The 57,445-nt window shown below is 53.5% G+C and overlaps 3 protein-coding genes across 3 annotated transcripts; 2 read left to right on the forward strand and 1 right to left on the reverse strand.

Annotated features, from left to right (window-relative positions):
- Window positions 1–6,068: 6,068 nt before the first annotated feature.
- IGSF10 (immunoglobulin superfamily member 10) lies at window positions 6,069–17,557 on the reverse strand. Its single transcript, XM_041467979.1, has 9 exons — window positions 17,364–17,557; window positions 16,151–16,280; window positions 15,136–15,526; window positions 12,883–14,630; window positions 12,021–12,339; window positions 11,194–11,448; window positions 10,638–11,003; window positions 8,720–9,611; window positions 6,069–7,977 (listed from the first exon to the last, which is right to left on the reverse strand). Exons 1-9 carry the CDS (start codon window positions 17,555–17,557, stop codon window positions 6,069–6,071), a joined length of 6,204 nt encoding a protein of 2,067 aa, XP_041323913.1.
- A 19,301-nt stretch (window positions 17,558–36,858) lies between these two features.
- AADAC (arylacetamide deacetylase) lies at window positions 36,859–43,735 on the forward strand. Its single transcript, XM_041467842.1, has 5 exons — window positions 36,859–36,996; window positions 40,426–40,648; window positions 40,876–40,945; window positions 41,280–41,451; window positions 42,529–43,735. Exons 1-5 carry the CDS (start codon window positions 36,859–36,861, stop codon window positions 43,135–43,137), a joined length of 1,212 nt encoding a protein of 403 aa, XP_041323776.1. The 3' UTR covers window positions 43,138–43,735.
- A 2,527-nt stretch (window positions 43,736–46,262) lies between these two features.
- SUCNR1 (succinate receptor 1) lies at window positions 46,263–50,476 on the forward strand. The gene is given in 5 exon segments (XM_041467980.1): window positions 46,263–46,296; window positions 47,320–47,453; window positions 47,455–47,485; window positions 47,533–47,558; window positions 48,897–50,476. Coding segments are annotated over 5 exon segments (1,176 nt in total). The 3' UTR covers window positions 49,848–50,476.
- The last annotated feature ends 6,969 nt before the right edge of the window (window positions 50,477–57,445 follow it).

Here is a 57,445-nt window from a genome sequence, read left to right on the forward strand (position 1 = left end):
CAGGGAGGGTTGGTACCATTGTCATTCCCCACACTGCCCCCAGCTCAGGTCCAGGCTGGGACACAGCTCCACATCCCAGGGAAATTCATTCCTTTGAGGTTTTTCCCCCTGGTTTCTGCCACCTGGGTTTTCCTTTCGTTGTCTGGGCTGTCCCCTGATGTGCAGCTGGTCCAGGTTCCCTGGGTTTCTGGTCACTTCTGATCTGGAGACCCCACCAGATCCTGTTGGGAAGCTGCATCCAGTGCAAGAGACGTAGTGACTTACCAGTTGTGAAAAGTGTGTTTCAAGCAATATTGCTAAGAAACGCATAACAAAGCTGATTGGGTTTTTTCTGCAGCAGCAAGATGCAGTCACACAAATGGCAGCAGATCATCAGCTCTTTACAAATTAACTTCTTCTTCCCATTGGTTTTCTCAGTCTGTTCTAAGCCTTAAATAGAGAGAAGGATAAAAAGGTCAATAATATTTTATGATTCCTTATAGCCAAAGGGCCACAAATACTTAGAGGGAGAGCATTACAGGAAGAAAACCCCCTTGGTCAATGTTTTTCCTTAGATCCTCAGTGACTGGAGAGAGGAGTGGTACCAGGACGATGCCAAAGCCAGGCAGGTGATGCACGAAGCCCTGCCAGTGTGTCTCAGCTGGTAACAAAACTTGAGGCCATGCTGAGGCTATGAAAGGAATGCAGCAGCTGCTGGGGAGGAGGTGGTGAGGAGCAAGGAGCTGCAGAGTGCCCAGCCCTGGGCTGGCTAGCTCTTTTATTCCAGGGTGATCCCAGGGAGCCAAGGGCTGAGTGCTGCTCGGGGCGTGCAGAGCCCTGCAGCGGTGTGCTGGTTTGCAGGGGGGGCATGTTTGGCACAGTGAGGGGAGCACCAGTGCACCCCACGTGGGCCCTGCTGCTCCTGCAGCTCATCACTGCCCTGGCAGCTTCGAGCTGAGGTTGTATGTGTGCAGTTGTTATCCTTTTACTGGAGCCTTTATTGTCACTGCAGCCTTTATTGTCACTGCGGCCTTTATTGTCCCTTTTCCTCCCCAGAGCATTTTCCCTGTTGGACCCTGTAATTCCTCCTGGCTCCGTTGGCAGTCTGTGCTCATGAGCTGCCTTTGGGGCCTCTGCCATGAATCAGATCTCTGGGCCTCCTGGCAGCCACAGCTCCCCAGGGTAACACTTGTCTCTGCTCCCAGGGAATTGTTCACCACCCTGCTGGATATGCTGGGGGTCCTCATCAGTGAGATGTTCACCTCAGACCTGTCAAACGCCTCCCAAGGAGGGCCTGAACACAACTAAAGGGCTTACATGCATTCAGTGAAGAAATTAAAAGTGTCATGTATGTCATTTTCAGCATTTTCTTTGAATTGCTTTCTGTGCTGATGTTTTCATACTGTCATTCCTAGTGTCTGGGAAGGCCTCTTGGAAAAAGAGGAAAGACTGAAACATTCCTGGCCATAACAAGAAATAGAAGAAAATAAAAATACAGGAATGTGGGTGTGGGAAGAGATTTCTAGGACTTTCTTCATATTCTGTTAAATTTGGGAACCCTGCAAGACACTTTGTTACTTTTATTCATGTTTGGGACACTAAACTTGCATTATGTACTTCCTATGTTGCATTTAAAGAAGAGATTAAAAGAAAACTTACGTTCTTCAAACAAAGAGAAAAACCCAAAAACCTTGCAAAGCCACTTGCTTAAATTTAGTAAAAGCACAAGGAAATGATTCATGCAGAAAGTGGATGTTTTCTAATAGTGAAAGCAGGGTGGTGGTGTGCCCTGTCCCCGTTTCTGTCTGGCTGATGGGTGCGTGTGCTCCCAGAAGGAGCTGGGGGACAAGAGAGCATCGCCAGGGCCTGGCAGCCCCCCTGACTCTGACTCAGGTCTGTGTGTGCCCCTCTTGTTTGGGGTAAGGTGTAGCTGATACTGCAAGTGCCAGTCTCTGAAAGGCTTCCTGGTCGTGTTGTGTTGGCACCAAACATGTTGGTTTAGACCCAGGTCCCATTCAAGTGGGCTTTTCCAGTTGGGAAAAGGCTCACACAGCTAAACTGTGCTGCTGTGCAGCTTGGTCGGTGTCTGAGACACTTTCCCTTCTGTGGGGGCTGGGGCTGTGGGCTCCTGAGCTGAGCAGACAGAGCAAGAGCTGGAAACAATCCTGGCACCAGCGTGGCCAGCCCTGGTGTGGCTGTGCTCAGCTGATTGTCCCTGGTGTGCCTGCTGTTCCCTCAGCATCCAGCTGATTGTCCCTGGTGTGCTGCTGTTCCCTGAGCAGCTTGGATTGTCCCTGGTGTGCTGCTGTTCCCTCAGCATCCCCCTGGATTGTCCCTGGGTGTGCTGCTGTTCCCTGAGCATCCAGCTGGATTGTCCATGTGCTGTGGCTTAAGTAGCTGTAATTTTAAGGTGATTTTCTGGCCTTTTTGGTGTTTCAGTGGAGTTCTTCATGTTATTAATATCCTGATACTTGGAGCTGTCCTGGTGCTCCCCCTGCCCATGGCCTGGAGAAGGTGCCTGCTCTTGGGGCTGGGATGTGCTGGAGCTGTCAGTGGGAATTACCAGCCCTCACGGGGAGTTCACATCATTGCCAACAACAAAGGAACTGTCTCTGTCTTTCCATAATTCAGCAGGAAAATGGGCATTACTTATGAGTTAGCAAGGTATGAATTAACATTTCCTTCTGCTGTGTATTTTGGGACTGTGCAGAGGCCAGCTCACAGAGTGCCTCCCCTGCTCCTCGCTGCCATCCCTGCTGGCTCACACAGCCCCTGGCCCTGTGGGGGTACCCCTGGGGGTACCCCTGGGGGTACAGCCCGCTCACACAGCCCCTGGCCCTGTGGGGGTACAGGCCAGGGGTACAGCCCGGGGGACCCTCCTCAGCCCTGCTTCTTCCTGCACAGCCAGCCCCTGGCCCCTGCTGGGGGCACAGCCTGCGGGCTTGTGACCCTGTGCTGTTTCTCTCCCCGTTTGGCTGATTCCTTGTCAGCCGTGGGGTCTCAAGGGGCTTTTCTGCTCTCAGTTGTAGCTCTGGCTCTGCCAAGGTGCTGGGCTTTGTGGGCACATAAGCCAGAACAAGCTCCTGTGGTGGCAGTGTCAGAGCTGGTGGGGTTCTGTGATGAGTGAAGGGAGAAAGGGACACCTAAAGGAACAGAGGCCCTTTGGGTTATTTCCTCTGTGATTCATACCGAGAGCCATGGTGCATAATTTGCCATCTTCTAGATGTAATAAATCCACAGGCTCACATTTTATCAGCATTTCGGATATGTGCTTTGTTTTGTGTGGGATTGTCTTGTTTCTTCTAGTTAGTGAATTAGAGTTTTGCAGCGATTTACTGGCTCCAGAGGGCAGCACTTGGTGACGATGTGAGAAGCAGAAGTTTAAAAGTTTGGTTCCAGTTATAAATATTAAATATTTATTTCTGAAGCTCCAATTACAACTAACCTGTATTATAACTGTGTAAATTCTTCAGAATATACTACGGAGTGGCTAAAAAGTTTAAGGAAATGCTGCTTTTGAAAACAAATGTGTAAGATGATCTTTGAAGTCTGACAGAGAGATACACGGTTGTTATCAAGTTGCAGAGGGTGCATAAACTGTTGCCATATCACAAAATTGGCTTGCCATACTGAGATATTCAGGCCATGCTTTTGATGCGACCTGCAGCTTTTGTTCAGCAGTAGCAGTGAGATGCTTTATGTGACACAGAACACAGAGCAGCCCACGGTCTGTGAGCTTTTTTCCTTCTGATTTACAAGTGCTCCTGTGCCAGGGAATCTGCTGCTCTGTTGAAAGCCCTCGCTGGTAAGGCAAAGCCAGATGTACGTTTGAAGAGGCACTGCCCCTGCCCCTGTTTTCTGTATTTCCTGCAGGGGCAGTCACTGCTGGTGCTGCTGGGGCGGGTCAGAGGGGGGACCCGTGGATCTGCAGCAGGTACTCAGGGAGGGCTCTCCAATCCTTACCCCCCTGGCAGCCTAAACTGTGACGTTGCTGCTTGCAGTGGGTTGTCAAAATCACATAAACCTTGATTTATACATCTCTGTAAAGATATCCTGTCTAGAGTGGCAAAGGCTTTCTTGGAAGGCTTGGGTTTGGTTCTGTGGGGAGCTGGGCAGCTGCGGGGAAGGATCACTGCTGCTCCCAGCTCCTGCCCGTCCCTGGGCTTGTTTGGGACAAGAAGTGGGCAAGTGCGGCCGTGCAGCATTCCAGTCACACGGGAAACACACGGGGAGAGCTGAGGGGAGGGACAGAGTGGGCTTTGTCCCCTGTGAAGCCCCTGATCATGCGAGGTGCCCGTGGCTGGCACCGCTCCCTGTCCCTGTGCTGTCCTTGAGGAGCATCCCTGCTGCCTGGCACCTCCAACCCGGTGGAGCACTGTTCCTGACTTGGCACGCTTGATTTTTAGGCTGAACTTCTAACAGGCTGGGGGGAAAACGGGGTTTACTGTTTGAAGATCCTTTTAAATTAAATTGTTAGTAATAAACCAGAGTTGCATGAAGACAGCTGAACAAACTGAATTTTGAGACATAACTTTCTGCTGGATTGGAGCCTTTGCTGGATTAGGGAATGATTTTACCCAACAATTGTCACTGCCAAATCCTTTTTTAATCTCATTATGCTTGTTTCCTTTATTTCCACAGTTTTTCCAAACATATTTAAGGTAGGTGAGGATAACTAGGAAAGTTTGCTATAGAAAAGTAGAGAAAATACAGTCATGCTGAAATTGCAGCTTTTGAGTTAAAAAGCATTAATCTTATATAATTTTAATCCATTTTTGAGGGTTTTTTTAAATAGTTCTTATACAGTTCTCAAACTGATGGGAGAGTGTTGCTGCAATGGGCACCTGCCTGGTGCAGACTCCTCTGCCAGCCCTGCACAGCAGAAGGTGCTGTGGGTTGGGTTTATGTCCCAAAAAACCTCCATGTGCTGGTTAGTGCCTTTGACTAACCTCAGCAGTTACTACAGCCTGGTAGCCAGGAGATTACACAACACGTTTAAAGTGAAGGATTTGGTTTCAGAAAGGAAAAAGATGCTGAAGTCTTGTAAAACACTGAAACTGCCTTCAGTAAGCACCAGGTTCTGCTGAGCAAAGCTTGGGCGGTTTCTGTAGCGCCCACAGAGTTATTAGGGTGCAGGATTACTCCAGTTTTATTCAGCACATCAGATTTCCAAAGAATCACTTCATTAAAAGCATTAGAAGCATGTGCATTTTCACTGGGTCAAATGAGAAAAACAGCTGGGGATTTAGGAGGCAGATCTGTAAAGCTGAGAGACCAGAGGTGGATGGTGGGTGCTGAGTTTGGGGTGCCAATCCCGCCGTGCTCGGTGCCACAGCTGCAGTGGGGCCTCCCTGCAGCCTTCTCTTCTGCAGGCTGAACACCCCTGGTGGGAAGAGAGCAGGTGTTCTGAGAGTTCTCAGGTGCTGCCTGTGTCCTTGCTGTGCAGGACACCCTCCTGCCCTCGCTGCCCTCCCCAGCTGCTGGCCCCCATGCCAGGGTGGTACAGCCGGGCACTGTGGGGTTTGTTCCTGCCGTGGCTCAGGTAACAAACTGTGGGGTTTGCTCCTGCTGTGGCTTGGGCACTGTGGGGTTTGTTCCTGATGTGGGTCAGGCACTGTGGGGTTTGTTCCTGCCGTGGCTCAGGTAACAAACTGTGGGGTTTGCTCCTGCTGTGGCTTGGGCACTGTGGGGTTTGTTCCTGACATGGCTTGGGCACTGTGGGGTTTGTTCCTGCCATGGCTCAGGTAACAAACTGTGGGGTTTGTTTCTGCCGTGGCTCAGGCACTGTGGGGTTTGTTCCTGATGCGGCTCAGGCACTGTGAGGTTTGTTCCTGATGTGGCTTGGGCACTTAAATGCCTTAATTTTGCTTTCCTTTAAATCCCCTGAACATGGAGAGAACCAATGCTAGCTAATAACGCTAGAGCTAATTTTCCCTTTCCTCTCTCCTTTTGCCCAGTGACTGCAGACTGAACGCTGTGATGTGTCCAGGCACTCACGGGCTTGTGGCTGCCTTTGATTAAAGCCATTGCAGGGTGAGCCCAGCCCGGCTGCAGCCTGTGTTCCCCACCATTCCTGCCGTGTTTCTGGCTCAGATGACGTGGACGTAGGTGACTGCGGTGTCAGTGCCAAGGGGGTTCCTCGCTGTGCACTTGTACGTGCCAGAACTGGAGGGTCGGGGGTTCTGCAGGAGCAGAGTGCCCGTGGGGTGGAGCAGCTCTCCCCCAGAGCCCCGGCCCTGGCGAGCTGTAGAGAGTATGGAGCGGTCAGGTAACTCCCAGGTAATTTCTGGTTTGGGGACGCCCAGCGCGACGCAGAGGAGCTGCACTGCTGCCCCTGGCACGGCGCGGACGGCTGCGGGGGGCCTGCCCATGATCCGTGGGGCGTAGGCTGTGACCACGACAGGAACGGTGAGGGAGGAGTCTCCAGCATCGTTGTGGGCCCTGCACAGGTAGTTCCCTGCGTCGTGGGCCGCGGCTGCCCGGATGAGCAAGGTGCCGTTCTCCAGCAGCGCGTGCCTCCCGGCGAGCTGCGGCCGCTCCAGCACGCGGCCCCCCGGCAGCGTCCACGCCAGCCTGGGCTTGGGGCTGCCCTCGGCCAGGCAGTGAAGAGACAAAGGCTCCCCGCTGACCCCCTTCACCAGCCCTGCAGGCCGGGTGAGGATCTTGGGCTTCTGGGCAACCTCCAGGAGCATCAGCTTTTCGATATAGCCAACCTGGTTGCGGGCAGCACAGCGGTAGCGCCCGGCGTGCTGTGCCTCGGGACTGTAGATGGTCAGGGTGCCGTTGCTTCCTGTGGAAAACTGGGATGTCCTGATGCTGCTGGAAAACCACGTGCCATTGGGCAGCATCCAGCTTATGGCCGGGGGAGGGTTTCCATCCACAGAACAGTTCAGTGTGATCGTTTTCCCAGGTTTTGCTATGATTTTTTCATTGAAAGGGTTTTTGAACATTGGTCTCCGTAGCATTTCTGTGACTTCCAGCTGCACCACCAGCACGGTCTCTCCCCCATCGTTACGTGCCACACAGATAAAATCCGCCGTGTCTGAGGGCCTGATGTTCCGAATCTCAAGCGTCCCGTTTTTGTGCACCACAATCCTGCTCCCATAATATGGGGCTGTTAGGAAAATGTTATCAGGCATGATCCACATAATCTGAGGAGGAGGTATCCCTTCTGCCCGGCAGTCAATGTGTTTCTTGGAGTGCCTCACTGCAGTCACCTTCATGATCGTTTTGTTCCTGTATAAACCATTTATGATGGGGGGTTTGGCAGCCACATCCAGCTTGTACAGTTTGCTGTCGTCCCCGCCAGGGTTCCGAGCCACACACAGGTACTCCCCAGCATCCAGCAGGCTGGCCTGGCTGACGGAGAGCGAGCCGTTGGCGTGCAGGGAGTGCCTGTCTGTGGACGAGGAGATCATCTCACTGGAGGGCAGCAACCAGAAGATCTGTGCCCTGGGCTCTCCAGCAGCCTCGCAGTCCAGCAGGGCTGTGTCTCCAGCTGTCACTCTAACGTGTGTCTTGTAATTGTGCTTTATTTGAGGGGCTGCCACGATGACCGTGACGTGGATCTTCATCTCGTCCCTCCCCAGAGTGTTTTGGGCATAGCACGTGTAGTCTCCTCCTTCTGCCACCCCAGCTTTGTTGAGGTGCAGAGTGCCGTTGTCGAAGAGGACGTACCTGCGAGCCCGGCGCCCGCTGTCATCCGCCAGCATCGCGTTGTTCACCACCGTCCCGTCTGGCAGGCCCCAGGATATTTCTGGTCTGGGTGACCCTGAGGCCTTGCAGTCCACTCTGAAATCCTTCCCATAGGGCACCAGTTTCTTGAACTGCTGTTTGTGGTCAATCTTGGCTGGTTTCATTGTGATGCTGACTTTCATCAGAATCAGATCATCCCCAATTCTGTTTCTTGCGACGCACAGGTAATCACCTGCATCCTTTTCAGTAACTGCCTCAATAGCCAAGGACCCGTTGGGATAGACATGGATCCGACTTCCCATTCTGTTGGGAGAGAGAGAGAGAGGAAAAGAATTATGGAAACAAGTGCTGGGGGTGACCCGTTGGGATAGACATGGATCCGACTTCCCATTCTGTTGGGAGAGAGAGAAAGGAAATTATGGAAACAAGTGCTGGGAGCGAACACTGAGCACTGGAAGGGACTGAACGTGTTAGCAGCACGGTACAACACAGCAGGCCTTTCCAAAGGCACTGTGCCCGTGCCTCCTGCCCACCCAGCGTGCCCTGCCCTGATGCCACTGCCACTTTTGGTGTTGTGTGGATGTGAGAGGTGCTGGCTCTGCTGGGAACACCCTGAGCTGGGGCTGTCTCTCCTAAGGTGGAGGTGAGTGTTACTGTGGGAGGGGGTCTGGGGACATCTCCAAAGGTAGATGTGGCAGAGATTAAAGAAACCCCTCCCTCTCGAGCCCTGCTTCACAAATCTGTTACAAATAACTTCCCCTCCTCTAAACTGACAGCAGTCAGCCAGTGCATGGTGACAGTAATTACCTTAATTCAAATATGACTTGTACCTGTTTTGAGACCTCACCCACTTGTGGCAATTGATGTGATCTGTTAATAGGTCTGTTATTAGATATAGATGCTGTTAGAACAGATGTTTCACAACTGTTAAATACTTAAAATTTGGTTTAGTTCACATTGTTTTAGTGCTGTAATAGCACTGTGTGAGCACCAGAGCAGATAGTGTTTGAGGCTCCAAAGAGGAGGAGGAAAAAAAAGGTCATACCTGTGCCACTGGTCCACAACAGCCTTGGAGGGCAACCTCCAGATTATCCTGGGCTTGGGCTCTCCACTTGCTGTACAGTTCAGAAGCAGCCTCTCCCCAAAGTTCAGCCGAGTCAGCTCCTGAGAGGCGATGGCAATTTTCGGGAGCGTCTCCGTGCGCTGCACCGCGAGGCTGACCACCCTCCTGTCGGAGCCCGTGGAGCTGGTGGCGATGCACTCGTAGGTGCCGCTGTCGGAGGGGGCCGCGCTGCCCAGCAGCAGCGTGCCGTTGGCCAGCAGCAGCAGCCGGCCGTGCAGCAGCTGCAGCGGCCGCAGCGCCGCGCCCGAGGGCAGCACCCAGCGCACGGCGGGCTCGGGCTTCCCCTGCGCCGTGCACGGCAGGCTCAGGCTCTGCCCCGCCGCCCCCGCCACGCTCTGCCTCTTCTCCTCCAGGATGCTGGGAGGGGCCGCGACCACCTGCAGCCTGAGCGGCAGCGTGTCGGTGCCCGCGGGGCTGCTGGCCCGGCAGGTGTAGAGGCCCCGGTCGTACACGGTGAGCTCCCGCAGCAGCAGCGTGCCGTCGGGCTCCACGCTCGCCCTGCCGCCGCCCGCCGCGCCGTGCCGCAGCTCGGTGCCGTTGGCCAGCAGCCAGGAGATGCGGGGCGGGGGGCTGCCCCGGGCCCGGCAGGGCAGCGCCGCGGAGCCCCCCGAGTGCGCGGTCAGCAGGCGGCCGCGGCCGCCCGCGATGCGGGGCGGGTGCGCCAGCACGGCCAGCGACACCTGCAGCCGAGCCGAGCCGTGCGCGTTGGCCGCCGTGCACACGTAGTGCCCGCCGTCCTGCGGGCCCGCCCGGGCGATGGCCAGCGTCCCGTTGGGCAGCACCGACCAGCGGCCACGGCCCGCGGCACCGCGCCCTGCGGAACAAGGCACGGAGCTGTCACCGACTGGGAGAGCCTGGGACTGCCTGGGACTGACTGGGACTGACTGGGAGAGACTGGGACAGCCTGGGACAGACTGGGACTGACTGGGACTGCCTGGGATAGCCTGGGACTGCCTGGGACTGACTGGGGTAGCCTGGGAGAGACTGGGACTGACTGGGACAGCCTGGGATAGCCTGGGACTGCCTGGGACTGACTGGGGTAGCCTGGGAGAGACTGGGACTGACTGGGACAGCCTGGGATAGCCTGGGACTGCCTGGGACCGACTGGGAGAGACTGGGACTGACTGGGACTGACTGGGATAGCCTGGGACAGCCTGGGACTGCCTGGGACCGACTGGGAGAGACTGGGACTGACTGGGACTGACTGGGATAGCCTGGGACAGCCTGGGACTGTCTGGGACTGCCTTGGACAGCCTGGGACTGACTGGGACTGCCTGCCTCTTGTTGCATTTTCCTCAGTCCCAAGTACCCTGGCCTGCTCTGCTCTGCCCAAATAACCAAGACAATATGATAAACCAGAAAGAAATCAGAGAATTCTGCATATAGAATGACAAAGTGAGTAAGAAATTTAAAGTAAGAATGAAGCTGAATCTCCAGCAGAGACAAAGTTTGAATAAAGCACGTGGGGCTTTGCAATCCAAAGCTGGCACAGCTGTAACTCAATTTGAGTGGTTTTACCACTTTTTTTTTTTTTTTTTTTTTTTCACTTGTCTCACTGACCTGGAATAGCAGGTAATCTACAATGAATACTGAATTCTTCCCACAATAAGCAATGACTTATAATTAAACATAGATTTGATTTTTAAAATCATTTCACTAAAGAGCTGTTCCAGAATCAGCACTAAGATGCTCCAGTGAGTCTGTCACTGTTTCCAAGTTTACCTTTCACTAATATTTCACAGTACTCTGAAATGAAGCAATGCTTGAGTTGGCACACAGAAGAGGTGCCAAATTACAGGACTAATGGAAGGTAAATTCTAGAGAGGTTTACCAAGCTCACCTGATGATATCTTGGTCCACTGGATTGTTGGAGGGGGGTTCCCAGTAGCTTCACAAGGAATAAAAGCATCAGAATTCGCCAGCAGAGTGAAAGAAGCCAAATTCCCTCCGACTATTCTGGGCTTTGAGAAACGGCTTGTGCTCACAGAACCGAAGGTGCTGGGGCTGGGCAGGGTGCTGGTGCCCTGGTTTCGTCGCCTTTCAGAGCGGGCAGTGGCAGGGCTGTCCTTGTCCCCTCCCCACGGAGATGCGATGCCCGGTGCCTGCAGCGCGTTCCCCCGCTCCGTGCCCCTGGGGGGCGGCCCGGGCTGGGGCTGGCCGTGCCCCCGCGGGGGCCAGGAGGCTCTCGGGGGGGCTGCGGTCGGGGCTGGCAGAGGGCAGGGCTGCTGTGTGCCGGCAGCAGGGACAGCGCTGGGCACGGCGCCCGCTGGGGGTCTGGGCTCTGCTGCCTGCTGCTCCTGGGCAGCCGCCTCCCCCAGCCCCGGGCAGGGCTTTTCTCCTGCCCTGGCCGTGGCTCTGCTGGGCTGGGCAGGAGCTGGCCCCGGCGTGGCACCCACTGCAGCAGGTCGGGCACTCGTGGCACCAGGGGGCTCGTCCAGCCACGCTGAGGTTTGGAGACCCGTGGTGGGGCTCTGGGCAGGACTGGCAGCTGGTGACACGGCCAGCTGGGTGCTCCTCTGCGAGCCTGGTGTGGTTTGGAGTGCCACGGGGGGACTCTGAGCAGTCGCACTGCCAGGCAGGGGCGTTGCTGACGGGGTGCTCCTCCAGGTGCCCGGGCTTGCTGCTGTCTGTGTGGCTGCTGTGGGCCTGTGCTGGGGGGCCTCAGAGCTCTCAGGGACCCCCAGTGCTGGTGGTTTTGTCCTGGAGGCTTCACTGATGCTCCCAGGGAGAGGTTTTGCAGGTGCAAGGCTTAGGGGCACAGCTGGTGATGTAGGAGCTGTCACTGTGGGGGTGGCTGTGCTCACTGCAGGGGTGGCTGCAGTGCTCTGGGCTGCAGGGGTGGCTGTGCTCACTGCAGGGGCGGCTGTGCTCTGGGCTGCAGGGGTGGCTGTGCTCACTGCAGGGGTGGCTGCAGTGCTCTGGGCTGCAGGGGTGGCTGCAGTGCTCTGGGCTGCAGCCACATGCTGTGGGGCAGGTGTTTTAGGAGGCCTCTTCCTCCTCTGACCTCTCCTTCCTCCCACCCTGAGTATTTTACTTTTGGTGACTCTGGTGTTGGTTTGAGGGGTAGTAACAAGTGTGGGCTTCAAACCCATCACACCCAATGCCCTGGTTGCAGTAGTGGCAGTGTCCTCTGCAGTGGCAGACATGACTGTGGTAGCAGCTTTTTGCCTTGCCCTGTGTTTCTTTTCCTCTTCCCTGAGGAATGCTGTGTTTTGATAGGTACCCACGGGGTGCTCCAATGGCATTTCCATGGTGGAGGGGGAAGACTGGGGTGTTTCTGGACTTAATGGATTGATGGAAATGCTCAAGTTGTTTAAGGTTGGTACATTTGGTACATAGTTCATATTCAGGTGAACACCTGTAGCCACAGCTGTACTTCCTCTGGCAGACCCTGGCCTCCCAAAGTTGTATCGGTGCTCTTTCACACCTGGGATGTATCCTGGTCTAACAATTCGTCTCCAACCAGAAATCTTCCTTCGTCTTCCGTAGTGCTGCTGGAGCTGGGGTGGATGGGTTGGAATGTCTTGGATCACCTGAATTTGCTGACGAGTAGCGAAAGTTGAGGCCAGTGGTGGATTAGGGGTTCCTCCTTTCTGAGTACTATGAAAATAAATGGGGCCAAATTCAGAGCTTGGTGCATCGACTGTTGCCTGGTGATCTGTTTCGGTGGAGACATTATCAATAGACTCAGTAAAAATATGTAACTTGTCTGCTGTGTTTTGGGGAGTTACAGCCTTGCTGGTGCCTGTAGTTTCTGTCGTGGGTGTCGTGGATGCAGACTTTAGATGCTGGTTATAGCTTTTCCCAGAATATATTGACTTTTGCCCAGCAGGGAAGAGTGTGGCTGTTCCACTTGGTACAGTTGGCTGTTTTACACCATTTGCTGATATTTGACTCAAATCAGATCTTTCCCATGAGTCTGTAGGTTTTGGAAGGGTTTGTGGCCTGTTGCTGGCAGGTGCCGCGGAGTGTGGAAGAGGTGAGGGTAGGGGAGTTGATGGCTCTGGGAGCAGGAGGGAGGTGCTGCAGGCAGGAGGGGGATTCGCTGTCTCCTGGGGCCCTGCAGTGATTGTGAGTTCTGTTGCTCTTCCCAGAGCAGACACTGGGGATCTCTCTGTTGCCGGTATCATGAATTCTTCTTCTGGAGACACGAGATCACCAGAGGTCTCCTCCTCATCCTCAGGTACCTCTGAGAGCTTCTGGACTTGAATGGGTGGCTCTGTTGCAGCTTCTCCCCGTTTGCCTGTCACTGTCGAGTTCCTCTTTGTTTTCTCCAGCAAGGCTGCCCAGCGCTGTGGATCAGCTCTCCTGCCTGAGGAAACAAACTGTCTCCTGTGTCCCCTGAAGCGCCTGCCTGTTCTGTCTGCGTGGTGAGGCGTTTTCCCGTGGCTGCTCCTCCGACGCGCGCTGCCTGGTGCAGCAGATTCCCCGCCGGCTCTCAGGGTGGCTGCAATGCCTGAGGGATGGCTCTGTGCTGCAGCAGAGCGCAGCAGCTCATTGCCAGAGCCTTCTTCCCACTCTCCCAGAGCTCCGTGCTTTTTCTTCAGAGCAGTTTCATCCTGTCTCAGCAGCACTTGGAAAACCAAAAGATCAGCGCCGTACCGGTTGGCTGCCACGCATCGGAAGTAGCCCACGTCTCGCTGCGTCACCCCTTGTACCCTCAAGGTGCCATTGGCAAAAATATGTTTGTTTCCAGCAGACTGATGGAGAATTGTGTGCTCGGGCAGCACCCAGGTGACGGCAGCGTCCGGGGCAGCCGTGGATGTGCAGGGGAGGTGGAGCGTGCTGCCGAGGGCGGCCGACAGCCGCGCTCCATTGACACCGCCGTGCTGCACCTGAGCATCCAGCACCGTGATGCGGAACGTGAGCACCTCAGCGTCCTTGTGGTTGGTGCTGATGCAGTGATAGAGCCCCGAGTCAAACACGTCAGCCGTCCGCAGCGTCAGCACCCCGCTTTTCAGGACTATGATCCTCCCGTCCTCGCTGATGTGAGGAGCTCGCACTTTGCTGCCGTCGGCCAGCACCCACTCCACGGCAGGAGCTGGCTGCCCAGCTGCCCGGCACCCCAGCTCCACACTGCCCCCGACCAGCACGGTGTGCTCCGTTTGGGTGCTGTTGTCCCTGGAAATGATGGCCCAGTCGTGTCTCCCCTGGTCGTGGTCCTCGCTGGGCAAAGTGACGCGTGCCTCGGCGGCGTAGTGCACGTGCAGCGTGCTGAGCGTGGTGGCTGTCCTGTCCAGCTGCAGGGCCACCGTGCTCTGCATCAGCCAGGCTGGCTCAGCTCGCAGCTCAGCCTCGATGCTGGTGAAGAGCTCGTCTTGCTCACTGTAGATCTGCTTGTATTTGTAGCTAACGAAAGGCTCCTCAGCTGTCTGCACGGTTTGCTGCAGTTTCAAAGGAGAGCTGCTGTACAGTGCCAGGATGCCCCACAGCTGCTGGATGTGCCCATAATCGACGCCACACACCAGCAGCGCTGAGAAGGAGGCTTTGAGCACTCTGCTGGGGCCATTTTTGTCAAGTGAGATGGGAGACGTTTCTTTAGGTCTCTGGACATCGCAAACCAAGTTGCCTCGATTTCCTGCTTGGTCAGTCATATTCAAAACCACAGATCCTATTGGAGCTATCAAGTCCTCGGGAGACACGAAACTGAAATCCCCATCGTCGGGCACCGTGAGGTTTCTGGATTTCAGGGAGTCATGGATGACTGGCTTAGTGCAGGTGAAAGATGCAGAAGGAATATCCACTAAACTTTTCCCATTATGACTTCTGGGACTAGCACAGATTGGGCATTGCTGGACGCCAGAACTTCTCTCTTTTCTACACTTTATAACATCTGAAGGGAAGAAAACTTCAGTAAGTTTCTGTGCTACAAGTTTTAGTATTAACAATGACATATAGCTACTAACAAGTGGTTCTTTTGAATAAAATAAAACCAAAGTTTGAAGTGACATGTGAATGGCAGCAGCAGAGAAAATCCTAGAGTCCCTTGAATTCCTGAATTTCTTTTTAAAGAACCAAGTGCAATGTGGCTCTTGCTCTTGCCAATTCTACAACAGTAAGCTTGTTCCCTGTGGATTCTCCCAGTGCACAGAAGCTTTGGACTGGCCAAGGAAAATTCTCCATTAAGGAAAGCTGCACTTGGGAATGGCCACTAGATTAATTTAATCTGGGAAACACAGTAGTATTAATCTCTTTATCCTGATTGCACACACCTACACAAATCATTCTTCCAGTCTTTTCTGGAAGAATAAATAGATGAATAAAGGGCACTTACCTGTATCAGGAAGAGTAAGATGCTACGACAGGATTAAAGAGCATAAACAAAGCCTTCAGCTCACCTGGTCTCTCCCGTGCCCACCCTGCAAACCCCTGCAGGCTGCAGTCGCAGGACCAGGGGTTTCCGTGGAGGTAAATGCTCTCGAGCTCTGACATGTAGGAAAACATCTCTTGTGGAAGGGAAGTCAGCGCATTGTCAGACAGAGAGATGTGCTTCAGGAAGGATATTCTGAATATTTGACTATAGCGCAAGGTGACAAAAGTGTCTGGATGCAGCTGCTGCAGTAAATTTCCATCCAGGTGGACCAACCTCAAGGAGGTGAGTCCGTAAAAAACATTGGGATTCACAAATTCAATTTGATTGTGGTCCATATGCAGCCGTACCAAGCTGTTCAGGCCATAAAATACATCCTGCTGAAGCACTCTGACCTTGTTGTAACTCATTTTTAAGACCTGTTCATGAAAAAGTGACAAATGCATAGTGTTAAGCCATGTTAAAGTTATAGGACCCCTAATAAATGCTGCTGAAGGTTGCTCTGTGCAGTGAAAGCTCTTCACCAGACCAGGAATGCCAGGTAGCTGGAGTTTCTGTAAAGAACTGAAGTGTTTATATGCAGTGTGTTAAGGTTCTGCACAGTTTGGCCTTTTGTTCATGAAGGCTAGAAAGGGACAGGATTGTACTGAAGGGAAAGGGAAATCTCAGTGGAAAAAAAATCCTCAAAAAGCCCCAAACTGACCAACAAATTAACAATGACACGTTCCTTTTTCAGACACAGTAATTGGAGCTTTGCAATCTTTCTGCTCTGTGGAAAGAGAGTTTTGACTGCAGCTGCCTGCTAAGGTACAGCTGAGAGATACCTACCAATGGTTTGTCATGCTCTATACCCTGTGCCTGAGTGCCTGCCTGGGAAGTAAAAGACATTTCCCACTAGGGTACTGCATTTTGAAGGCTGTAGACTTTCATGTGAATAAGGTAAGAAACAGGAAACTGAAATGCTGCAGAAGGCTGCTCTGCGGCTGCTCAGTATCACTGAGTTAAATCATAACAAAATTAACAGTGGCTCATTTAGTTCTTACCTGCAGTGAACGTAAATCACTGAACACCTTCTCAGGGATCGTGCTGATCTCATTGCTGTGCAGCATCAGCAGCTCCAGTTTCTCCAGGCCAGCAAAGTCCGTGGGGCTGAGCTTTCGCAGGCTGTTGTAGCTGCACGGGATGGGTTCAGTCAGCCCAAACTCACAGCTTTTAAATCCAACCAACACAAAACAAAAGAACCACTCTTTGGGAATGGCTAAAGGTAAGCAGCACTTCCCTTGCCAAGAGGAAAGGAAGTCATTCCTTCACGTTGGCACAAAAGGTGGTCACTTTCCCAGGACAGAGTTCTGACGGCGAATTCCCCGTGGATGGGGTGAGTGACAGCAAGCATGAAGCACAAAACACATCTGTCTGTGCTCACTTCGCTACCACTTCAGTTAAAAGCTCCTTCTATATTTTCTGCAGACACATCTGGGTGGTTCAAAGGTTATGTGTATCAAAAGGGATACACAGATCAGACAAATACTGCCGATGGGTCTCACAATTTGATTTAAGAGAGAGGACACTTGCTGGAAACTGCATAAAGGGGCCAGACAAGCCTGGATATGATCTATTCCCTGCTCCGTTAACCACACAGAATTCCCTGCTCCTTTAACCACAGAGAATGGAGCCACCATGGAGGCTGACAGGGCCAGACAAGTGAAATTTCCCTTGAACTCAGCACATGAAAGCATAGACCCTAATGCTGTGGGACATTCTAAGGGACAGAATCACAGACCAGGCTGAATCAGAAGGGACCCAGAAGGATCATTGAGTCCAGCCCTTCAGTGAATGGCTCACAGGGGGATCTAACCCCCGACCTTGGTGTTACATCCCTGCAAAGTCTCTGCAGATTTTAACACTCGTGCTCCTTTTGCAGACCACTTTCTGGACTATCCTTCCCCAGAGAGAAATCTATTTCAGCCTTCTTCCAGGTTCCATGCTACAGACACAACACATTCAGGTAATATAAAGGAAAGTTCAAAACTTCCTAAAGTTCTCACGTGTCCTGTGCTAGATCCCCAAAATTTCTCCGTACTGTGGGTGGTCTCGGGCTCTGCTGGCTGTGGCTGCAGCCACTGCTGAGCACTGCAGAACATGATAGACTTACCTATCGCTGTGGTTAACTTTTAGCCCTAAGTCTGGGCGGTCAGCTAGTGCTGTGCAAAGTGCTGAAAGGCAAGCTGAGCGCTCCGATGCCGCAGCTGCACGTACCCCAGGTTGATGCGCTGCGCGCCCGGCGGGATGCGCGGCGGGACGGCGGTGAAGTAGCGGAAGGTGCAGTGGAGCTCGGCGGAGCCGTGGCAGGCGCAGGGCCGGGGACAGGCGCTGATGCCCGGCAGGGTGGCCAGGCAGGCGGCCAGGAGGGTCCCCAGCCAGCGGGGCCGTTCCCTGCGCGGGGCCCCCATCCTGCGGGATCCTACGCTGCCATCCCCAGCGGCGGCGGGCGGGCTCCTGCAGGGGAAGCAGAACACGCGGCGCTTACAGCGCCAGCCGAGCCGAGCCGAGCCGAGCCGAGCCGAGCCGCTCGGGTTTAAGCCATCAGCAAAAAAGAATTCTTAACTTCAAAGAAAAACCCGCCCACGAGCCAGCCCCCAAACTCTCGGGTTTCCCCTCAGCGACGGGTCTGTGTCATGACCTAAAGCGTTGTCATTTGACAGCTGCCCCAGCGTGCCGTGCCCGGCGCGGTGTGCCGCGGGAAAAGCAGGAATTCCGCGGGGAGCGGCGCCGCCGCGTGTCCCGGTGCGCACCCGGCCCGGCTCCGCGCAGCGCTCCCGGCCCGCCGGCGGCTCATCCCCCGGAGGCGGCTCCACACGTCAGCTCCTTCCCCGCCAGCAGCTATTCCAAGCCAAATTAACTCGTTTCGCATCCCTCGCACAAACCCTCCCCGGGACCGGGACCGGCCGCGCGTCCCCACCTGCGCGTCCCGGGGCCGGGCAGGGACAAAGGGACAAACCCGCACCGCCTCCTCCTCCCGGGGGACCCCCGGGCTCCCCGCAGCCCGAGCGGCTGTGAGGGGTCTGTCACAGCCTCAGACTCACTGACAGCATCCTTCTGCTGAGAGCGTCTCGTTCTAGGGCAGGCCTCCTTCTAGGAGGAGTTCGACTGGACATGGAAAGGCAGTACAAAGCTTTAAAGATAAGATAAAGCCTCAAATATATTCTTTAAAGTTCTAAAGTTGTTCAGGTGAGTTCAAAATCAAATGTGAGCTGTGGGAGTCCAGGAGGGTTGGCAGGGATGGGGTGTTCTGTGCAAGGCAGTTAGAACTTTGCTGGTGGGATTTGCTGCCGGTGTTTGCTATCACAGGGGTTGCCTCAGTGGAACAGGGATGGTCTCACCTTGATTCAGCACGGGAGCTGGGGCCAAAAACACTGACCCTCTCGTGTGACTGGCACCTGGGGTCTCAGAAAAAAGGACAACGCCTCAGCTGAGCCCTGCACTAAATCCTGAGGGGCATTTTTAGGTGCTGCCCTAAGCACAGGGAAAATCTTCACAGCTCACACTGAGTTCTGCTCCCCTGGCTGCTAGAGAGGGTGACAAGGCTGTTGCTCGGTGCCTTTTCTCCATCTTAATTACTGTCTGAAAAGCAAAGCACCAATTGTTTCTTTCAGTTCACCAATTTTTTTTATTCTGGAAGACTGATGTCAAGGCTTCTGGGGTGACACATTCCAATGCTGTGCTTCTGTGAGTTTAAACATGAGGCAAAAGACATTTTTAAATTATTTTTACTAGTCTCCATAATTTGTAGACATGGTAGGCAAGGAACTGAAATCACTTCTGAGAATGTTTTCCAAAATCACATGTCTGAAAATCTGCATTAAAATAAAAACAAATATTTTAAATGTACGTGAACCTTGTCAATATTTTAAGAACAGGGTTTTCATCTCAGGATGTGCTGTCTGTTGTCATTAAGCTGCAGCTCTCACTGCTGAGAGGCAGAGCATTAAATTACAGGAGATACAAAGTTCTCCCTCCGGAAGGTGGCTGAGGAACGTGTGGAATATTTTATTATGATGTGGCTGGGATCTCCCAGGGCAGCCCAACGGGGAGCACAATGGTTGTACAAACCCCGGCTGAGCTCGCTGCACTGCTGGCAATTCTGGCCCACGTCTGACTTTAGGACATTGGTTTAGCTGGAATTCATTACAAGGGAGAATGAAGGGAGCTTTTTGTTAAGTGAACCTGTATTTTGGCAAGAAAGTGTGACTGAGTGTGAGCTCAGGAGGGCTGGGAAGGGGAAAGCTGAGTGAAGGAGGTGTTTGTGAACGGGATCTGCATAGCAAAGTGTACGTAACAGAAGTGGAGCACAACTTCAGCTCATTTTTCAACAGTTCAGGTCCTAACATACCTTTCTGTGGAATAACCTGGCTTTGTCCAAGCCAGGAGGGAAGGCAGAGCTGCTCCACAGCTCATCATGTGGTTGTGTGCTCCTGGGGGCACGGGCAGGTACAGTGGTCAATAGAAATTCTGTGAAGAGGCAGCTGTGGAGAACACCACCCTGATGTGGTTCATGCATCAGTGTCAGCAAACGGGTTTGATTTTATGCAATTCTAATCTTAATTAGGTACCTGGATTATGTGTCTGGGTTTTGTTTGATGGTGTTTGGTTTTTAATTTGCTCTTCCATTGCAGACATGGGCTGGTCCCTCCCTCACCCCCCTGTGATACTGTCCTGGCTGTTTCCCAGGCCAGCACTGCAGGTGCCTCTGTTCCAGCAACACAGCATTCCCACTCTGCCTCAGTTTGTCCCTGCTCATGCTCTCTCCTCTCTCTACATTGTGCCAATTCTCCTTGAAGGCCCTTTGCAAAATGTTTTCATGTTGTTCTTTTCCTTCACAGCTTCTTGCTGGCCAAATTCTTCCAGTGCCTCGGCGGGTTGCTGGATGCCTTGGAAAGGATGACATGACCCTCCGAGTGCTGTCCTGGGGATTTTCAAAACAACACACGTAGGTACAACTCTCCCGCGGCTCAAGGCCACAGTCAGACGTTCTAGTCCCACTGTAACGAGCTGGACAAGCTCCCAGCAAAGCAGCAACCAGGCCTGGCAGCACGGCCAGTGCTTGGAGCTGCCGGTGTGCTTGTGCTGGGGCTGCTCTGGGACAGTCAGGGCTGCCTGCGTGGGCAGCGAGGTGCTGAGCACAGGGCAGCGTGGGACTGGCCATGGCTGTCCTCCTGTCCCCTCCTGTCCCCAGCAGCTCTGTGCTCCAGATTCCTTCTGTCCCCCCTGCGCTCCCTCAGCCACAGACAATCCATCCTCTCCTGGCTGGGATGGGCTGTGGACAATCCATCCTCTCCTGGCTGGGATGGGCTGTGGACAATCCATCCTCTCCAGGGTGGGATGGGCTGCAGACAATCCATCCTGTCCTGGCTGGGATGGGCTGTCCTTGGTGTCCACGCCAGGTGTGAGGGCCAGGGACCCCCAGTGGCTGCTGCTTTTGAAGCCATCCAGCAGGGATGACCTGGCTCTGTAAATCATCCACGGGGTGGGCAGCCACAGCGAGAGCTCCTGCTGGAGCCTCTCACCCAGCACGGCCAGCACCTGCTGGCTTGGGAAAGCTCTGTATTTTCTTGTCTGGGAAGCTGTGACGCCTTTCTCTTTCCCGGGGGCAGAGGCTGGAGGTGGGCAGGAAGGGAGGGGCTGTCTGTCACTCCAGCCCAGAGGAAAAGCCTGTCTGACACTCGGTGTGCCCCAGGAAGATCTGCTCTCCTCATCACTGGAGCAGCTCCTCAGCCGGGGTAATTCCATCTTTGATCTGCAGTGTCACGCCCCACCAGCGGTTCCTGTGCTCCCGAGGAGATCTTTAATCTCCTGTCAGGCAGAGAGGCACCTGCAAATCCACTCCAGGCACTCCTGCTAAAGCACTTCTGCAGGTGCAGGCTGGATGCTTTCAACACTCATCTTTAACATTAGCTGGAGTGGTTTTTTTCATGGTTTCAGTTGCAAAAGCAGCACTGAAACAGATTTTGGAGGTCTCTGTCTTGCTGCCTGCAGTTGTTTTGTGAGGGTTTAATCAGGCATGTTCCTGTTTCTTGATGGCCACTATACATCATGGATTTACATCCATAGGATGAGGCAGCAAGCCTACAAATCCATAGCCCCCACAACCTATGGGTGCAATGCAGTAATTAAAGGAAAATGTTCTGCAGTTCATTAACAACAACCCGAATACCTCCCAGCCAACTGAAAGCAAACCAAAAGCTGATCTTTGCTGCACAAGTTTTGCTTGTCCTGGAATAACAATTTGTCATCTGCTGAAGATGGCCCTGCATACTGGTCTTTAATTCAGCTTTTAAATTGTTGAAAAAACAAACAGAACCCCCCCAAAGAAAACCTAACCCATCCCTTCCCTCACCCAGAGAAGTGGGGGTAAGGGAGATGAGGCATGGCTGTTTATTCCCAAGCTACGGGTCAGAGCGTGTGTCTGAATTATGTTTTATTTCCCAGTGACAATTAAACAAACAATTTCAAAGCAGATCCAGGTGTCAGCTGCAGCCCTTCCCTGCCCATCTGACTGGTGCTGCTCTCAGTTTGCCAGCAGCTCTGACCAGCCAGGGAGCTGCATTGTTCCCAGGTGCCAGAGGACGGGGCCCGGGTTCCTCCTGCAGGCACAGGCAGGTTCCTCCTGCAGGCACCTTGTCCGGCCCTGTTCGGCTGGGCAAGGGCTCCCTGCTGGGTCTGAGTCTGGTCTGGGGCTTGTGATGGAACACCAGCAGCAGCAGGGTGTGAGAAGCCTCGTGCAAGCAGGAATTACTGGGTGGGTCTGTAAAGTCAAGGCCAAGACTAGAAAATGAGACTCTTCTGGGCTGAACTGTGGGGAGGAGGGAAGCAAGGATGCCTGTTCTGCAGGTAAGGAAGCCTGAGTGCTGCCCTGGGGTCTTCATGTTGGCAACACAGGGAGGAAGAGTGGTTTTTGCCTATGAATGTAATTTACTGGCTGAACTGCCCGTGATTGGTCACACAGGACTGGACTACACTCTTCTGAGTGATTCTAACTTGCACTCAAAGACTTTCCTGCTATAGCTATGGCAGCAAACAGCAAATGTGTGAATTCTGGGGCTCTGTGTGCTGAACGAGCAGTGCTGGCTTGGTGGAGAACTGGCACTGATAAGCTGATGAAGGCAGAGGGGTGGTCACTTGCTGGGCAGTTTCAAAACCTTTGGTTCTAAGTGATGGAATAATTTTTCTCTAGAATAGCATGTGAGGAATTGTTTGGGAGGAGAAGGCATGTGAAAGTGTGATATGGATTAAGAAGTGAAAAGTGGAGAGCTCAAACTTGTCACTTTCTCCTTTTTCCCCATTTGTTTGCTCAGCAGAGTAGTTCTCCACCACTTTCAAGTAGTTGAGAATATTTAATTTAAAATCCTTTAAAAATTGTAATTCTCCTGATTGAAACAATGATGTCATAGCTGGATAATGATCTCCCACTGTCTCTTCTGCTACTTTAGTCTTAGCAATATTTTCCTATGGCTTCTTGAGAGGCTCACAGGGACTGCAGTGTGGCTGTTGGCTTTCCAGAGCTCTGGAAGTGGCTGTGTCCTGTGGAAGATTAAATGCTCATGAACTGCTCTGCCTTGAGCTGTGGATGTGGGGTGGTTCAACATTTAAACCACGCTGAAGCTGTGGTGTCCCTTATTAGACTTAATAAGTTTATTTGTGTTGTGGTTTAAAGTGGATCACCACAGGCAAGATCAAGATCTAGTCAAAGAACCGCTTCAGAGACGTCTGCAGGTGAGGTGTGTGAGGTCTGTGTTGGCTGGTTTTGCTCCAGAACTGAGTTAGTTGTGCAGTTTCTTTCTCTGTGCTCTGCACCTCCTCTCCAGGCTGTGCCTGAGCTCACACCCGTGCAGAGGAGTTCGAGCTGTCACACAGAGCCAAGTGACCCGGCGTTTTTACAAATGGCTCTTTTTAAGTGTAATGCTGAGGATGTCTGGAGCGTGCTGAAGCACATGCTCAGTGTGACAGTGCCATGATCTGAAAGCCTCGCTCCTCGAGCAGGAGTGACCTGGGAAACGTGGGGGGCACGAGCAGGAGCAGCACTGCTGGGCTGGGATGACCCCCTGTGCCATTCCCAGTAAGCCCAGCAAAGGTGCTGGCTAGGGCCTGGGCCACTGCCTTGCTGAGTGCAAGGAGAGGGGTAATTCTGAATTAATTGTGTCACTAAAGGTGTCTCTAGAGCATTTGGAGCTTTATCTTGTTGTGGTAGCTCTGAGCTGTGGATGTGCTGGCAGTGGCACAGATCCAGGTCCCCCGGGCCCAGAGGTTCAAACAGACTTGTTTTTATCAGTGAGGTGAATTCCACTCCAGTTCCAGGAAACCAGAGTCCAATCTGACACACCAAAGGGGTTTATGGACTTCTGTTTGTATGGGGATTTGTTTACTTTATTTATTTTACGGGCATTTATTTAGAGCAGGACCTCGCCTGGCTGGGCTCTGGCCCTGGTGTGGAGCTCACTGGGCAGGAGGTGCCAGCCCTGCCCGCCCTGCTGGCACCTCCCGGGCCAGGCTGGGCGCCCTGCAGCAGCCTGGATGGAGCAGAAGCTTTCTGCCAGGGGCAGTGAGAGCCAGAAGGGGCTGCTGGGGGGCAGAGCATCTCCTGTCTGCTTCCCTGGGGGCTGCTCTCCTGTCCCTTTTGTTTGGAGCGGGTTTCAGGCTTCTCTGTGAGTTGGTTTGCGCCGGAGCTGTGGGCTGGATCGAATGTCCTTTCCATTACTGAATGTAAGAAACTCTCCAGGGATGAATGCTGCAAATATTCCAGAACACTGTTTTCTTCCACGAAGGCCTCCTATGGAATATCCAGCTGCCGTGCTGGAAGTCAGGAAATCCGATGCTTTTGTACATATCAAAACACAGTAAACCTCCACCTCCTACAGCTCACTCGGGTTTCTTGCCTCCCTGTTGCTGTTGGCATGACTCTTAATGCAAATTCCATCCCGGGGGGCAGGGGAAGGGGCAGTGTGCTGGGACAGAGCCTGGTGCCAGGCTGGGGCAGCGCTGGGCTCTCCCTCAGGGGCAGGAGATGCTGCAGGGTCCCCCGGGACACCTGGGCCAGCAGGGATCCTCCAGGAGGAGCCAGGCCCTGGGAGCTGGGATCCCAGCATGATCTGGTTTTATTTATCCTGGGAGGGATGTGGGGTAGAGAGCACTTGGAAGCAACTCGACAGCCACTAAAATAAATGTTCTTTTCTGTTTATTCCTTGGCTTACATCTGGAAATTAAATGTGCTGCATTAGGAATCTCAAACGTTGACTGTCTTGCTGAGTCTCTAATTGAAGACAGGTCAAGCCCAAAAGCATGACTGACTTCTGTTGCTGCACGAGGAAAAATCACTGATTTTGGGGAGGCTGTGGGTACAAGACATTGCTGCTGTAGGTACAATACATCACTGCTGTACAAAAATCCTTTACTTTGATCAGGACACGGCAGTGACTCTGGTTTGGAATGGCTGAATCTCACTACAGGAAATAGTCAGATCAAGAAAGGCTTTAATGCTGGTCTTGGGTGAAACTACAGCAAGTTGTGAACGCAGGCTGAGAGCTTTCTGTTTAAAGCTGGTATGTCTCTGCTAAAAACTGGTAAATTTTCCACAACAGTCAGCTTAATGCTGCATTTTTTACATAAAGAAAATTGTTGAATCAAGCTGAAAGGAATGTGTCCTTAATTCTTTCAGCAGTTCTTGAGCCACACGTTCAGCAGCTCTGTTCACAAACCTCAGCAATGTTGTTCTTATTTCTACAATATTTTCCTCAATTTCCTGTTTTCCAGCATGTTTTGAGTTGAAGAGAAAATGACCCTTTCCTCTGTGCTGTCTCAGGGCTGAAGGCAGCTGTCAGAAACGTGCAGAAGTGATTTCCCCAGGAAGCTGAGCTCTGCAAGGTGCTGGGAGCCCCAGCCCTGGCCAGGAGCTGCTCTGGGTCCGAGTGCTGCTGCTCTGTCCTGCTGAGTTGTCCCTGCCAGCCCCGAGCCAGCGGAGACTCGTGCAATTAAACAGCTCCTAAACCCCTGCCAGCCTGGTAACCAAGCCTTGTTTATGTGCACAGCGCTTGGAAAACAACTCTAAACACTGTGTGTATTTGCAGTAAATGTTGGACTTAATCACACAAGATTTTCATCCGGATTTGCAAACACGGTGCACGTTTTTGCTTTGTTTCCTAGCAGAGAATCAGGCGCTGGTTACCTGTTGGAAGGGGTGGGTGGGTGGCTCTGCAGCAGCTTCCTAGCACTCCTCCTCTGCTCTCTGTGCCCTGCTCTCCCTCCTGGTGTGCCTGGAGCAGCTCAGGGCACTGCTGGGAGCGTCTGGTGCCTCAGAGCCACCCTGACCTTCCCTGTTCAAGCAGGGGCTGTGCCCCTCAGGGCAGCCCAGGAGGGGCTTTCCCAGTCACTGTCCACAGATGGGAGAGCCCAAAGCTGTACCTGGGCAAAGTTATTGGTTTTCTAGCATTTGAACAACATTTAGCCTTTCCTTTTCTAGAAAAGGACTTTCAGAATTCCTTTCTCACTGTAAGAATGAAAAAGGACAGCTTGGCTTCTTTCCTTTTCTAAAAGACTCAGCTAATTTCTGAGTCCTTCCTGGAAAAACATTTTCTGATGTTGAAATTAGCCAAGACCAGAGTTGGTGCCTGGGAGTACTTAGCCGTAAATTCACATGCTCTTGGCCTCTGGTTTGTTTTATCTCCTCATGTTCAGCAGAAAGCCTTTGGCTTTGCTCTGGTTTTGCTGACAATGTGAGGTCCAGAGAGTGTTACAGTCCTGAGATTAACATCGTGTGTGTTGGGCAAAACTGGCAGCTTCTGTGCCCCCTGGTCGTGGGATGGCGCGATGTGTGAGTGACAATAACCTCTGATTCCAGCTCAGCCCTGGTGGCAGAGCCACAGCAGTACTGAGGATCCGTCATTCCCACTGGGAGCTGCAATTCCTGCAGCGGGGAGCAGGGAGCTGCTGCATCAGGGCCAAGGTGGGGAGCTGCTGCAGACCCAGCCCTGGGAGGGTCGGTGCTGCTGGCTCGGGCAGCCCCGAGGTGCCAGGGCTCCCTTCTGCGTGTCTGTGCGTGCTGGTGGGGCTGGATGTTTGCACATGCCACCGGCGCCTTGCCAGGAGCACCCTGGGCCCTGGTGCTGCTTTCCCAGCAGTGGGAAATGCCTCTGGGGGAGGTGGAAGGAGCCCTGGGAGGGCTGGGGGTCCGGGCTGTGCCAGGCTCCCCCAGGCAGGCAGGCAGGCTCCAAGGGCTGCTCTGACCCAGGAGCTGCACTCTGCTCCCTCCATCCCTCCCTGGCCGTAGAAGAATAAGAAACATCTGGCAGAGAGGCCACGTAGCTCAAGTCTTTTAAGTGCAGATGCTTGGGAGAGTTGTGTACAAACACGGAGCTCGGGTTTTCTGTGTCATTGAAGCCTCTGACACCTTCCCCTGCTGTACCTGGCATTCTCCTGGGCATGGTCTCCTGCTGGCTCCTCCCTTCCCCTGTTCGTGCTGGTTCAAGGGTAAGCCAAGCTAAGGTGCCACAGGGCTTGCTCTGCTCCTGCTGGGAGTTCTCCCTTGTGACTACGTGCAGAAAATACCTGGTTGGTTGTGTATGAGCTGGAGTTGATCTCTGGGTCGTGGTAAGCAGGGATGAGGGGCCAAATTCTGATCCAGTGATGACACGGGTAAACTCCCACTGATTTCCAAAGACTGAATTGGCTGTAGAGGGCTGGGTTTGCAAATCCAAGTGCCTCTGACAAACACATTTGGCTCCCTTTCTGCCAGCACTCCATTATTTGTTCCCCAGTTCAGATGTTTATGTGAGTGCTTGCTGGCTCGAGAGGCTGGATGTGTCTGGTTATGTTTGAGGGGATAAATGAAACTAAACATCTCCAGCAAATGCCATCAGCACTGCTCAGCTGGAGGAGCCCTGCAGGGCTCTGGTGCCCTTGTCTCACAGCTCTGCTGCTCTGGTTCCTCCTGGCTGGGAGGATGCAGGTTTCCCGGGGGGGTTCCCACAGGGCTTTACCCCCCTGGCCTGGTGTCCCTGAAATGGCAACCAGCTTGTGGTGATGGCACTGAAATTTATGGTGGGCAGAAGTGCTCAGAGACAAACCCCTCATGTCATATGGATAAATGATGCTTTGAAACATGAGAAGTACTGATATTAGTGGCACGTGTCTGTAATAAGCAGTGCAGAACAAATTTGGGGCAGAACCTTTCCTGCAGTGCAGTACTGAGCCAGTGTGATTTGTTTATCCTGATTCTCAGATAAGCAACTGTTGTGGTTTAAGCCCCAGCCAAAGCCAGCACAGCAGTGTGTGTGTGTGTGTGTGTGTGACAGGTTTTACAGTTTTATTCCATGTGTTAAAAAGACAATAAAATTTATCTGTGTGGCTATGAGAGGAGCAGTCACCTCAGCAAAATGTGCTTTCAGCAGCAGGAGTGTAGGAATGACACAGGGTGGGAAAACGTAAAACCAAGCCTAAACACCTTCCCGAGAGCAGGGTGTGCAGGGAGCTGCCTGGATGTGAGGCTGGGGTGACTGCCAGAGCAGCCTCTGAAACGGGGCACAGCTGAGGGGGTTTGCACCCAGAGCTTCACCCCCAGATCCTGCGGTCAGCAGCTCTGGTGCTGCAGAGAGGGAGTGGATAACCTCCATTTATTGCCTGCCTTTCCTTCCTGGCCTGGCTGGACAGGGCATGTGGAGATTTTCTCTGTCCTTCTGGATGTACACACTGTTCTTTGCTATTTTTCTATTCACCAGTATTATGAGCTGTAATTTTGTGTTAAAACCAAAACACTGCATGGAAACAGCAGTCAGCAGGGAGTCGAGGAATGCTGGATGTAACAACTTTCACAGTTGCTAAGCCATTGCACTGAGCAGTTTGACTCATTGACGCTTCCTCCTCTCTACTTCCTTGGATATCAAATGCTGCCCTGGTTTTTCTTTGGAGTTTCCTGGGAGTTTTTTAGCTGCAGTTCCTTCCTGTGGTCACTGCCACATATGCAGCGTTCTGGGAGTGCCAGAGGGCATCAGTGCCCTTTGCATGGGCATCCCCTGGGGCTCTGTGCACGCCCCACTGCTCTCTCCTTGCAGTTCTGGGTAAAGCCCAGAATATCCCAGGAAGATTTTCCTTCCTGAGCTGCTGGGACTGGATGGAAGGAGGGAGCTTTTCCACCTGCAACAACAGGTTGTGTTTAAATTGTTCATCCGTGTCACTAGGAGGCTGTGATACGTTTCCAGGTGTAGTTTGTGAAATAATTTTATTTCAAGACCAAGGCAAGCCAGAGAGGCTGAATAACTGAATGACACGTCTGACTCACGGGCTGCCTCCCAGAGATAGTGATTTCCTTGGCAAGGACAGCTGAGTGGGATCCAGCTCTCACTCTGGCAAGGGAAGGGCTGACCTTGCTGAGCTGTGGGGAGGCTCAGACCCCCGGGCCTGGCTCTCTGGCTCCGTGGGACAAGCTGAGCCCGTTCCTCCCCTGGGAGCTGGGCTGGCTCCCTGCCTGCTGGGGCTCCCCCAGCAGCCATCCCTGCCCGGGCCAGCTCCCTCCTGGGCACTGCTCTGCCTGGGGAATTCTGCCGCGTTTGCAGCCAGCCTGCTCCTGGGGTGCCAGCTGCTGAGCACCTCTGGGCTCTGGGAGATGAAGCCAGAATCTGTTTCTAGCCAGAAAGAATGCAGCCCATGGAAAAAACATAAAAGTTTCTGGTTGTGGCAGGATTACAGCTGACAGTGGAAGTTCCTGCTTGGAGCAGGATTACAGCAGGAATGAAATTTCAGAGTTTCCACTCAAATGCAGACATCGATAATTTTATATTTGCCTCTTTGTGGCTTGAAATCAACTTCCTCCTGGAGCTGATTTTTCTGTCTTGTAGAAGCTAAATCTTCTGTAATGCCTTTTATAGTTTTAAAAATCATTTTGTTGTAAAATTGTCCCCCCTCCTGCCATCCTGCTGCCTGGGTGGGCGTGCAGCACCTGCAGCAGTGTGGGGATAACTTCACCTTATGGCTCAGTTAAATGCCACAAGGAGGGTGCCAAGGCCACCAGGCTGTCATGGGCTGGGGCAAGAAACCCTGATTGCTGGGATTGTTTAAAAAGCAGGGGCTGTGGGTGTTTAATCTGACACCATTAGCTCCTGAGGCTGTTTCTATGAAGTTTTGGTCAACACTTTTGGCCAGTCCTTGGTAAAATCCCAGCAGAAATCTCGGTCCTGTTAATATTCTAATTGTTTTCCTCAGCTATGTTGGTTATTGGCAAAGGCTGTGGATTCTCTTGCAGCTTTTTAATGGTTTTATACATGAAGAAATGATAGGATGCACTTTCCACAGTGCTTTTGTAAGGGATGGGGCCACAAAGGGAGGCTTGCCCAGGAGCCTGCAGGCACCTCAGTCAGGTTTGCCTTTGTCCCTTGGACTGTGCAAAGCCATGAGTCAGTTTCCATCCCTGCCTTCACCTTCCCACAGACAAAGCACGGTCTTGGAGCTGATTTGATATTTGGAGAAGTGGTTTGAGAGCTATTTGCTTAGCTTGCACTATTATTATTAAAGACAGAAATGGGTTTTTAAAGGTTTTAGTGAGTTATAATTGTAGATGGTTTTCACTTCAAATCACCCAGTGGGAGCACTGGGACTCTGCAAAATGGGGAAACCTGAGCTGCAGCAGTGAGGAGCCTCGGGGACGTGGATGCTTCGCTCAGTTCCACTGCAGTTGCCTCAGAATCACAGAATCACCGAGGCTGGCAAAGAGCTCTAAGATCATCCAGCAGCCTTTGAGCAATGCCCCCCGTGTCCCCAGCCCAGAGCACTGAGTGCCACATCCAGTCTTTGCTAGGACACCTCCAGGGATGGGCACTCCAGGCCTCCCTGGGCAGCCCTGCCGATGCTCAACAGCCCATCCAGTGGAGAAATTCTCCCTGCTGTCCACCCTGCGCCTCTCAGTGCAGCTTGAGGCCATTTCCCACCTCCTGTCACTTGCTGCCTGGGAGAAGAGGCTGATCCCACCTGGCCACAGCCTCCCCAGGCAGAAATATCAGCTGCAGCTTGAGACTCTTCAGTCTTTTGCTGGAGCCTGAGCAGGATCCTGCAGCAGCACTGCAACCCGCTGGGCACTGCAGGTGCTTCAAGCTTAACAAAAGCCTCTGTAATGAACCTTCAGTTAATAAATGCTAACAATCAGTTGTTGCAGATTCACGTCCTTGATGCTTGTTAGAGGTATTTGACATTGCAGCACTTCTCAGAATTCTTGTGAGGCCAAGCCCTGTGTGTCCATTCTAGGAACTCCCTGAGAGAGGAGAGCAAACCCTGCCTTGAACACAGACGTTCCTGGCAGGGAGAGAGTTTGTGGACAGGGCTCTGCTTGCACAGAGGGGTTTCCCCCTCACAGTGCATCTACCGAAGTCATGGATTTTCTGCCTTGGTTTTAAACAGTTTCTATTTTAACATCACCCTGCTGAGCCCCACTTTTGCAGTGGGAATAGGAACAGTTAAAATCCATATTGCTGGCACTGCTGCAGGGGTGAACTCAGGGGATGGGTACCTGGTAGCATAACGGTTTTAGCCTAACCTTTCTCTCACAAATACACAGGCCAGGTATCTGTGGCACTTTGGCCAAACCTCTTGCTTAAAGAAACATCCCTGGGGTCTTTTGTGTTGGTGCTTCCAGCAGCTGGTGAGAATTACTCCTGGTTGTTTCCTTTCCCTCTCCAATTCACAAAAGGAACAAATTAAGAAAGTCAAGATTTTTCTGCTTACAAAATGAAAGAAAAAGCTTCATAGAAATGAGGTCTGGGCAGCAGCTGGGTCTTTGTTTTGTGCAGCAGGACCTGCTTATGCAAGGGAGAGCCTTTGGCAGGGCCCTGCAGGGAGGTGGGCCTGGGGCAGCTTTGGGAGAAACGGGATAAAAGAGATCGTGGAGGGGGAAACATGAAATGCACCCGAGGGGCACGCTGTGTCCCGGAGCCACACTTTCCCTAGGACACTGAACTCGTTCAGCACAAACCCTGTGGTTATCTCCTAGCCAGTGGAAGTGCCAGGACTGCTGCATGTTTGGTTTATTAACTGTTAGATCCAGTGTAAATGGGTGCTTTCTGCTAGCCCTCTCTCTGTGGCTTTATCTGCTCAGCAGCAATGTCAGAGTCTGCCCAGCCCCTGGGAATCCCCATCCTTGCTGCACACTCCTTTCTCCAAAATCAGGAAAAAAGGAATGATACAAATGGCACTTTGGCCAAACCTCTTGCTTAAAGAAACATCCCTGGGGTCTTTTGTGTTGGTGCTTCCAGCAGCTGGTGAGAATTACTCCTGGTTGTTTCCTTTCCCTCTCCAATTCACAAAATACCTCATTTGGTGAGATAAACAACAAAAGGAACCAAATCCTGGGGCTTCATCATGCTTTTTTCTCATTTGCTGTTGCAATTCCATTTCAAAGCTCTGTTGCTTTAGCTACAGCTTAATCCCCCAGTGCCATGGCAGCCCAGCTGCAGGAGCTGTGACCCTCTGGGCTGACAGTGTCCCTCTGCTCCTCATCCTTGGCATGCCTGGTGGCTCTGCAGCTCCAAAGTGTCACTAATTTCAGAATTCAGCCTTCAACACGTGCTCTGCTTGTGCACATATGTGCATTCACAAAGCCAGAGACATGTCTGAGTAAACAAATCCAACCCTGCTCTTGCTGCAGACATTCCCAAATGGTCTTTTTCCTGTTCGTGGTCTTTCAGGGGGTCATTCCCCTTCCCAAGTGACTGCCTTGGGCTTCAATTTTATCAACTATTTTTTAAAAATTTACTTCTTTAACTGTGCATAAGATTCTTGCTGATTGTCCCTCAGGTTCCTTCTCTGCCTTATCTGCTCCCCCAGGATGGCAAACCTAACTCCAGCGAGCTGCTGCTGGATCCAGAATTCAGGAATTGTGCTTGTTTTTGTAACTGCATGAGAGCCAGATCTGGATGGACATTGAGCAGCTGGCAGTGGGAGGTGTGAGCTAGACGAAATTCTTGCTATAAGTTTGATTTCCTTAAACTACTTTGAACCACACACTTTAATGTGGAAGGGAAGAGCAGCAGAGGTGGTGGGGAGTGTGTGTAGGTCTGCTCTGCGTGTGCTCACTGCGGGGCTGCTGTCCTGCCTGCAGAGCAGTGCTGTGCTGGCTCAGAGCCACGTGCAGCTCTGAGCCTGCTGCTTCCCCTGCAACAGAAAGAGGGAAAAGCAAAAGTGTTGCTGCCTTCCTGCCAAACAGTAAAAAGTTGCATGTTTAAAAGCAAGATTTCACTTTGAAAGCATCAAAGCGGAACACTGACTTATCTGAAAACCCTTGTTATCTTATCCTGATAATAATGTTCTTTTTGGACAGAGTTGGAAGACGTTTTATTGGCTACTTTGATACCTTCATGAACACAGTGTGTTTCTGGAGCTGCTGCTTTGCCTTGTGTTCTGCATGTGCTATATTTCTGCTTCAGGGAATTGCTTTTTTAAATTCAGGGTATGAACGAATTGTCAAATAAGACATTTGTTTCCATTTATACGACTTGCAATTTGGTAATAAGCAACAGATGAAAAAGCAGTACCCAAATTCTCTTGTATAAAATTTCTTGTGAGTGCCATCCCTTCATTTCACAGAAACAGGCCAGTTTTCAGTCCTATGAGTAGCACTAAAAAGTACAGATACCAATAAAGAAGAAAGCAAACAGAAATAACTGGAGCTCAGTGAAGTGGTATGAAATCTAGCACGGGCTTCTGACTATCAGCCCAAAAGCTGTTCCTGGCCTCAGGGGGTGTTCTCAGCCCGTGCTGCTCTGACTGTGCCGAGCAGTCAGTGGGTGTCCACCCGAGGCATCAAAGGGCTCAGTAAGTCATTTTTGATTTTTACTACAAGGTTGTAGTAAAAATCTAATTGTCTGAAGGCAAATGAGGCAGCATTGGGTGGCTCCAGCGCTGTGCTGTGTACCTCTCCCGTCCTGGAGCCCCCAGGTTCCTGTGCTGCGCTGCGGGACAGCCGGGGCCGGCGCCGCTGCTCCTCGGGGTGTTGCGGTCCCGGGTGGGAGGGAGGCGGTCCGCAGGGCTGCAGTGCCTCCCGGCGGCTGCTGCCTCCCTCCTCCGACACCTCCTCCCGACGGGAGCCCATCAGCCCTGCGCTGGGAGCTGCGGCGCTGACACCGGCCGCGTTTCTGCCTCCCCTCCACCCCGGCCGTGCGGGCACCCCTGTGCGGGCACCGGCAGTGCGGGCATCCTTGTGCGGGCACCAGCAGTGCGGGCATCCCTGTGCGGGCACCCCTGTGCGGGCGCTGGCAGCGTGGGCACCCCTGTGTGGGCGTTGGCACACCTGTGCGGGCCGTGGCAGTTTGGGCACCCCTGTGTTGGCACACCTGTGCGGGCACCGGCAGTGTTGGCATCCCTGTGCGGGCACACCTGTGCGGGCACCGGCAGTGCGGGCACCCCTGTGCAGGCGCTGGCCGCATGGGACCCCTGTGCGGGCACGGGCAGTGCGGGCACCCCTGTGCAGGCGCTGGCAGTGTTGGCACCCCTGTGCGGGCGCTGGCACGCCTGTGCCCCTCGTGCTGAAGCTCCAGCCGCTGTCCCGGGGCTGTGCTGTCTTTCCCCAGCTCTTGCAGCCCCCCTGTCCCGTCCCTCCCCCCAGCCCTGCGGGGGCACTGCCCACCGGGGCTGGCTGTCCCCAGCCCGGCAGTGTGTCCCCAGCAGGAGTGGGGCTGTGCCTGCCCACGGGGGTGCCAGGGGCCCTGCCAGCCCTCGGTGCCGTTCTGGCAGCTCCACACCGCAGAGGAGACGCGACCCTTGTCAGGGTGGATGTACAAAGTCACACGGGTCACACGGTGTCTGAGGCAGCCCGGGGTGCCACCGCTGCCAGGAGCAGCCCCGGGCTCAGCCAGGGCCGCAGCAGGGACGTGCCCAGCACACGAGGCAGTGCAGGACACCTCAGGGCAGGCTCGGGTTGCACACTGGGAAATGATGTCCACAGGCTGCACGGGGCTGCGGGGGAGTCCCCAGCCCTGGAGAAGCCGTGTGGATGTGGCACTTGGGGACAAGGGCTGCTGCTGGCCTGGGCAGTGCTGAGGGCATGGTCGGGCCATGGTCTTGGAGGGGTTTCCAGCCTGAATGGTTCTGTGGCTGACAGACAAAGCACGGGCTGGCAGTGCTGCGAGAGCGCAGCCAGTGGAGATGCGGGGGGTGAAGAGGGACTGCTGTCACAAACTGAGGTGAGGCTGTAAGCCTGGATTGCTGTTACAAACAAGGTGTAAGGTTATAAATTCACCTATTTCTCCTTTCCAAACCACAGTTTGAAAACTCAGTCTGATGTTGCAACACCTATTTTTCACTGGGCCGACTTATTGAGGGGGCAGGTCAGTGCCTGACTGAGCCCGTGCCACTCTCTGAGCAATATCCAGGCAATTCCAGCTCTGATTCTCCCTGTCGTGGAGCACAGGCATGCAGGGAATGCTGGCTCTGAGCAGGGTGACATGCTGGCTGCTGCTCTTCCCATTGCAGCTTTAACCCTGGCTGCTTAACTTTGCATTCATTTTTTTTCTGAAACGTCAGTAGCCTGGACTACATGGAAATGCAGCGGGTGGGAAGCAGGGCGTGCTGCATGGCTCTTGCTACCCTGTGTGCAGGAAAAGCAGCAACATGACATTTTATACTTATATAACTACAGAATGGTTTGGGTTGGGGGGGTGGCTTAAAATCATCTCGTTCCACCCACATGCCATGGGCAGGGACACCCTCCACTAGACCAGCGGCTCCAAACTCCATCCAACCTCAATGAATGAAATAAATAAGGAGGAAAAAGACTAAACCTAATGTTTGTTTGCTTTAGAAAGCTGTGAGTGGTGGGGAGCACGTGATGCACAGCAGAGCAGCAGTGGTGGGTGCTGGTGTGGGCTCTGGGGAGCATTGGCAGTGCAGAGCCTGGTGTTGGGGTGAGGCATGAAGGGTAATCACTGTGTGGGATGGAGCTGGGTTTTTACATCCACGTGTTTCATTTGGCACCTCATCCCCTGTCTGAGAGAGACCTTGCGCTGTCCCAGCTGGTCCCTTTGACTGAAAGGGCTCTAACAAAATTGGCAGATGGGCATTTCCATATTGCAGCTGATGCTGTGCTGCTCTTTGGGTAAATCAGTTTATGACTTCCTTTATCTGGGGGGGCTGTGGGTTCAGGGAGGTTGCTGGGGTGGTTCACTGGAGGGCAGGGGAGTGGCTCTGGCATGAAATGGGACGTTGGTCTTTCAAGGTTAAGCACTGTGAGCTCCTGCCCTAAGCCAAGGGTGGCCTCAGGGCAGGAGCAGAGCCCAGGCCGTCTCTGCACAGCCCCGCTTCTATCTGGAGACCGGCACAGAAGGAGAGTGGGAAATCTTCCTTAAGTGCAACAAATTAAAACACTCATTTTGTGGTGGTTCCAATCTGGCCTCATCTTCCTCTGTGCTGTTTGCCCGTGCCAGAGCTGTCCTGGGAGCTCCCATTGCTCCTGGGGAGGGACAGAGCAGGAAAGGGCTTTGTTCTGCATTCCCCATCTCTCAGCTGTGCCTTATCTTCCCATGTCACCTGAAATCTGGCTTCTTTACCTATGTCTTACCTCTCAGCCCCTGACAAAAGACCTGAGCTGTGCAAAAGAGGAGAGGGGTTTGCTGCTCTGTGCCCAGCCCTGCATGTACGTGTGTCACTGATGGGACAGTGCCACCCTCACCTGTGCCACAGTGGGCTCACCTGTCCCCTGCCCAGCAGCTGGCACTCCAGGCAGGCGGAGTGGCCATGGAGCTGTGTTCTCTCTTGGTTTTGTTGGAGTGGGGTCAAGAATATTTGGCTTCCAGTGGCTGCTGTGCTGCAGAGGGACTGAGGAGAGAGAGCGCGGATGGATTTTTGAAATACTTGAATACTTTGGAGGTGCTCAGAACTTAAATGTCTGAAAGTTTGACTAAGGGCCAGTCTTCATCTGTGTTTGTGCAGGTGGCACATGGTTCAGCTTTCAGCCCTCTGTGACGTTTCCTGCTCTGCTCCTCCGAAGGGTGCTCCGCCCCATGGGCTGCTCAGAGCGCGGGGCTGCGCTGATTTCTGTCGGTAGAACTTTAGCCAAAGAAATCACCTCAGCTTTAAACTGAAAAGATAAACCCGCTGTGTCCCAGGCTCTGCTCGAGTTTCTGCCTTCCAGAGCGGCAGCTCAGTGCCCCGGCATCCCCGACACGGCTGTCTGCCCCTGGCTGCCCCGAGCGGCACCCGCCGCCTCCCGCTGCCCTTCCCGCTGCAGGGCCGGGCAGGGCCGGGCAGGGCCGGGCAGGGCCGGGCAGGGGACTCGGTGCGGGATTCAGTGCGGAGTTCAGTGCGGGCCGGGCAGGGGGCTCGGTGCGGGATTCAGTGCGGGATTCAGTGCAGGATTCAGTGCGGGATTCAGTGCGGGCCGGGCAGGGGGCTCGGTGCGGGATTCAGTGCGGGATTCAGTGCGGGGTTCAGTGCGGGCCGGGCAGGGGGCTCAGTGAGGGGCTCGGTGCGGGCCGGGCAGCGGGGCTCGGTGCGGGTTTGTTGCGGGGCTGGCCGGCTCGGCTGCTCCTGGCGGCTGCACGGGGAAACTGCTGGGTAAGCGAGTTGTTTTGGAAGCTGCACGGCGGAGTAACCTCTGCCCCGGGTGATACCACAAGAAATCACCTCCTGGCCGCGACCCAAGCAAAACACGGGATTAACTTTGCCCTGCGCTGGCTTGCTGGGGGGCGGTGAGAGCTGCTCCAGCAGCGCCAGAGCGGAGCCGGCAAGGATGGGAGCCAGGCTGCTCTGGCTGTGCCTCCTCACAGCCCTCCTGGGCTACTACATCTACAGCCCGCTGCCCGAGGAGCTGGCCCAGCCCGGCACAGTGATGCTCGTCTCGGCTGCCTTGAGGGCCCTGGGGCACCTGGTGAGGCGCTGGGAGGGCAGGGCAGGGGGGTTCTCGGGGCTCAGGGACACGGCAGGGCGTGTGTGTGTGTCCCCGGGTACGGTGTTACACGGACCGAGGGGCAGGAGCTGTGGAAGTGAAGCACTGCACTGACTGTGACTGTGATATACAGAGATGTAGGAAAGACTCGATCTTGCAGCCTTGAGGAAGGGCCTTTCAGAGTAAGCAATGAGATGTGGGATGTGACTGTGGGTCGACAAGGACAGACTGGCTTCCCGTGCTTTGCAGTGCTGTGCCCTGCTGCTTGAATCATTCCTGGCTCCCTGTGCCCAGCTCCCCTGGCAGCGCTGGCTGTCCCGGAGGGAAGGCTCGAGTGGGTCTCACATTCTATTGATTTTTGTGGTTTCCTGGAAATCCACTGACAAAATAGGCCTGAAAACAAAACAACATCTATGTGTGAGATAGCCCTTGCTGGCAGGGGGTACCTCTTTAGGGCTGCAGGAGGAGGGAGGATGAGGAGTTTTTTGGTGTGTGTCAGGGACCCTTGTTTTGATTTTGGGGGTTGAGGTGGTGGAAGATGAGAGTGGCGAAAAAGAAAGAAACGGTGGTCAGCAGTGTTGGTGTGCTGCCCTGCTGCTTCCCCTCCTAAATCCCCTGCTGGCAGGAGCCTGCAAGGAGGGCGGGCACGGGCAGCTCACTGCCCAGGCACGCCGGTCACTCTGTCCCCTCAGCAGCGCCCTGCTGGCCCGGGAGGGTGGTGTGATTTCCCTGGAAGGTGGGGCTGTGTCCGTGGTGCTGCTGTCCTGCCTGCCTGGGCACAGCGGGGCCGTGGGCAGGCGTGTTGTAGCTGGGCTCCCATCTCCTGGAAACCATCATCCCGAGGGATGGGCACAGACACAGCCTCCCTGGAGCTGCACTCGTGCAAATTAGGGTGAGGTGGCTCTAAGTTGTCCTGAGTACACCCTGAATGGCCGTGCAGTTACAGGCAGTGACTCGAGCTCACTTGGGGCAGGGCTGTGTTTCAGGGGGAGCCCTGGTGCAGTCTGGCTCCCTGATGTTGGTGTGAACAAAGTGCCTCGAGCATTCCTGGGCAGCAGAATCCTCTCCAGGCTCCCAAAAGGGTGTGCCAAGAGCACCAGGGCAGGGCACATCTCCATCCCCTCTGTTGTGGTGGGTCCTGGGGAGCCCCCAGCTCGGCAGCCCTGCTGGGTGTGCTCAGAGGCCCTGGTGCCCCCCCTGTGCAGCAGGGAGGCTGGGGAACAGCCTCTGAGAGCAAACCTGCCCCTTGCTGTGGTGTTTGAGCCCAAAATCCCTCAGGGATTTCAGGAAGTACCCTGTGCCCTTGGTCTGAAACGCCTTAAGAAGGTACAAAACACAACAGGATGTTTTTGCTGCCGTTGTGTGACATCCCCCAAACTCGCTCCCTCCTCAGCCCAGCCCTGGAAGCACTGAGACCCAGATTTGGGCCCTGCTCAGGAGCTGCCCTGTCGGGCTGATGGGGAGCATCCCCCGAGGGTGCCTCATCCCAGCTGCTGCCCCTCTGGAAACCCGACCTGCTGGAAGCCTGTGGGCACTGCCCCTGCCCCTGCCCGGGCACAGCCAGGCTCCCTTCCCCCTCCCCAGGTTTTGGAGGGTCTGTCCTTGCTGTAGGGACTGGGGAAAATGCTTTCCAAAGCACAGGGATCCCAGCCCCCAAAATACAGCCTGGCTGTCCTGTTACTGCATAACGCCCAATAATCTCACACTGGGACAATGAGGGATTTTCAGATGAGGGCACCATTTCCTTTTATTGATGATGGCTGGAAACCGCAGGCAGCAGCCCAGTGGTTTTCCACAATGTAAATTGTCCACTTGTGGAAAACAGCTCTGAGAGCACTGGAAACCCTCAGTGCTGGGGCTCAGGGAATCTCTCCCACCGCGGGGCTTTCACAAGCTCCTTGGAGTCACAGCAGGACTCACTTTGACTGAGATATTTGTTTTTTCAAGATGTTAATCCTTGGGGGAATAGCAACAACTGAGACATGTTTGCGTTAACTGTGTCAATGTGGTGGCTGAACAGCAATTCTGGCACGAGTATGTGTGTTTGTTTGTTTTCGTGGAGCTGATGGCAAGGACCTGTGCTTGCCTTTGCCGTGTGCCAGGGCCTGCCCACTCATCTCCATCCCAACTCCAGCACACTGGGATTGGCAGGGCTCCTCCTGGCACCACCCGCTCCAAGCCTTCAGAGAGAGGTGACTCAAAAATGTGGTGACAATCCCTGCCAAAGACTGCCAGCAAGGCTGAGCTGTGTGCTATTCTAGCTCCCGAAAAATAAGGTTATATCATGGAATGCCAGAATCCCAGACTGGTTTGGGCTGGGAAAGATCTTAAATTTCATCTCATTCCACCCTCCTGCCAAGGTCAGGGACACTTGCCACTAGACCAGGTTGCTCAAAACCTGATTATATGTAGATGATGATTAAACAGTTGATTTAAATAAAATTTGAAGGGAAAAAATACACCAAGCAGGGTCAGACTGTATGACTTCTACTATCAGTCTGAAGGCCAGAGGGTACACCTGTCAGCAGATGCTCAGTCAGTGTGTGGGGGGGTTTCACATTCTTCCTGGGGACAATGAATCTTCTCTGGGAAGCCAAACTCCAAACAGGTTCTGCACCAGGCTTGGCTATTTTCTTTCTTTTAAAACCCAAACCTGCTCTGAATTTCATCTGTTTTCATCTTCAGATAACATGTAAGAGCTTGGCTTCATTTTTTATTGTTTCAGTTGTGGTGTGGTGAGGCTGGGGTGGGAAGAGGATCACGCCCCATTGCCAGGGCTGCTGGTGGGGGAGCCGGGGTGCCAGCAGCGCTGCAGGAGCCGTGGGTGGCTCTGGGTGCCTCTCTGCAGCGTGGTCCCTGGGCTGTCCCCGTGCCAGGCTGGTGCCAGCAGCAGTGCAGGAGCCGTGGGTGGCTCTGGGTGCCTCTCTGCAGCGTGGTCCCTGGGCTGTCCCCCCGGGCTGGTGCCAGCAGCAGTGCAGGAGCCGTGGGTGGCTCTGGGTACTCCCTGCAGCGTGGTCCCTGGGCTGTCCCCGTGCCAGGCTGGTGCCAGCAGCAGTGCAGGAGCCGTGGGTAGCTCTCTGTCTCTCTGTGGCACAATGCCCGTGCTGATGCTGGTGGGTCACTGAGCTGGACCCTGGGTGTGGAGGTGACCACATGAACACCGAGTCTGAGTGTGGGCAGGAAGCAGCAGCCCTGGCTGGGCTCTGGCCTCGCTGGGCAGCTGGTGGCAGTGTGAGTGCGTGCCACGCCTGCTCCTGGCAGTGCCAGCCCAGGTGGAGGCACTCTGCTCTGGCCTGCTGGTGTGACTTCCAGAGCAACTTCACACGCTTACAGAGCATCAAACGGCTCCAGGGGAATTCAATCTGGGAGTAAACAGGTGCACTGGAAACATTTTCCCGTCTTGTGCCGCAGTCGGAGGCGGCAGAGCTGCTGGGGCTGATGCACTACATGGAGGGCTTGAGGCTGATCACGGCTGTCGAGCTCGTCGCTGCCACGTCCGACGAAAACGTCACTGTGACAGACACGGAGTTCAGCGGCGTCCCCGTCCGCCTGTACCTGCCCCGGAGGGCGCCTGGCGGGCTCCGGAGGGCCATGGTCTACTTCCACGGCGGCGGGTGGTGCCTGGGAGACGCAGGTGAGCTCTGCGGCATCGCTGCCTGCGTCTGCGCCAAGGACCGCGGCTGCCCTGGCCAGCGCTGCCTCTTCTTCTGTGGGAGCTGCCGCAGGGAGGGCCAGGGGATGGGGTCTCACCAGCTGAAGGCAGGGGGAGGTTTGGGAAAGTCAGCTGGGAGGGCTGCCAAGAGGAGCAGGCAGGTGTGGGGGTGTGTGTCCGTTCTCACACGCACTGGGCTCTCCTTCCAGGCATGCACAGCTACGATTTCATGTCACGGCGGACTTCAAACGAGCTAAATGCTGTCGTGGTGTCAGTCAAGTAAGAGATATTCTCCTTCCAGATGGGATGAGGGTTTGGAGTAAATTAATCTGGTTCAATTAATCTGATTTTCCAATGTTTCTGTATTTGGTCACTTGCTTTCCTGCTGACTTGTACACATTTGTGAGCAGAGGCTGCCAGGGTGACAGCGGGGAATTGTGGTTGGCGGCTATTTTGGCTTTAGGGAGATGGGTGGGTAATAAAGTGGATGCTCTGGGACGGGCAGTTCCCACTCCTCTGGGCACAGAAATAAACACCCCCCAGCAGGGAGAGGCGAGCCAGCCCTTCTCTCCTTTAACAGCAGGCACTAACTCACTTCTCTTGGCTCCACCAGCTACAGGCTGGCCCCTCCGCACCGTTTCCCTGCCCAGTTTGAAGATGTGTACTCGGTGACCAAGTTCTTCCTCCAGAGCAAGGTCCTGTCCCAGTACGGGGTGGACCCTGCGCGGGTCTGCGTGGCCGGGGACAGCGCCGGGGGCAACCTGGCTGCGGCCGTGGCACAACAGGTGCGGCACAAAAGCCTTGTTTGCAGCTCAAAGTCAGTGTTTGTGCAGTTTCACAACCACTAAGAAAAGCTCAGCACACGCTGCTCTGGTGGTCTGTCAGGATGGCACAGCCTGTGGGATCGTCACAGGGCTCTGGGGCAAGCGGCTGTGCCTGAGCCACTCAACGGCATGGCAGGAGATTTAGTGCCACCCAGAATCTGTCCCCTAAAAAAGGCTCTCTGCCCTCTAGTTGAGGCTTACAGCACTCCAACCTTAAGCTCGTGTTGACTGGTTTAGATGTGATGTTTGAAAAGGGAATTTTAACTGCATGACTCATAAAGATGCAAATAGCAGGGAAAACAAGCAAACAAAAAAAAACCCTCACCTCATGTTGCAGTGTCTGATCATACAGTTTGGTGCCTTTTGCACTTCTCCTTCAGCTTTATTAAATAAAGTCAGCACGATGTTGTTGCTCTCTTGAGAAGCTATTTGGGCTGTAATGAAACCCTGGGAATGGTGGTGAGTTTGCTGTGGATGCTGAAGGCAGAAAACGAGGGAGAAAATGGAAAATTTATTAGTGAAGAGGGGAAAAGGTTGACATACAAGAAATGTCAATATTCAGTTCATCACATTTTATTTGTTACATCTCTAAAACACACAGAATTGCAATTGCTTGAGTTGTAACATCTCAGGGTTAAAAACCAAAGTGATGAACATGCTCTAAATTGTGTGAAATGATAAGGAGACCCAGAAACCTGAAAGCTTCGTGATGTAAGAATAGAAATTTTCAGTAGCTATAGAAAATCTTCTGTCAATACTTCAGAAAGCATCAAAATTTCAGAAAGAGTATTTCCCAAAAATCATTATCCTTCAATATAAGAAATAAAATGAAATTCTATTTGATGTTTGAGAATTTTTATTGCAGTGTGCTGTTTTAGATAACCTGCCTACAGATTCAGAATTTCTTTATCTTGGTTTTATTGATAACCTTATTTTGCTCATGTTGCAAAATGCACGTGCCAGTTCTTTACCTCAGATGACCTGTCAGTGAGGGAGAATCGACACCTTTACTGATTCTTTGCAGTGGTTTTTCTACAGCTGTCGGAGGACCCTGAAGTGAAAACAAAGCTCAAAGCTCAAGTTCTGATCTACCCAGCTCTGCAGGCGCTGGACCTGGACCTGCCGTCCTACCGAGACAACGCGCACAAGCCGCTGCTGCCCAGGTCGCTGATGGTCAGGTTCTGGAGCGAGTATTTCACCTCGGACCCCGCTCTCAGGGAGGCCATGGCCTCCAACAGCCACGTGCCGGCCGAGGCCGGCCCCCTGCTGCAGTTTGTGAACTGGAGCCGCTGGCTGCCCGCCGAGATGAGGAAGGCCCACGCGTACGCGGGCCCCGCCGCGGGCGGCGCGGAGCTGGCCCGCAGCTACCCCGGGTTCCTGGACCCGCGCGCGGCCCCGCTGCTGGCCGGCGAGGCCCGGCTGCGCGGCCTGCCCCGGGCCTACATCCTGACCTGCGAGCACGACGTGCTGCGGGACGACGGCGCCATGTACGCGGGCCGGCTGCGCGCCGCCGGCGTGCCCGTCACGCACCACCACGCCGACGACGCCTTCCACGGCGCCATGACCTTCCTCACGTGGCCGCTGGAGCTGGCCGTGGGCCACCGGCTCTTCAGCGCCTGCTTGGGCTGGCTGAGGGAGAACCTGTGAGCGGAAAATCAGCCCCTGACACGCGCCAGGTGTGACTGGAGCCGTGCTGGATTTCGGCCGTGATTGCCGTCCCCTTGCAATTCCCGCGGTGTTGGGGCTGGAGCGTTTCCCATCTTGTCTGGCAGGAAATCAGTCTGATCCTACCCCACGCGTTCCTCCAGTGCTACCGCCTGAACCTGAAACCCCCAGACTGCCAGGACTGCCCTGGGCTTCCTCTCTGGCCCTGCAGCCCCTGGGATTCGGTGTCTTGTCTCTTGCTGCTTCTTTCTTCCTGCCACATCTTCAGCCGGGGCTGTGTGCCGAAGGGCTGGGTCGCTTTGGGCACACGGGATGTGCTCGTGGCTGCTTTCCTCCTGCCCCTTTGTCTCGGTGGGATTGGCAGCAGGGCCCCTCGGCTGCCAGGGCTGATGGGCTGAAGGGAAGCACCGGGAGGCTGCGGGAGGCTCGGGGCAGCCGCAGGGACCTGCCCGTCGCAGGCTGGGCTGGGGCTGCTGTTCCTGCCCTGCCCAGCTTCAGGGGAGCATTTGGAAACCCAGTGGGATGGCTGAAAAATTGTGCAGGTGTTTTGGGCTTTGCTTGTTTGTTTGTTTTGGGGGGCTTGTTTATTTGGGGGTTTTTGTTGTTTTTTTTTTTTTGTTTGTTTTTTTTGGGTTTTTTTTTGGTTGTGTTTTTGTTTTTTTAAGCACATATCTTACTCCTACTTCTTTCTTTAACCCTTGCACTAGCAGGAAATAGTGAATCAAAACAGCACTGGATATTCACTGGAAAAAGGAGGCTGTGAAGATCCCAGCCTTACAATAACACTGCTGCATGGTCTGTGCTCTACTTATCTGTTAATTCATGTACTAGGTGTTCTAATTGTCCTTGAAATTTTTATCAGATTTCACATATGATTTCTTAAAAGTAAAATTAGCTTAGTAGCTTTATAGGCTTGGAAAAGAAACATAATTCAGCTGGCTGTGTGGAACAAATAACCTCTGCGTAAATGTTTTGTGTGTTAAATATAAACCCTAGAACTTTTGACTGAAGCATGAATACAGGGGTTGGCTGTTGGTTTAAGTAAATCAACCACTGGGCAGGTACTTCACATATCCTGCTTTTCTTTTGCATAAAAGGTACCGAATCTTCAATAATTCTGGGTAATTTTCCCTGAGCGTGTGCGGCCTGTTCAGGTGGAATGTGCACGGGATGATTGCTGTTTTCCATCCTTGTTCAGCTGAATACAAACATTAAACTCGTTTGTGATTCCAGTGCAGTGTGTGTTGTCACTCGGGTGTCCCATCCATGGGGAAGCAGTGGCAGCTGTGCTGCAGCCAGCCCCAGTTCCAGCCCTGCTCTCGCCCTGCTGTGCCTGGCTGCTGCTGGGGCTGGGCTGGGGCTGTCCAGGAGGGAAGAGCAGTGCTGGGGTAGGTCTCTCTTGCACCTTTGCACACCCTGTGGATGCACACCTGTGCTCGTGTGCTCAGTGCCAGGGTTTGGGAGTTATTCCTCGGGTCTCCCTGCAGCACTGCCAGCACAGCCCAGCGCTCACCAGACTGGGCTCCTGCCTGCTGGCAGAGGCAGCTCCACTGCAGTTTTATTCCTCCCACATTTGGAATTAATTAACAGCCTCTTAGTGTTCCTGAGGAAGCTGGGCTTTGGGGTTTTGCTCAGTAACACCTTTGGTCTGATTTTCTGTACAGTTTTTGGGTCACATCCACAAGAATGCTCCCTGGGATGGGCATTCCTGGGTTGTAAATGCTGATGGAATGAGCCCAGCTGGGGTTTCCAGGAAGATAACCTTGCTTAAGAGACTGCTCAGGGAGGATGGCTGTGGTTTTGATTTGGAGGGGACGTGCCCACATCACACCCCTCAGCAGGTTGCCCTGCTGTGAGCCAGAGTGGCTTTGGTCGTTCTCCTGCCCCGCAGCACTGGGCTGTGGCTGACACAGCAGCCCTGGGCTGAAGTGTTGCTCTCAGGTGGCTTTGTCTCCCTCCAGGGCTGCTGGAGCAAGCCTGGGCCATCCTCCCTGTCCACACTGCCACCAAGGCTGTGCTTCCTCCATCGTGGCTCAGGCATCAGCTGCGTCAGGGACCCGCCTGTCAGGAAGAAGAAAAATTTATGTTCTGAGAAACAATGCCAGACAAAAGTTGCCAACCTTCCCTTGTGTGTTTTTATAGGATGCTCTTGGAACCAGAAGTAAATGGCTTTTAAGCACCAGCGCCTAAATATGGACTCATGATTGATTGGGCTGTGTGTTTTTGTTTAGGTCCCTGAAATAGACTTTTGGGATTGGAAGTGCCTGGTGAGGCACAGAATGAGACAGTGAAAGCTGCACTATTGATGTTGCTGGCGGGAGAGGCTGGAGCTGCCGTAAGCAACCCGTTTATCCACACCAGAAAACAAGACAGAGCAGCACAAGGGAAGGCTCTGGTACGTCTCCAAAAGCCTTCCCTTGAAGGGAGGATGGGGTCTGGTGGCTGACAGTCAAGGACAAAGCTCAGCCTCGCCATGGGGGGCTCACAGCCCCGTTTGGAGCCAGCTCTGGGTGCAGAGATCAAACCCTCCAAGGATGCCCAAGCTCAGGGAGGCTGCTCACAGACTCTCCTACCACAGGGTGCAGTGGGAGCTGCTTGAAGAGAGTGGAGTTCATGCTCACAGGTGAGCCAAGGAGGAAAGGAAGCATCCTTGAAGTATCCCCACCAATCCAGGCTTCCCCTTCACTCTTTTCTTAAGAATCCTTGACTTTTTGTTGAAGTACTACACTGGCTAAAAAACCAAAAGAATCCCCAACAAACCAGCACCAAAGCCCCAAAGCCCAGCACCTGACAGTCCTCTTGGGTTTCTGGTGTTTTGGCCGTGCTGGTTGATGGCTCCTGGTGTGCTCAGCCGGGCCCTTGTTCCCCAGAAGGGCTCGGGGAGGGCCCCAGTGCTGGCTCTCGGGCTCCTTCTGGTTCCTCACAGCAGCCTGGGCTGGAGCCCCAGAGGCCAGCAGCATTGCAGCCTGCCGTGCCAGGAGCTGTGGGCATGGCCGTGGCAGCAGGCACCAAATGCTCCAGCAAGCACAGAGCCCACTGCTGGGACCCAGCTCAGGTGTTTCTTGTGGGCAGGGCTGCTGAAAGGCAATGGAATTACCAGTGCCAGCATGTGTGACTGGGACAGCCTCAGAATAACCAAAGGTAAGAAAACTGCTTAGAAGTACAACCAACTGAAGCAATGGTCACAGAGCTGTAAAGCAGGGACCAATCTAAACCTACTGAAATGGCATTAAGGAGGATTTCTTGCTCCCTCACCAGTTTTCTGAGGAGTTACTGCAGCAGGAAGGAAGAAATGCTCCATTTCTTCAGCCCTATTTTATCCTTCAGTGCAACAGCAGTTGCCTGAATGAACAAGATATTTAAAAGCTGGTAAATGAGAAGCCAGTGTCAGTTATTAGCCATGGGGGAAATTTTAAATCAGCTTCTGTAATGCCTAAATATGAGTTGATTTATTGGCCTTGTCCACAGAGAAAAGCTACAATAGCTTTTTATATATATTAATAGCGTTAATTTGCTAACTCTGAAGCACATCACAATAAAGGAGGGGGATGGAAGGTAGAGAAGCTGTGGCTGCCCCATACCTGAGGATGCTCAAGGCCAGGCTGGATGGGGCTGGAAGCAGCCTAGTCTAGTGCAGGTGTCCCTGCCCATGGCAGAGCGGGTGGAATCAGTCCCTGCGGGGCTTGGTCACTCTGCGTTAGCAGCACTATCATGTTTTTATCTTTGCCAATAATTTATGTGGCAATGCTGAGCAAAGCAGCGAGCTGTGCAGGGTGGGCGCTGCTCTGTGCAGGGTGGGTGCTGCTCTGTGCAGAGGGGATGTGCTGCTCTGTGCAGGGTGGGTGCTGCTCTGTGCAGGGTGGGCGCTGCTCTGTGCAGGGGGGGTGTGCTGCTCTGTGCAGGGGGGGTGTGCTGCTCTGTGCAGGGTGGGTGCTGCCTTGTGCAGGGTGGGTGCTGCTCTGTGCAGGGTGGGTGCTGCTCTGTGCAGAGGGGATGTGCTGCTCTGTGCAGGGTGGGTGCTGCTCTGTGCAGGGTGGGTGCTGCTCTGTGCAGAGGGGATGTGCTGCTCTGTGCAGGGTGGGCGCTGCTCTGTGCAGAGCGGACGTGCTGCTCTGTGCAGAGGGGATGTGCTGCCCTGTGCAGGGTGGGTGCTGCCCTGTGCAGGGTGGGCGCTGCTCTTCCCCCGGCTGTGCCAGGGCACGGCCCGAGCACGGGGTGCCCTCTCTCCTCCGTGCGGCCCGGCTGGTTCCCCGGGTTCCTGGGAAGGGGAAGTGCTGCCCGCACCTCGGCAGCTCAGCCAAACAGGTCCCGCCTTCGCCCGGGCTCGTTAATGATTGAATCCTGGCCAAGGCAGCGCAGAGCTGTGCCGGACCCGAGCGAGGCAGCACCCGGCCCTGGCCATGGTAAGGCCCAGCGCTGGGCACTCTGCTCTTCCACCCATCTCTGAGTGGGCTTCTGACTGCTCTACCTGCTTACCTTAGAATTCATCCATCAGCCTTTCCTAACAACTTGCTAAATTAATGCATCTGTCCATACCAAACTTTCAATTATTATGGCTACTTTAAGTGCTGATGTCTGTGATGTGCTTTCTAGATTTGGAATCTCACTAAGGAGTTGACTTTCTCCTCAAGACAGCAGCAGACAGGGCTCAGCAGATGCAGCAGGTGAGGTCTGAGCAGAGCGAGCACTCTCTGTAGCATTTCTGTCTCCTGGGGAGCACAGAGTAAGTGTAGAGACTTGATGGAAATAGCTTTATGGAGTTTTTGCTCTGCCTCATGATCTCCCTTCGAAATGAAACACAGCTGATCTCTGCTTTGAGGGCAGAGACCTGTGAACAAGTTCTTGACACTAAACACCTTTGGAAATTCTTAACCTTAGCTTGAGTTCAGTTTTGATCTATATCCCAGTTTCTGGCATTTGGTTTTCCTGGCTTTCCAGTTGTTTGCTGACACTTTATCCAAGGCTCTACCAAAAGCTGTCTGTGTCCTGTGGCAGGGGCAGGTGGCTTTGCTGAGGAGGGAGAGGAGTAAACACTTGAGATCCTGCTCTATTTCCTTCCCTGTAGCTGAAAGCATTTTTTAAACCAGCCTTTAGAAAGAAAGCAAGCTCATGTGTGGTGCAGCTTTGAAGGAAGCTTTGGCCGGGGCACAGGAGCTGTGCTCCACCCTCCGTGCAGTCCTGGTACCCAGCTCCAGCACAGCACACAAATGCTCGATGAGGGGCTGGGTTGATTTAACAAACACACCTCTGCTGGCTCCCCAGCCAGTTCTGAGCAGCGCTGCCGTGCTCATCCCTCAGCAGCCCTGTCAGCAAACCTCTGCTTGGTACGAGGGGGGACCCACGGGACCAGCGTTGGCTAACAGGGGCAGATGACTCCACGAGGCTCTGACAGGGCACCCAGGGGCTGGTTTCACTTCCCTGGCCCCTGGCCCTGCCCTGGCTTTGGCCAAGCTGGCACGCTGTGACTGACGCCGTCATTCAGGGGACGCTCCCACTTCAACTTCCTCACACGGGTCTTTGCTCAGGAGAGTTTTCATCTTCTTCTGTAACTCTGATCAGTGTCTGCAAGTACCAGTCCTGTGTGTCAGAGACATTTGAGGTCACATGTCTACTTACCCTGCAGGCTGGAAGGAAAGAGCAGGCTGCATTCACTGATAACACCAATGATATAACAATAACTGTGCAATGATCTTTTACTTGGATGTGGTGGTTTGTTTTTTTTTTTTCCTTTGATTTTCCAGGCTGTGAACGAGACCTGTGACTATTTTTCGACGAACAGAGTACTGGAAAAGTATTATCTCACCACCCTGTACAGCCTTGAGTTCATTATAGGTGCCATTGGGAACACCATTGTGGTGTTTGGCTATGTTTTCTGCCTGAAAAAATGGAAAAGCGGCAACATCTACCTGTTCAATTTATCCATATCAGATTTGCTATTTCTGTGCACTCTGCCAATACTGGTGAACAGCTACTCCAAAGATCAGTGGGCAAAGGAGAGCATCCTGTGCCACAGCAACAGGTTCCTGCTGCATGCCAACCTGTACAGCAGCATCTTCTTCCTCACCGTTATCAGCGCTGACCGCTACATGCTCATGAAGCACCCCTTCAGGGACCACATCCTACAGAAGAGGAGAACTGCTGTTATGGTGTCCGTTGCCATATGGATTGGGGTGATCCTGGAGCTGCTGCCACTGTTGTATTTCCTGGAGCCTCTAACAGCTGCCAATAACTACAAGTGTCTTGATTACGCGAGCTCTGGAGACCCCGAGAAAAACCTGGTCTACAGCATGCTCCTGACTGTCTTTGGCTTCCTCATCCCTCTCTTGACCATGTGCTGCTTCTACGTGAAGATGGTTCGTTTTCTTCGAAACAGGAGCGAGCAGATCCGCTCTGCCCTGACCCTGGAGAAGCCCCTGACGCTGGTGATCCTCACCGTGGTGATCTTCTCCCTGCTCTTTACCCCCTACCACGTCATGCGCAACGTCCGCATCGCGTCCCGAATCCCGGCCTTGAACGCCTCCGAGTGCACGCAGGGCATCATCAGCACCATTTACATCATCACCAGACCCTTCGCCTTTCTAAACAGCGCCATTAATCCCGTGTTTTATTTCCTGATGGGTGACCACTTCAGAGAGATGCTGATGGCCAAAACAAGGCAGCTCCTGGGCAGGCTGACAAGCACTGGGAAGTGAATGGGTAAGCAGACCCCTTGTAGTGGGAGAGGTCTGGGAGGAAACTCTCTCAGGGAGGGCATTCAGCAATGTGCCATTTTTTTAGATAACTTTATTTATGCAATAGAATAGGTATGAGCTGATTGTGTTCCTCTAAATGCACCTGTTACCTTATTGTACAGACGACTTGTGCTGAGCTGCCTCCAGCAAACCAGGAGGGCTGCTCTGCTCGCCCCCAGCAGGACAGCAGTGGGATACCCTACAGCCCATTAATACTGTCATCAAAAGGCCATCAAGTGAGCTGTCTGAGGGAAAACACGCTGCTCTCAGACAGCTGCTTTGTGAGCCGTAAGGTGGGCCGGGGCTGGGACAAAACGTGCCTTCGTGCGTCACCAGGACAGCCAGGCAGCTCACATGGGCACTCACACAGCCATTTATCAGGGTATGGAGCTACCTGTCTGCAACAGAACTGTCTGTAAGTGCCCGTGGAATCTATAGCCTGAAGCAGAATTTAGACCTCAGAGTTCAAACTTCATTAGCAGTTCTACTAATGAGCCAGGAGCTAATGAGGCGCCAGTCCCTGCCTGATCCCCGCAGGATCGATCAGCAGCACAAGCTACTCTCCAATGACTGACCTGACTTCAGACAGACAGGGGAAAGATCGATGCTCCCGTGGGCTCGGGCTGGCCCAGGGCAGCGGGTGTGGGCAGCCCCCTCCCCTGCAGGCCCCGAGGGTCCAGCCCCAGGGACCCCCTGGCGCAGGGAACGGGTCAGGTCTCACCCAGCTCACCTGGGCTCTGCTCTTGATGTGTCAGTCACCTGCCATGTGCTTTGCTGTGCTGGTGGCATCAGCCCCTGGAGAATAAACTGCTTAAAAAACTAGGAAAGGCCTGCTCTGTGTTGTTTTACTTTATTGGCTGATCTCATGAAGCCTCAGCATCTGCCTTGGTCCATGTCACGTGGCTCTGTCCCCTGTCACAGTGTTATCAAAGCAGGGTCTGGTCCCCAGCCCCACACAGCAGCAGCACATCTGTGCCTGCCAGGGAGTGACCCTGTGATCTTTGCAGAAACGTGGAATAAACTTACTTGCTTTGGGTTTTTTCAGCACAGAAACAGCCATGCAGAAGCTCAAGGTGCTTTGTCAATTTAGATTTCCTCCTCGAGGCTGGGTTTGCTGGAACAAGCAGCATCCAGGTGTCACTGCCTGGGTCCTTCTCCACTGTCCTGCCCAACGAGTCCAGTGCAAGCCCCGAGGCAGGGCTGGAGCCACACTGGGTGCCACTGCCCTCTCCAGAGAGGTGCCTGTACAGCATGTGGCATCCCGTGCCGTGTCGATGGCCAGGAGCTGATTTCTCTTTGTAAACAGTGTGTAGTGACAGTTTTTATGGATTAATACACTCAATTATTTGTTTTGCTGTACTCACAGAGGTAAGCAGGGTCACCTGCCCCTTGTGAGTGACTGAGTCACCGAGGGCTCCTGCCTGAGTGCCCACTGGCATGGCATTTACCCACAGTGCTCATCAGCCCCAAACTGTGCTCCTCCTGTCAATATTCGCCGCAGATCCATCATCAGGAAGGAGCAAAGGCAGAGCCAGTGCCTGTGGGACCCCAGTGCTGAGCAGAGCTCCCAGTGCTCCCCACCTGCTCCCGTGGCACCGGTGCAGGTGGCAGCAGCTGCCTGCTCCCTGACTGCACTGCTCAGGGCAGGCTCTCCTCAGCTGGGAGCCCAGACAGAGCCCAGCAGCGCAGGGGCACTCACAGACCTGCTGGGCTCTGCTCCTTCCCCCTGCTGGGACAGCCCTGCTCTGTGCCTCTCATTCAGTGGCAATCTCTAAAGTCTCCATTTCCCTAAACTGATGAGTGAAACTTCTGATCACTACACAGTTAACTGTGATGCTGCTGGTTTTGCAATTAAAAATGTGACAGAAAAGAGAATATAAACCACTACGTTCAAGCTTCACCTACGTGTTCCTCTCTGCTTGATTCTTCTGTTCCTGAGTAGCACATGGAGGAATTTGAATTAATAAAGCTGCAAAGCACTACCTGGCTCACCTGAGCTGGGCTAAGGTGGGTGCAGGCTCCCCCAGGCAGAGCCACACCTGGGCTGCAGGCATGGCATCAGCACAGCTGGGCTGGCCTTTGCTTCTGCTTCAGACTGGGGTTTTTGGTTTCATTTTGTTTTGTCTTCCCTTATTTTGGGTGTGGACTGAAAATGCCTCCAGAACAGGAACTCAGCTGTGAGTCAGCCTGAAAACAGTCCAAGTCTGTTTTAGTGGCGGTAAGTGACCTAAAAATAACTGTTCCTGGGAAGAGTGGTGAGGGCAGGGCGAGGGGCTGGGGGCTGCCCCGGCTCTCCTGGCCCCAGCCACTTTCCCAGGCAAGGACAGGGCCAGGACACCGGGCTGTGCTCAGTGTCCCTGTAGCTGTGAGCTGCAGGAGCCTGTCTTTGCAGGGAATTCACAACCAGCTCCACACCCACGGGAAAACACACGGCTCTGTTTCTTGTTCGTTCCAAACCCTACCGAGCCTCAGGTCCTCTGCAGCTTGGAATGTGTAAAATGTCCTACAATGTTTTTCCTGACATTCAGAGGGAATTTCCCGGGTTTGCCTTTGTTCCCATCACCCTTTGCCCTGTCACTGCCCAGGCAGTGCTGCTCTGGGCTCTGCTGCCTCTGCTCCTTGCCCCAGCTCCCTGCAGTGCTCTGTGCTGCTGCTCTGCATTGCTTTAATAATGATTTATGAGAACATGCCTCCAGAAGAGCAAGGCTGCCCACACAGGCTGCCACAGGGCCGTGGGTTCAGCGCAGTGCTGTGTGAGGGGGGCTGCTGCCTGCCCTGGACCCCTGGAAGGAGCAGAGGTGTCCTGACCACGGCACTGCCACACCGGCAATTCAGAGTTGAACTGCTCATGTTGACAGTGATGAAGATACTAATTCAGCTGACTTCTGCTTGGTTTCAATTTGGTTTTCACTTTCTAAAAATATGTAAGCTAAAAATAGTCTTCCTGGAGCCCAGGAGGACTGCACCCCCTGGGCAGACTGTCCTTTGGCTGGAGAGGTGAGGTCACCCCAGCAGCCCCCCGAGGTCTCTGGGCAGCACCCCAGGTGTGCAGGCACACTCGTGGAAACACCTAGAGCTTTACCTGTTTGTTCAGGCAGCTTTTGGATCAGCAGCATCAGGGTCTGCCCCACGAACACCCGGGGGCAGGGCACTGCAGGGATCTGATGCCAGAGCAAGGTGCCTGCAAGACTCACTCTCCTTTCAGTTTGCCTTGTCTCATCGAGATTTTGACCCACATAAGTCAAGTGGAACATTTAGCTGCTGCTTTGTTCATTCTTGCACTCTTGCCTCACTTCCTGACACAGCCACATAAGAGTCACAGGATGGAAGCTCTCACAAAAAACCGTTTAGATGAAGTAATTAAATTATTTGATAAATAAAGCAATCCAGCAATTTGCCTGCTGCCTTTTGAAATAAATCCTGTGCTCTCGGCTGCTCCAAGGCTTGGTCTTAGGAATTCTCTTTCCTTCCCAGAGGCCTGCTCAGTTTGGTGGGTGCTGTTCAGGGGCAGACACAGCCACTTGCTGTTGGCCTGATTCCTTCTTTCTGACGGGAAAGCTGAGCCTGGCACAGCCCAGCTCTCCCAACACCCTGGGGCAAACAGGAGCTGCTAGCCCACCCAGCCAGGTGATGCAGTGCTGGGCACGGGCTGGGCAGCATCCTCTGCCCGGGTGAGGGGCCAGGGCAGTGCTGACGAGCCAGAGGAGGCAATGGATCCCACCTGTCCCAGGAGCTCCGTCAGACGGGGTGTGGGGCCCAAGGGGTTAAACAGGAGCCCCGGCGCTGCTTCCCTGCCTGCATCCTGCAGGGATCCTGTGCTGTCTGTGTGCTGAGCTGGGGGGTGCCACAGGTGCACAAGGAAGGAGCAAGCTGAACAGGTAAGAATGAGGTGACAGTTCTCAAAAGTCTCTTTTATAGCTAAGATACAGCAGAAGAAATTCCTGCAGAATGTGGCACTTCCTGGGGGAGCCTGGTTGAGGGATGTGCTGGAGAGGGAGCTTCGTGTGCGTCGTGGTGTGGGGCTGTGGTGGGACAGTCAGATGGAAGCAGGCAGAGAAATGAAGTGACCCAGTTTGGTTTATGGGAAACGTGCAGCAACTGAGGGGAGCTGCTCTGTGCTCAGGCAGGAGGGGGTGCAGGGAGGCTCCTGCAGCTGCCGTAACTGACAGGCAATGTGCAAAAACCCAATCCTTCGAGCTGGCTACAAGTGAAACTACTCAGAAATGTCACCAGCAAATGGAAGTAGCAGGAGCAGCTGTCAGCCCAGGCAGCAGCCTGGAGCTGCCCCGGGCTCTGCAGGGACACAGGGCACTTCTGCCTTCAGCTGGGCCAAACGGCTGCGGGCTCTGAGTACCCCAAGGGGCTCCTCCATCCTTGGAATGGCAGCTTTAAAAGCAACTGGGACTCTCTCCTTTTTTCTTTAGACAGTCCCCTCGTCTCCTTTCCCCTGCTCAGCCTTTGGCGAGGCTCAAAACAAACACGACTTCACCTGCTGGACTTTGTGCTGCTCACATCCGCTTTGTCATTGAACAGCTCCAGGGGTTTTCCATTCTCCTAAAGAAATACAGCTCCTGGGATGCCTGCTTGTGCTCCCCTGGCAGGTTTACTAGCGGAAATCCTCCTCCTGCAGGAGCACAATGGCTGGGGGCTCTCCAGGGTGAGCAGCAGCCAGGGAAAACAAACATCATCCTGTAGAGCACATTTCTGCAGAGGCCCGAATTTAAAAACCTCATGCATGAGGTTCCATTGCCATGATTTTATATCTAGCAATACATTTTTGACAGGAGAGGAAGTACTTTATCACCCTAATGTTTATTTTTCTTTATGGTGTATGGGGATATTCTAGTTTCTTTGTATTTTAGCCTAATATTTTTGCAGGGAATGCTTTAGCTATCGACTGCCCTAAGAAATGCTGGCTTCTCTGAGGTTTGTGTCTATAGTTCTGTCACAGAGAAATAAGCTTTCCCTGACAGCAAATTAGTTTCAGTGCCATTTGTCTTTCAGGGTGTTTATTCTTACTTCCTTTTAATTAGTCGTTGTGCATTTCAGGGCAATCATTACAAAATGGTGGTGCTTCGTGCTGCTCACTTTGCTTCATTTGGGGAGTGTCACAGGATGCTTTAGATGGCTTGATTTCCATAAACTCCCTTTGAATCCAGGGTTTGGTTGTTTTCAGGAGGAGGGCTGTGACCCTGAGTGCCTGTCCCAGCCCCATCCCTGCCTTCCTCGGGTCCAGGGCACCTCCTTCATCCTCATCCCGTGCAAGGAGCTGGAGCTGATGAGCACGTGCTCTCTCCTCTGCTTTGATTTCTGTTATTTCCTAGAAGGATTTCAGTAGTAACCTCAAAGGATCCCAAAATGACTTTTCCTGTTCCCATCAGAGAGTAATTCAGTCTTTGTTTTCTCCTGCCTGCAACACCTTTGGGCAGAGTGTTTGGTATAACTTGGCAAGGGAAGAAATAACATCAGAATTGACCTTGTACCAAAATAAATAGGGAGGAATTAATGTTTAGTTACAATTATCCTGTTCTCATTAACAGTTCCTCTGCTTACTGTGACATACAAACTTCCAAGGGGTTTGCTGTGACTTTTGCCATATTTATAAAAGCAGTTTTTCCAGACCTGCTGCCGGTGTGAGGAAGAATATACCTGCTTACCTCCTAAAATTCTTCTCAGACCACTCTATGTAGTACCCAGTATTGCTTTACACGGAGAGATAAAAATAAACAGAGTTAAATGGTTCCTCTTAGCTACTTTATTCCTATATTGAATTATATCAGAGAAATCAGCTTTTCTTAAAGCTGCTGCCTGTCGTTGCAGTGATTCAGCCTGTTGTACTGATGTAAGTTTCTCCAACAGTATTTCTTAGCATGACAGACTTGATTTTGATTCCTTGGGCTCCTTAAATCTTATTTTAAAAACAAGTTTCTGCTTTATGCCTGTAATGTGCAGACTGTAAATCTGGTCTCACTGTCTGGATGTGCCACTTATTTATTTTTCTCTCCTTCTGTAATAGTATATTTCATATTTTTCTTTATATCCTTTTCAAAAGCACAAGTTACAAAGAATGCCTTTTTCACTAAAATAAAATCCAATTAACATACGACCTAATGATTAGTTACTTGCAATCTGATTTTTATGACACGTAGCTCTAGTCACTACTTAATTAGAAAGAGTACAACTCTAAATACGGAGTTAGAGAAGCCAGCTGGTGTTTACAGAACGAGCTGATCATTAACCCCAGCCCTGGGGGTGTCACCCTGCATCCCAGGATGCCCCTGCACCCATTGGTCTGCACTGGGCAAGCACTGCTGGGGCTTTCTGTCCGTGCTGTGGCAGGCTGTGGCAGGGCTGTGCCCCACTGGAACAGGGCCAGGAGCCGGACCCTGACAAAGGGATGGGTGCTCTGTGAGCAGCTGTGCATAGGAAAGGAGGTCGTGGACGTTCTTGGTCTGTGTCAGAGTGAAGTGGGTGCTGTGTTCTGTCTGTCCTCTGTGGGCTCTGTGCTTGTCACCGTGCTCTGCTTAACTGGGGGCCCATCATCCTGTTGGCAGTTCTTGAGCAATGTGTGATTACAGAAGAAAACCCTGAAACTGTCTTCTTTGACACAGCCTTGATGAGAGCAAGACAGAAACAACACTCTTGTCATCTTCCTATATTTTTATTTGGATTATTTTGCTTTGGGCCTGACAGGATGGGGCTGGTGCATCCAGATGAGGGCTGTCAGCCAGAGAGGTTGCTCCAGTGAAGTAATGTGGCCTCTCATGTGCTGTGAACCCAATGTCCTCCCCAAAATACTTTATCTGTGTTGGTTAATTCCTCAGGCTGGGAAAACATTTGCAATAAAATGCTTGTTTGGAGGGTGTCTCATAGCAGATGATGTGTCTGAAAGTAGGTCTCAACATGTGAATTAGCAGTGTCTTCTGAAGAAATTGGGGACTGTGGTTTCCTGAAGAGACAGAAGGATAGATTGATTGGAGTGTTTGCAAGGCTGGAGGAAACCTTTAGGCATGCCTTCAGAAAAGTGCCAAAAAGGCACTGCCTTCACCCAGGCGGGGACATGGAGGCTCTTGGCTGTCCCACCAAGAGGCACCTGAGCATCCTCTTTGTGGCCGGCATCCCCCGAGCCGAGCCGAGCCGCTCTCCCTGGCACGGCTGCGGTCCGTCCCGTCACGGAGCTGCGGGCTTTGAGCCCATCCCGGCCCGGCCCGGGGCCAGGGGAGCGGCCGGGGCTGCGATGTGCCGCCCGGCTGTGCCCCGGCCCCGAGCCGCCCAGGGCAGCTCCCGCGGCCGCTCCCGGCCCAGCCGCAGCAGCAGCAGCCCCGACCCGCTGCCGGGACTGGCTCTGTGTGAGTGCCCGAGCCGAGCCTCGGGGCAGAGCTCCGACCCCTGGTGCCCCGGCGGGGCAGGGACTGCCCTTGGCTGTCGGGAGCCGCGCCAGGCAGGGAGGGAGCGGCGGGGGACACGCGGGGACAGGCGGGGGACACGCAGGGAGCGGCGGGGGACACACCGGGACGGAGCGGCCGGGGACATGCAGGGAGCGGGGGACACACGGGGAC

Source organism: Pyrgilauda ruficollis, unplaced genomic scaffold (assembly GCF_017590135.1).
Source record: "Pyrgilauda ruficollis isolate IOZ18807 unplaced genomic scaffold, ASM1759013v1 scaffold21, whole genome shotgun sequence".
NCBI lineage: Eukaryota > Metazoa > Chordata > Aves > Passeriformes > Passeridae > Pyrgilauda > Pyrgilauda ruficollis.

What these genes read in the sequence shown, in the direction of transcription:
- IGSF10 (XM_041467979.1), bottom strand. Translation starts at nt 17,557, where the DNA reads ATGGGGGCCCCGCGCAGGGAACGGCCCCGCTGGCTGGGGACCCTCCTG. An exon ending in CAGTGTCTGCTCTGGGAAGA is followed by an intron (nt 12,340 to 12,882) that starts GCAACAGAACTC and finishes GCTACTCGTCAG; the next exon opens with CAAATTCAGGTGATCCAAGA. An exon ending in GCCATTGGAGCACCCCGTGG is followed by an intron (nt 11,449 to 12,020) that starts GTACCTATCAAA and finishes GAGGCCCCCCAG; the next exon opens with CACAGGCCCACAGCAGCCAC.
- AADAC (XM_041467842.1), top strand. Translation starts at nt 36,859, where the DNA reads ATGGGAGCCAGGCTGCTCTGGCTGTGCCTCCTCACAGCCCTCCTGGGC. An exon ending in TGAGGGCCCTGGGGCACCTG is followed by an intron (nt 36,997 to 40,425) that starts GTGAGGCGCTGG and finishes CTTGTGCCGCAG; the next exon opens with TCGGAGGCGGCAGAGCTGCT. An exon ending in CTGCGGCCGTGGCACAACAG is followed by an intron (nt 41,452 to 42,528) that starts GTGCGGCACAAA and finishes GTTTTTCTACAG; the next exon opens with CTGTCGGAGGACCCTGAAGT.